The following is a 72,089-nucleotide window of genomic DNA, read 5'->3' as shown; positions in this document are numbered from 1 at the left end:
AGCAGACAGTATCACACATGATAGGATTAGATACAGTGGCTGAGCAGACAGTATCACACAGGATAGGATTAGATACCGTGGCTCAGCAGACAGTATCACACATGATAGGATTAGATACAGTGGCTCAGCAGACCGTATCACACATGATAGGATTAGATACAGTGGCTGAGCAGACAGTATCACACATGATAGGATTAGATACAGAGCTCAGCAGACAGTATCACACATGATAGGATTAGATAGACAGCTCAGCAGACAGTATCACACATGATTGGATTAGATATAAGGCCCAGCAGACAGTATCACACATGATAGGATTAGAGTTATAGTTCCCCATGCAGGGGAAGGGCATAACAGACAGTAGTTTCTTTGCAAAGTACTGGGGACACACTTTTTTCTTATAAGCTGCTGCAGTGCTGCCTGGCTCTTACCTTTGAGTCTGACTATGTCTCTGCTCAGCCCTGTGAGCCATGATGTAGCTGGCACTCTGTCCCCCGAGGATGAATGTGGGCGGGTGGCTGGACATACCTACTTATGCAGAGCAGGTACAAGATGTAATATGATGGGGCCGGGGGAGGGGGAGTGGAAGTGGAAAAGGTCAGTCGACGACTCATGAGGCACCTCCTGCTGCTAGGACCACGACAATTCCCCCCTATGCAGTGCACAGTCTACATGCTGGCTGCTGTAGTACACAGCCTAGTGCAGCCCAGCCAATCAGTATGACCCACACAAATTCGCTGGACTGCAGCAGGCTGCGTAGTATAGCATCCAGCAAGTGGGCTGTGCGCTGCTCAGGGAGGGGAAATGTGTCAGACTACAAGGCAGGGCCCGCCGCTGGGGATAAAGAGGTGGGCGGGCAGCAGCAGCACACTACATACACCGGCATCTGGGATTTGCCAGATAGGCTGCCCGGCCCTGCAGTCAGCGTTAGTGTGGCGAGGGGGGCCTACGGGCCCCCCTGGCTTACGGGCCCGGTCGCAACTGCGACCGCTGCGACCCCTATAGCTACGCCACTGATCAGAGCAGTAACAGCAGCAGAACTTTAACCCCTTCCTGCCGCAGCCCTTTTTCAGATTTTCATTTTCGTTTTTTCCTCCCCACCTTCCAAAGGCCATAACTTCTTTATTTTTCCGTCGATATAGTACTATGAGGTCTTGATTTTTGTGGGACAAATTGTAGTTTTTCGTAGCACCGTTTATTTTGCCATATAATTTAATAGGAAATGGGGAAAAAATTATTTGTGGGGTAGAAAATGGAAAAAAACAGCGATTCCTCCATGGTTTTTTGCGCGCCGTTTTTATGGAATTCACTGTGCAATTAAATCAACATGTTAACTTTATTCTGTGGGTCAATACAATTACGGCGATACCAAATATATATAGTTTTTTCTATATTTTACTACTTTTACAAGTAAAAGCCTAAGTGTAAAAAAGAAAATTTATTTTGTGTCGCCAAATTCCGAGAGCCATAACTTTTTTATTTTTCCGTCGATTAAGTGGTATGAGGGCTTATTTTTTGCGGGATAAACTGTAGTTTTTAATAATACAATTTTGGTGTACATGCAACGGTTTGATCACTTTTTATTTCATTTTTTGTGGGAAATTAGGTGACCAAAAAATAGAGATTCTGGCGTTCACCATGCGGGTTAAATAATGATATATTGTAATAGTTGAGACTTTTACAGAAGCGGCGATACCAATTATGTTTATTTTATTTATTTTTTTACTATGCTCTAGGGGTAAAATGTTTGTTTTTTTTAACTTTTGATATTTGATTTTATTAACTAATTTTTACTTTTTTATTAGTCCCCCTAGGGGACTTCAACCAGCAATCGTTAGATCACTTGCACGATATACTGCAATACTAATGTATTGCAGTATATCGTGATTCTGATAGGTATCTATTAAGCCCTGCTGGCGGCAGGCTTAATAGGTGCACAAAGATGGCTGACCTGGGGGCTTTCATTAGGCCCCATGCAGCCATAGCAACCATCGCCCCCCCCGCGATTGCATTGCGGGGGGCGTGATGAGCTGTTAGAGGGGGTCGCCCCCCTCTTTTTAACAATTTAAATGCTGCTGTCGCTATTGACCGCAGCATTTAACGACTTAAACAGCCGACACCCGCATCGTATGGAGCGGGTTCACTCCGTGAGCCCGCTCCATACTTCCCCTACCCGACTTTGGCGTATGGATATGTCAAATGTCGGGAAGGGGTTAAAAGATAAAGTAGCAGATATTGTATTTGAGAGCCCTCTCACCATCCAGGTACCACATACCGTGCAGGAAATGTTGTCACAGGCCAGTACAAAATATCTATCAGCTGCGAGTCTTAATAAATACGAGGTAGCATTATTTATACCCCACCCCTCACCATCAAAAGATGGGCAGTTCTGAACCCAGCGACATAACTTCCGCTTGGTCTAGGAGAGAGGAATGAATAATGGGATGAAAGGGTAGAACAGAAAGAAGAGGCCTATAAGAAAGCATTAGAGAGAGCAGAACATGAAGCTGATAGTCAGATAAGATTGGGAATTAGGAAGAAAGGTGATAATAAAATGCCACACAAATTATGATCCAGATGATATACAGGATTGTTTTGAATTAATGAAACAAGAAGCAAATTAACTTGATAATGTGGTGGAAACACCCAATGCTAATGTAGATCTTGAGCTTTTTGTAGATGGATCCTGATCATATGACAATGGAGAACCCACCTTGTATGAAAGATTGATTCCACAAACCACTCCCACCTGGGATTTCAGGCCAGGATGCGGAGCTGAAGGCACTCACTGCAGTGTGCACACAGGCTGAGGGTCATACTGTAAGCTTTTATACGGTCTCGAGGCTTTTGGCGTTGCACATGATTATGGCCCAATTTGGAGGAGCAGGGATTTTGTTGGCTTATCAGGTAAACCTGTGAAAAACAGTGAAGCTGTAGCAGCCCTATAAAGTGCCTAACAGCTACCTATAAAGGCAGCCATTATAAAACTCCAGGCACATACAAAGGAACAGTCATCTGAGATCGTAGGTAACCGAAAGGCAGATGAGGTGGCCAAGGCAGCTGCACTGATGCCTCTCCCCACAATAATGCTATATGAGCCTGCCCGAAGCAGGCCAGGGGGCGGTTAATATGTCAATGCTCAAGATTACTCCAAAAACAGGCTGCAATGGAAGAAAAAAGAAAAATGGGAGGAAAAGGGGCAAAAGAGGACTTAGAGGGGATATGGTAGACAGATGGTAAACTGTGCCTACCCCATGTCCTATACACTATGATGACACATCATTTGACACATGGACCAACACATGGATGCAATGGTAAGTTTAGTTTCCAGGTTCTGGGTTGTCCCTGGGTACAATAACACTGCTACCCGATATGTGCAGACATGTCTTCTCTGTGCCAGCCATAACACAGGGAGAACAGTAAAAGTCCCAGAGAAGCATACCCCAAGGCCATTGTACCCGTTCCAGCGACTGCAGATTGATTACATACAGCTACCCAAGGTTGGTCGGTATGAATATGTCCTTCTCTGTGTTGATATCTTTTCAGGATGACCTGAAGCATGATCTGTGGTAACAGCGAATGCAAAAACACGGCTAAGAAGCTGCGCAATGAAGTGATACGTAGGTCTGGTGTTCCAGAAACCACAGAAAGTGATTCAGCTACACATTTCACAGGAGAGATACTTAGAGAAGTAATGTCAGCATTAAACATTGAACAGGCGTTCCATACACCCCATCAGCCCCAGGGTAGTGGGGCGGTAAAAAGAATGAATTGGTACACTGAAGTTAAAAATTCAAAAGGCAATGGCTTAGACAGGAAAACCATGGACAGAATGCCTTCTAAATAGCATTACACTCAGTCAGAGTCACTGCAAACAGAGAGATAGGGTTGAGCCCATATGAGATATTGTTTGGATGTCCACCCAAAACAGGACTATATTTCCTCAACAGCTTCAACATTTGCACTCAGATCTTACTGTATTTGTGAGAGCACTGAATAAAAATAGAATTTCTTTGTATCATCGTGTTTATGGTTCCCTTCCAGATCCAGATTCCCTCGCAGGGTCTCATTGTGTTAAGCCCGGAGACTGGATAATGGTTAAGAGGCACATCCGGAGAACTCTTGAGCCCGGATTTAACGAACCTTATCAAGTCCAGCTGACCATTTCCACTTACATAAAACTTGAAGGGAAAGCTTCCTGGATATTTACCCGTCGCTGCAAGAACGTTCTGAACCTCGTGGCTTCATCATTGTAACCTATCTTTTACTCCAATGTATTACAACCTTGAATCCCAAAGGAGAATTGAGAAAACATGTTTATCAAATATCATCAGACTGTAGTAAAAAAATTACTAACTGGTGTCCGATTGTTGGAACTTGACATTGTACGATTACCATATGTGGACGAATGTTAGTGTCGAGTGAATAGAAAAAGAATCCCAGGAAGTTGGAAAAGGGTCAATATGATGGCACTTAAGTTGGGAGATACTACTAGTAGTAAATTGAACATTAGCTTTCAGAAGGCCTCAAATTATCTAGGCTGTCACATGCCACATTCAAATGACTGTTTGGGCATGATTCAGCTTGGAGATGGACATCAAATTTTACGAAAGGAGAAAATACCACCTGCACCCAAAGGGGAGCTATTCCTGATCTTGGGGATAATTATAATCAAAGTGATCCTTCTATATACAGGCATGAAAGATATCATAGCGCCATGGGTAACAAGACTAGTGAACCCTGGTGCCTTTTCCATAATTCCCGAAGACTTGTGGAATTAGCAGATATGATGGTACATCATATGAGTGGCACCTTTAAGCTTCCAAATGATATCTATATATTGTGTGATCATAATGCATATAAATGGATAGCTATGGGAGCAGAAGGAACCTGTACATGAGCTAGACTCCAGTCAGCCACATGGGTATGGGAAGATAATAATTTTCCTTACAGTAACATACCAAATCATATGTTGTTCAAGAGGGAAGCTGACCCGAATAAGGCTAAATCCCTAGTACATGTTCCCTGGCAAGAAAAGTTAGGCCTATCACTCACACTAGTAGGGCTATCTGTAAGAAATGCACATAATATTGAAAAGCTTGCTGACTTATTTGACAATATTACAGAATATGTCTTTGATGCTTTAAATATAACTAGCACACTTACCGGTCAGCTTATCTTAGTAACTAACCAGCATGCTATAGTCCTGGATTATCTCATACCATCCCAAGGTGGTATGTTTCAGATAGTAGGTCCTGCCTGCTGCCATTATATAGAACCCTCCGACCTATTGCAAGTCAAGTATGATATCGAGTAGGCTAAGAAGGTAAAGGAAGAGTTCAGGAAAGTTAATAACTCTCAGGATGACTGGAATTCAGATTTGCTTAGTTGGCTAAACCCAGCTAACTGGTGTAAGGGAAAAGGTGGTTCCGTTTTATGGAATATTACATGTAGCTTTTGTAGTTATTTATTATAGGAATACTTATTTATTTGATTATCAAACAAATTTTTTTTATGCTGATGACGAAGTGTAATGGTTATAAAAACCCAACGCAGATTAAAGTTCTATGTGTAGAAAAAGGAGAAACATTGGGACATAAAATAACTTCTACATCCTTTCTTCCAGTAACAGTTCACATGTCTCAATTCATCAAGGATGATGGTTGGATATGCGCCTACTGCAGGGGCGTAACTAGGAAAGACTGGGCCCCATAGCAGGCAGACAAAAACTCTTGATTGGGCCACCCAGGTGCCACAAGCAGCCCCCCTCATATTGCCCCCTGTAGAATGTGCCATACAGCCCCCCTGTAGACAGTGCTATACATCTCCGCCTATAAACAGTGTCACACCCCATTTGTAGATAGTGACCCCCACCTCCCCCTTTTAGATACTGCCATACAGCCCCCCTGTAGATGTCGCCATAAAGCCCCCCTGGTATATAGCGATATACAGCTCCACACAGCCCCCCTCCCTTGTATATAGTGCTGCAGAGCCCCCCCTTAGTAGATAGTTCCACACACAGACCCGTGTAGTTCGCGCCACACACAGCCCCCTGCAGATAGAGCCACAGCCCTCCACCTTGTAAATAGTGCCACACAGCCCCCCCTTAGTTGTGCCACACGGCCCCTTGTATATAGTGCCACACAACTCCCCATGTGTACAGTGCCACACAGTTCCCCTTGTACATAGTGCCACACAGCCCCCCTTTGTCTATAGTGCCACAAGGCAATGGCGCATCCGAGAAAGTTGTATCAGCCAGGGGATGTCAATCAAACATGGAAAGTTGGGTTTGGAGGCAGGACTATGTGACTCGTCAGGATAGCGGCACCGCCCCATCACCCTCTAATGAGTAATTAGCATATAGTGTGTGTCGTTTTAAAAGTGGATTTTAAAGATTTTGCTGCATCTGAGAAAAAACATACAGGGGAAATATTGCCAGGTCATGTATTACAGCATGGTGGCGGTTCAAGGGGTTAAAACTACCAGACAGGTTCCCATTAAATATACAATGAATTGAGAACAATTCCATCTGCCCTGCAATTTTGTTATTATAGATATATCTTATATAATTACAGCTCCAGAACCAGGCTCTGACATATATACAGTACCACAACCAAGCTCTTTTATATATATATATATATATATATATATATATATATATATACAGTACCACAACCAAGGTCAGTACATAAATACAGTACTAGAACCAAGCTCTGACATATATACAGCACCAGAACAAAGTTCATACATATATATATACACAGCACTAGATCCAAGCTCATACATAAATACAACACCAGAACCAAGCTCAGTACATACACTACCGTTCAAAAGTTTGGGGTCACCCAGACAATTTTGTGTTTTCCATGAAAATCACACTTAAATTTATCAAATGAGTTGCAAAATGACTAGAAAATATAGTCAAGACATTGACAATATTAGAAATAATGATTTTTATTTGAAATAATAAGTTTCTCCTTCAAACTTTGCTTTCGTCAAAGAATGTTCCATTTGCAGCAATTACAGCATTGCAGACCTTGGGCAGTCTGCTGTTAATTTGCTGAGGTAATCGGGAGAAATTTCACCCCATGCTTTCAGAAGGCCCTCCCACAAGTTGGATTGGCTTGATGGGCACTTCTTGTGTACCATACGGTCAAGCTGCTCCCACAACAGCTCTATGGGGTTGAGATCTGGTGACTGCGCTGGCCACTCCATTACAGATAGAATACCAGCTGCCTGCTTCTTCCCTAAATAGTTCTTGCATAATTTGGAGGTGTGCTTTGGGTCATTGTCCTGTTGTAGGATGAAATTGGCTCCAATCAAGCGCTGTCCACAGGGTATTGCATGGCGTTGCAAAATGGAGTGATAGCCTTCCTTATTCAAAATCCCTTTTACCTTGTACAAATCTCCCACTTTACCAGCACCAAAGCAACCTCAGACCATCACATTACCTCCACCATGCTTGACAGATGGCGTCAGGCACTCTTCCAGCATCTTTTCAGTTGTTCTTCATCTCACAAATGTTCTTCTGTGTGATCCAAACACCTCAAACTTCGATTCGTCTGTCTATAACACTTTTTTCCAATCTTCCTCGGTCCAATGTCTGTGTGCTTTTGCCCATATTAATCTTTTCCTTTTATTAGCCAGTCTCAGATATGGCTTTTTCTTTGCCACTCTGCCCTAAAGGCCAGAATCCCGGAGTCGCCTCTTCACTGTAGACGTTGACACTGGCATTTTGCGGGTACTATTTAATGAAGTTCACTGAAGTAACAATAAAGTAAAAAATACCTTTTAATTAGTAACTAGTTAAAAACAGGGGTAACACACCACTGTGACATAAGCCCCACCGTGATTGTTAAAAAACGTATTAAACAAAAAACACTGAGTCATTGTGATACATCTAACTCAGTGTTTATAACAATATTATGTCTGGAAACAGCATATATCCAGGGCACATCAGTAGTACAATCCCAAAATAAAGCACAGGCGTCCGAATGGATCGGGTCTCCTAGTGCTGGGTGTAACACGATATGACTATCCCCAATGCAAACATTCCATAAACAGTACAACGACCCTACGCGTTTCAGGTACTCATCCTCAGGGGTCCGTATAATGGTAACTCTGGCCTTCACACCAGCGATAGAATCCTTTAACAGCAGATATTCTGCTGTGCGTCACGGCAAAGATGCACGTATTGATGTCAACGGCATACTTCATTGCAGGCGCTACGTTACTATAAACGCTAAACTCCACCCCTCGTATTCTAGCGGCAAACATGAACTGACCAATCCCCACACCCTCACGATTAGTGACACCTGCCCATGTGACCCCCCGCCGTCAGCTGACAACCAGGGGTCATCATCGGCCGCATCAAGCCGCACGCGCAGGCGCAGTAGAAGTCAAGGACAATTCGCCCAGACTGCCAAAATAGGAGAAGGTAAGCGTTACACGATAATGGATTGTAAGTAAATCTCACGGGACAGTTAAACACCGCAAGTAGGCTACCTCACAAAGCAACTAAAATTGTAATTAATCACATATAGGGTGGAAGGAAATACGATCCCTCATGACATGGGGGGCCGAGAGACGATCGCCGTTAAAAAACGGCAGACCAATAGGGCCATCTCAAACCTACATGTGTTAGGCAAATATGAACTCACCCACCCCCTGGGCAACCCAAGGGAGATAGGTCGTCCATACGGAGTGTTAAATAAAACATGTATAATTAGTCTGCTCATTTAAACCTGCTGGATGTATGCATTCCAGTCTGTGGATCCATTGTGCTTCTTTGCGTAAAATCAGGTTATCCCAATCACCTCCTCTTTTGGGGGGTCTAACAAGTTCAATAGCTTGAAACTTCAAACATGCTGCCTGGCCTTGGTGTTTGGCATGCACATGCTTAGATATTGGGGTGTCCCTATCATGGACAATATCTCCAACATGCTCCCTAATACGGCGACGAAATTGTCGTGCTGTTTTTCCCACATAATTAAGGGGGCATGGACATGTGATTAGGTAGACCACTCCCGCAGTCTTGCAATTGACATAATCCCGAATAGTGTATTGTTTCTGTGTGGTGACGCTAGTGAAGCTATTACCTTTAAAAATGAAATCACAGGCTTTACAACTACCACACCTAAAGGTGCCTGGTATTTGTCTGTCCAGCCACGTGCCCCTAGGTGAAATGGGGTCAAAACAGCTGTGCATGACTCTGTCCCTTATATTTTTCCCTCTCCGATAGGTGACAGACGGCCTCTGTGTGATTTGATCTACCAGATCTGTATCAGAACTGAGAATACGCCAATACCTATTCAGTATCTGCATAATATCATTTTGTTTGGAATCATAGGTACCTATGAGTCTTGTGACCTGTTCTTCTTTCCGTTTTTTAGGGACCAGAAGACATTGCCTATCAGCATCCCTTGCTCCCTCATAGGCCTTCCTGATAACCCTCTCGGGGAAACCTCTGTCCTTCAATCTTGTTTTGAGCTCCTTGGCCTGGAACTCAAAATCACCCATAGAACTACAATTCCTACGTACTCTCATAAATTGGCCTTTTGGTATGCCACTTTTGAGGGAATGGGGATGACAGCTATTCCATTGCAAGAAACTATTTGTTGCTGTTTCTTTCCTATGTACCTTAGTATGGATTGTGCCATCTGATGTTTTTGTGATTTTCAAATCTAAAAAAGACAATTCTTTCTCACTGATCTCACATGTGAATTTAAGTCCTACATCATTCTTGTTGAGGGCTGCTACAAAATTATGGAACTCATCCGCTGTAGAGTTCCAGAGGATCAACACGTCATCAATATATCTAATCCATAATCCAACAGATGAAGTCCAATTGACAAATTTGTCCCCAAAGACAATTGTCTCCTCCCACCAGCCAAGAAATAAATTTGCATAGGTGGGAGCAGCAGGACTCCCCATTGCAGTACCACATTTCTGATGGAAAATTTTGTCTTCAAAAATAAATATATTTCTTTCAAGAACAAACTGTAATAACTGCATGACAAACTGGTTATGAGCTACAAACTGGGTACCTCTAGATCCCAAATAGTACTCGACCGCTTTATAGCCACATTTGTGCGGTATGGATGAATACAACGCCTCGACATCCAGACTCGCCAAAATTGTATCTTTCTCCAGGGAAATGCCATCAATCTGTTTCAGGACATCCATTGTGTCACGCACATATGATGTGAGACTCAAAACAAAGGGACGCAACACTTGGTCAACATACGTGCTCACATTTTGAGTTAAATTATTTATGCCTGAAACAATAGGTCTGCCACGTAAAGGAGGATAACCTTTGTGGATTTTGGGCAGGCTATAGAAACACGCCATAACAGGAAATTGTGGGTATAGAAACCCAAATTCCCCTGCACTAATCAAAGATCTGCTCTTTGCATCACTCAAAATGCTCAGCAACTCTTTCTTGAATAATGCCGTGGGGTTATCCTTTAAAATGGTATAGCAGTCATGGTTAAATAAAATGTCCTCACACATCTTCTTATAGCCATCCCTGCTCATGACCACAATGTTCCCACCTTTATCGGATGATTTGAGAACAATATTCTCTTTTTTCTCTAAAGTGGTCAGAGCTAATCGTTCAGACCAAGACAAATTATTATCCATTCCCCTGCTATCCTGACTGAGACTTTTGATCTCATCTCCCACCATATCCACAAATAAATCCACATTGGTAAAGTCTCCTATAGGTGGCAATTTCCTGCTCTTCATTTTAAGGTTGGTGAAGGGGCCTATACCTGGAGTGCGTCCAGATTCCTCTAATAGCCCCTCAAGGGCCGAAAGACCTTCCATATCAGACTCCTCTAGGCCTAATTCCATGCATTTTTTTCTATTATGGTGTTTAAAAAATTTTATCCATTTAAGTTTGCGAGCAAATAAATTGAGATCTTTAATCCACGAAAATGAGTCAAATTTAACTGTAGGGACAAAGGAAAGTCCCTTTTCTAATAGTGTAATCTCTGATGCACTCAAATTATATTCAGAAAGGTTAATGATTTGAAGCCTATCCATGTTATTCCCCTTCACTAATCCTTTTGACCCCTCAGCATATAGCGGGAAATGGGAGGATTGTTGGCTAAAAAATTATTGCCACTATTAGAAGAGGCTCTCCCACGGCCTCTATTTCTACTTCTTGCTCCTCCCCTAAATTTATGTTTCCCACCACTACCGCCAAAGAATGGGCCCACTCTTTCAGAGTCTGTAGTTTCACTCTCTGATGTGGAAGGGTCAGATTCCCTCGGCCCCCTATTGGTCTGTTGATATTGCTGTTGTTGTGTAGTGACAAAATCATACGCTTTTTTCTCCCTAAATTCCTGTAGGTCTCTCTGGAATTGGAAGTGTTTTCGTTCCTTAAGATGATTAGTAAACCTTTCCAAAGTTTGTTGGAGGATTTTGTCCTTTTTTTCAAAACCTGGGGTATCTACCAAGGACTTGGCTGCCTCAATCTCTTTTTTAAGCTCAACACTAATAAAGTCAAACTGGACTTTTTCTTCCTCTACCAAGATCTGCATCAGCCTAAGTGAGCTCCCTGTAATCTCCTGTTCCCACCTTTCTTTAATATTAGCGGTTTTTAATCTTAATGCTGGGACAATGGGGACCCTGAGACCTCTGGGAACTATCTTATTCTTTAAATAGTTTTCCAGACTCTGGATCTCCCACCAACTTCTAGTATAATCTTTGTGCAGTCTATTAAGATTTTTGAAGGTGGATTTGAGAGATGCACCCTGAACTGTATACGTCAGTTCACACTCTGAAAAGACGCTTTTGGCCTCACTCATCCACCCATCTGTGTTTAATTCAGAAAGTGCAAAGGCTGCCATACCTAGATAAACTGAAATTATTAACTGTATGGATTAAATGTAATTTCACTGTCTAGTTTGATGGAAATCTAATTGTGCTCCCACAATATGAGTAAATTATATAGTTCACTGAAGTAACAATAAAGTAAAAAATACCTTTTAATTAGTAACTAGTTAAAAACAGGGGTAACACACCACTGTGACATAAGCCCCACCGTGATTGTTAAAAAACGTATTAAACAAAAAACACTGAGTCATTGTGATACATCTAACTCAGTGTTTATAACAATATTATGTCTGGAAACAGCATATATCCAGGGCACATCAGTAGTACAATCCCAAAATAAAGCACAGGCGTCCGAATGGATCGGGTCTCCTAGTGCTGGGTGTAACACGATATGACTATCCCCAATGCAAACATTCCATAAACAGTACAACGACCCTACGCGTTTCAGGTACTCATCCTCAGGGGTCCGTATAATGGTAACTCTGGCCTTCACACCAGCGATAGAATCCTTTAACAGCAGATATTCTGCTGTGCGTCACGGCAAAGATGCACGTATTGATGTCAACGGCATACTTCATTGCAGGCGCTACGTTACTATAAACGATAAACTCCACCCCTCGTATTCTAGCGGCAAACATGAACTGACCAATCCCCACACCCTCACGATTAGTGACACCTGCCCATGTGACCCCCCGCCGTCAGCTGACAACCAGGGGTCATCATCGGCCGCATCAAGCCGCACGCGCAGGCGCAGTAGAAGTCAAGGACAATTCGCCCAGACTGCCAAAATAGGAGAAGGTAAGCGTTACACGATAATGGATTGTAAGTAAATCTCACGGGACAGTTAAACACCGCAAGTAGGCTACCTCACAAAGCAACTAAAATTGTAATTAATCACATATAGGGTGGAAGGAAATACGATCCCTCATGACATGGGGGGCCGAGAGACGATCGCCGTTAAAAAACGGCAGACCAATAGGGCCATCTCAAACCTACATGTGTTAGGCAAATATGAACTCACCCACCCCCTGGGCAACCCAAGGGAGATAGGTCGTCCATACGGAGTGTTAAATAAAACATGTATAATTAGTCTGCTCATTTAAACCTGCTGGATGTATGCATTCCAGTCTGTGGATCCATTGTGCTTCTTTGCGTAAAATCAGGTTATCCCAATCACCTCCTCTTTTGGGGGGTCTAACAAGTTCAATAGCTTGAAACTTCAAACATGCTGCCTGGCCTTGGTGTTTGGCATGCACATGCTTAGATATTGGGGTGTCCCTATCATGGACAATATCTCCAACATGCTCCCTAATACGGCGACGAAATTGTCGTGCTGTTTTTCCCACATAATTAAGGGGGCATGGACATGTGATTAGGTAGACCACTCCCGCAGTCTTGCAATTGACATAATCCCGAATAGTGTATTGTTTCTGTGTGGTGACGCTAGTGAAGCTATTACCTTTAAAAATGAAATCACAGGCTTTACAACTACCACACCTAAAGGTGCCTGGTATTTGTCTGTCCAGCCACGTGCCCCTAGGTGAAATGGGGTCAAAACAGCTGTGCATGACTCTGTCCCTTATATTTTTCCCTCTCCGATAGGTGACAGACGGCCTCTGTGTGATTTGATCTACCAGATCTGTATCAGAACTGAGAATACGCCAATACCTATTCAGTATCTGCATAATATCATTTTGTTTGGAATCATAGGTACCTATGAGTCTTGTGACCTGTTCTTCTTTCCGTTTTTTAGGGACCAGAAGACATTGCCTATCAGCATCCCTTGCTCCCTCATAGGCCTTCCTGATAACCCTCTCGGGGAAACCTCTGTCCTTCAATCTTGTTTTGAGCTCCTTGGCCTGGAACTCAAAATCACCCATAGAACTACAATTCCTACGTACTCTCATAAATTGGCCTTTTGGTATGCCACTTTTGAGGGAATGGGGATGACAGCTATTCCATTGCAAGAAACTATTTGTTGCTGTTTCTTTCCTATGTACCTTAGTATGGATTGTGCCATCTGATGTTTTTGTGATTTTCAAATCTAAAAAAGACAATTCTTTCTCACTGATCTCACATGTGAATTTAAGTCCTACATCATTCTTGTTGAGGGCTGCTACAAAATTATGGAACTCATCCGCTGTAGAGTTCCAGAGGATCAACACGTCATCAATATATCTAATCCATAATCCAACAGATGAAGTCCAATTGACAAATTTGTCCCCAAAGACAATTGTCTCCTCCCACCAGCCAAGAAATAAATTTGCATAGGTGGGAGCAGCAGGACTCCCCATTGCAGTACCACATTTCTGATGGAAAATTTTGTCTTCAAAAATAAATATATTTCTTTCAAGAACAAACTGTAATAACTGCATGACAAACTGGTTATGAGCTACAAACTGGGTACCTCTAGATCCCAAATAGTACTCGACCGCTTTATAGCCACATTTGTGCGGTATGGATGAATACAACGCCTCGACATCCAGACTCGCCAAAATTGTATCTTTCTCCAGGGAAATGCCATCAATCTGTTTCAGGACATCCATTGTGTCACGCACATATGATGTGAGACTCAAAACAAAGGGACGCAACACTTGGTCAACATACGTGCTCACATTTTGAGTTAAATTATTTATGCCTGAAACAATAGGTCTGCCACGTAAAGGAGGATAACCTTTGTGGATTTTGGGCAGGCTATAGAAACACGCCATAACAGGAAATTGTGGGTATAGAAACCCAAATTCCCCTGCACTAATCAAAGATCTGCTCTTTGCATCACTCAAAATGCTCAGCAACTCTTTCTTGAATAATGCCGTGGGGTTATCCTTTAAAATGGTATAGCAGTCATGGTTAAATAAAATGTCCTCACACATCTTCTTATAGCCATCCCTGCTCATGACCACAATGTTCCCACCTTTATCGGATGATTTGAGAACAATATTCTCTTTTTTCTCTAAAGTGGTCAGAGCTAATCGTTCAGACCAAGACAAATTATTATCCATTCCCCTGCTATCCTGACTGAGACTTTTGATCTCATCTCCCACCATATCCACAAATAAATCCACATTGGTAAAGTCTCCTATAGGTGGCAATTTCCTGCTCTTCATTTTAAGGTTGGTGAAGGGGCCTATACCTGGAGTGCGTCCAGATTCCTCTAATAGCCCCTCAAGGGCCGAAAGACCTTCCATATCAGACTCCTCTAGGCCTAATTCCATGCATTTTTTTCTATTATGGTGTTTAAAAAATTTTATCCATTTAAGTTTGCGAGCAAATAAATTGAGATCTTTAATCCACGAAAATGAGTCAAATTTAACTGTAGGGACAAAGGAAAGTCCCTTTTCTAATAGTGTAATCTCTGATGCACTCAAATTATATTCAGAAAGGTTAATGATTTGAAGCCTATCCATGTTATTCCCCTTCACTAATCCTTTTGACCCCTCAGCATATAGCGGGAAATGGGAGGATTGTTGGCTAAAAAATTATTGCCACTATTAGAAGAGGCTCTCCCACGGCCTCTATTTCTACTTCTTGCTCCTCCCCTAAATTTATGTTTCCCACCACTACCGCCAAAGAATGGGCCCACTCTTTCAGAGTCTGTAGTTTCACTCTCTGATGTGGAAGGGTCAGATTCCCTCGGCCCCCTATTGGTCTGTTGATATTGCTGTTGTTGTGTAGTGACAAAATCATACGCTTTTTTCTCCCTAAATTCCTGTAGGTCTCTCTGGAATTGGAAGTGTTTTCGTTCCTTAAGATGATTAGTAAACCTTTCCAAAGTTTGTTGGAGGATTTTGTCCTTTTTTTCAAAACCTGGGGTATCTACCAAGGACTTGGCTGCCTCAATCTCTTTTTTAAGCTCAACACTAATAAAGTCAAACTGGACTTTTTCTTCCTCTACCAAGATCTGCATCAGCCTAAGTGAGCTCCCTGTAATCTCCTGTTCCCACCTTTCTTTAATATTAGCGGTTTTTAATCTTAATGCTGGGACAATGGGGACCCTGAGACCTCTGGGAACTATCTTATTCTTTAAATAGTTTTCCAGACTCTGGATCTCCCACCAACTTCTAGTATAATCTTTGTGCAGTCTATTAAGATTTTTGAAGGTGGATTTGAGAGATGCACCCTGAACTGTATACGTCAGTTCACACTCTGAAAAGACGCTTTTGGCCTCACTCATCCACCCATCTGTGTTTAATTCAGAAAGTGCAAAGGCTGCCATACCTAGATAAACTGAAATTATTAACTGTATGGATTAAATGTAATTTCACTGTCTAGTTTGATGGAAATCTAATTGTGCTCCCACAATATGAGTAAATTATATAGTTCACTGAAGTAACAATAAAGTAAAAAATACCTTTTAATTAGTAACTAGTTAAAAACAGGGGTAACACACCACTGTGACATAAGCCCCACCGTGATTGTTAAAAAACGTATTAAACAAAAAACACTGAGTCATTGTGATACATCTAACTCAGTGTTTATAACAATATTATGTCTGGAAACAGCATATATCCAGGGCACATCAGTAGTACAATCCCAAAATAAAGCACAGGCGTCCGAATGGATCGGGTCTCCTAGTGCTGGGTGTAACACGATATGACTATCCCCAATGCAAACATTCCATAAACAGTACAACGACCCTACGCGTTTCAGGTACTCATCCTCAGGGGTCCGTATAATGGTAACTCTGGCCTTCACACCAGCGATAGAATCCTTTAACAGCAGATATTCTGCTGTGCGTCACGGCAAAGATGCACGTATTGATGTCAACGGCATACTTCATTGCAGGCGCTACGTTACTATAAACGCTAAACTCCACCCCTCGTATTCTAGCGGCAAACATGAACTGACCAATCCCCACACCCTCACGATTAGTGACACCTGCCCATGTGACCCCCCGCCGTCAGCTGACAACCAGGGGTCATCATCGGCCGCATCAAGCCGCACGCGCAGGCGCAGTAGAAGTCAAGGACAATTCGCCCAGACTGCCAAAATAGGAGAAGGTAAGCGTTACACGATAATGGATTGTAAGTAAATCTCACGGGACAGTTAAACACCGCAAGTAGGCTACCTCACAAAGCAACTAAAATTGTAATTAATCACATATAGGGTGGAAGGAAATACGATCCCTCATGACATGGGGGGCCGAGAGACGATCGCCGTTAAAAAACGGCAGACCAATAGGGCCATCTCAAACCTACATGTGTTAGGCAAATATGAACTCACCCACCCCCTGGGCAACCCAAGGGAGATAGGTCGTCCATACGGAGTGTTAAATAAAACATGTATAATTAGTCTGCTCATTTAAACCTGCTGGATGTATGCATTCCAGTCTGTGGATCCATTGTGCTTCTTTGCGTAAAATCAGGTTATCCCAATCACCTCCTCTTTTGGGGGGTCTAACAAGTTCAATAGCTTGAAACTTCAAACATGCTGCCTGGCCTTGGTGTTTGGCATGCACATGCTTAGATATTGGGGTGTCCCTATCATGGACAATATCTCCAACATGCTCCCTAATACGGCGACGAAATTGTCGTGCTGTTTTTCCCACATAATTAAGGGGGCATGGACATGTGATTAGGTAGACCACTCCCGCAGTCTTGCAATTGACATAATCCCGAATAGTGTATTGTTTCTGTGTGGTGACGCTAGTGAAGCTATTACCTTTAAAAATGAAATCACAGGCTTTACAACTACCACACCTAAAGGTGCCTGGTATTTGTCTGTCCAGCCACGTGCCCCTAGGTGAAATGGGGTCAAAACAGCTGTGCATGACTCTGTCCCTTATATTTTTCCCTCTCCGATAGGTGACAGACGGCCTCTGTGTGATTTGATCTACCAGATCTGTATCAGAACTGAGAATACGCCAATACCTATTCAGTATCTGCATAATATCATTTTGTTTGGAATCATAGGTACCTATGAGTCTTGTGACCTGTTCTTCTTTCCGTTTTTTAGGGACCAGAAGACATTGCCTATCAGCATCCCTTGCTCCCTCATAGGCCTTCCTGATAACCCTCTCGGGGAAACCTCTGTCCTTCAATCTTGTTTTGAGCTCCTTGGCCTGGAACTCAAAATCACCCATAGAACTACAATTCCTACGTACTCTCATAAATTGGCCTTTTGGTATGCCACTTTTGAGGGAATGGGGATGACAGCTATTCCATTGCAAGAAACTATTTGTTGCTGTTTCTTTCCTATGTACCTTAGTATGGATTGTGCCATCTGATGTTTTTGTGATTTTCAAATCTAAAAAAGACAATTCTTTCTCACTGATCTCACATGTGAATTTAAGTCCTACATCATTCTTGTTGAGGGCTGCTACAAAATTATGGAACTCATCCGCTGTAGAGTTCCAGAGGATCAACACGTCATCAATATATCTAATCCATAATCCAACAGATGAAGTCCAATTGACAAATTTGTCCCCAAAGACAATTGTCTCCTCCCACCAGCCAAGAAATAAATTTGCATAGGTGGGAGCAGCAGGACTCCCCATTGCAGTACCACATTTCTGATGGAAAATTTTGTCTTCAAAAATAAATATATTTCTTTCAAGAACAAACTGTAATAACTGCATGACAAACTGGTTATGAGCTACAAACTGGGTACCTCTAGATCCCAAATAGTACTCGACCGCTTTATAGCCACATTTGTGCGGTATGGATGAATACAACGCCTCGACATCCAGACTCGCCAAAATTGTATCTTTCTCCAGGGAAATGCCATCAATCTGTTTCAGGACATCCATTGTGTCACGCACATATGATGTGAGACTCAAAACAAAGGGACGCAACACTTGGTCAACATACGTGCTCACATTTTGAGTTAAATTATTTATGCCTGAAACAATAGGTCTGCCACGTAAAGGAGGATAACCTTTGTGGATTTTGGGCAGGCTATAGAAACACGCCATAACAGGAAATTGTGGGTATAGAAACCCAAATTCCCCTGCACTAATCAAAGATCTGCTCTTTGCATCACTCAAAATGCTCAGCAACTCTTTCTTGAATAATGCCGTGGGGTTATCCTTTAAAATGGTATAGCAGTCATGGTTAAATAAAATGTCCTCACACATCTTCTTATAGCCATCCCTGCTCATGACCACAATGTTCCCACCTTTATCGGATGATTTGAGAACAATATTCTCTTTTTTCTCTAAAGTGGTCAGAGCTAATCGTTCAGACCAAGACAAATTATTATCCATTCCCCTGCTATCCTGACTGAGACTTTTGATCTCATCTCCCACCATATCCACAAATAAATCCACATTGGTAAAGTCTCCTATAGGTGGCAATTTCCTGCTCTTCATTTTAAGGTTGGTGAAGGGGCCTATACCTGGAGTGCGTCCAGATTCCTCTAATAGCCCCTCAAGGGCCGAAAGACCTTCCATATCAGACTCCTCTAGGCCTAATTCCATGCATTTTTTTCTATTATGGTGTTTAAAAAATTTTATCCATTTAAGTTTGCGAGCAAATAAATTGAGATCTTTAATCCACGAAAATGAGTCAAATTTAACTGTAGGGACAAAGGAAAGTCCCTTTTCTAATAGTGTAATCTCTGATGCACTCAAATTATATTCAGAAAGGTTAATGATTTGAAGCCTATCCATGTTATTCCCCTTCACTAATCCTTTTGACCCCTCAGCATATAGCGGGAAATGGGAGGATTGTTGGCTAAAAAATTATTGCCACTATTAGAAGAGGCTCTCCCACGGCCTCTATTTCTACTTCTTGCTCCTCCCCTAAATTTATGTTTCCCACCACTACCGCCAAAGAATGGGCCCACTCTTTCAGAGTCTGTAGTTTCACTCTCTGATGTGGAAGGGTCAGATTCCCTCGGCCCCCTATTGGTCTGTTGATATTGCTGTTGTTGTGTAGTGACAAAATCATACGCTTTTTTCTCCCTAAATTCCTGTAGGTCTCTCTGGAATTGGAAGTGTTTTCGTTCCTTAAGATGATTAGTAAACCTTTCCAAAGTTTGTTGGAGGATTTTGTCCTTTTTTTCAAAACCTGGGGTATCTACCAAGGACTTGGCTGCCTCAATCTCTTTTTTAAGCTCAACACTAATAAAGTCAAACTGGACTTTTTCTTCCTCTACCAAGATCTGCATCAGCCTAAGTGAGCTCCCTGTAATCTCCTGTTCCCACCTTTCTTTAATATTAGCGGTTTTTAATCTTAATGCTGGGACAATGGGGACCCTGAGACCTCTGGGAACTATCTTATTCTTTAAATAGTTTTCCAGACTCTGGATCTCCCACCAACTTCTAGTATAATCTTTGTGCAGTCTAAGAATTGTCTTTTCTAGATTTGAAAATCACAAAAACATCAGATGGCACAATCCATACTAAGGTACATAGGAAAGAAACAGCAACAAATAGTTTCTTGCAATGGAATAGCTGTCATCCCCATTCCCTCAAAAGTGGCATACCAAAAGGCCAATTTATGAGAGTACGTAGGAATTGTAGTTCTATGGGTGATTTTGAGTTCCAGGCCAAGGAGCTCAAAACAAGATTGAAGGACAGAGGTTTCCCCGAGAGGGTTATCAGGAAGGCCTATGAGGGAGCAAGGGATGCTGATAGGCAATGTCTTCTGGTCCCTAAAAAACGGAAAGAAGAACAGGTCACAAGACTCATAGGTACCTATGATTCCAAACAAAATGATATTATGCAGATACTGAATAGGTATTGGCGTATTCTCAGTTCTGATACAGATCTGGTAGATCAAATCACACAGAGGCCGTCTGTCACCTATCGGAGAGGGAAAAATATAAGGGACAGAGTCATGCACAGCTGTTTTGACCCCATTTCACCTAGGGGCACGTGGCTGGACAGACAAATACCAGGCACCTTTAGGTGTGGTAGTTGTAAAGCCTGTGATTTCATTTTTAAAGGTAATAGCTTCACTAGCGTCACCACACAGAAACAATACACTATTCGGGATTATGTCAATTGCAAGACTGCGGGAGTGGTCTACCTAATCACATGTCCATGCCCCCTTAATTATGTGGGAAAAACAGCACGACAATTTCGTCGCCGTATTAGGGAGCATGTTGGAGATATTGTCCATGATAGGGACACCCCAATATCTAAGCATGTGCATGCCAAACACCAAGGCCAGGCAGCATGTTTGAAGTTTCAAGCTATTGAACTTGTTAGACCCCCCAAAAGAGGAGGTGATTGGGATAACCTGATTTTACGCAAAGAAGCACAATGGATCCACAGACTGGAATGCATACATCCAGCAGGTTTAAATGAGCAGACTAATTATACATGTTTTATTTAACACTCCGTATGGACGACCTATCTCCCTTGGGTTGCCCAGGGGGTGGGTGAGTTCATATTTGCCTAACACATGTAGGTTTGAGATGGCCCTATTGGTCTGCCGTTTTTTAACGGCGATCGTCTCTCGGCCCCCCATGTCATGAGGGATCGTATTTCCTTCCACCCTATATGTGATTAATTACAATTTTAGTTGCTTTGTGAGGTAGCCTACTTGCGGTGTTTAACTGTCCCGTGAGATTTACTTACAATCCATTATCGTGTAACGCTTACCTTCTCCTATTTTGGCAGTCTGGGCGAATTGTCCTTGACTTCTACTGCGCCTGCGCGTGCGGCTTGATGCGGCCGATGATGACCCCTGGTTGTCAGCTGACGGCGGGGGGTCACATGGGCAGGTGTCACTAATCGTGAGGGTGTGGGGATTGGTCAGTTCATGTTTGCCGCTAGAATACGAGGGGTGGAGTTTAGCGTTTATAGTAACGTAGCGCCTGCAATGAAGTATGCCGTTGACATCAATACGTGCATCTTTGCCGTGACGCACAGCAGAATATCTGCTGTTAAAGGATTCTATCGCTGGTGTGAAGGCCAGAGTTACCATTATACGGACCCCTGAGGATGAGTACCTGAAACGCGTAGGGTCGTTGTACTGTTTATGGAATGTTTGCATTGGGGATAGTCATATCGTGTTACACCCAGCACTAGGAGACCCGATCCATTCGGACGCCTGTGCTTTATTTTGGGATTGTACTACTGATGTGCCCTGGATATATGCTGTTTCCAGACATAATATTGTTATAAACACTGAGTTAGATGTATCACAATGACTCAGTGTTTTTTGTTTAATACGTTTTTTAACAATCACGGTGGGGCTTATGTCACAGTGGTGTGTTACCCCTGTTTTTAACTAGTTACTAATTAAAAGGTATTTTTTACTTTATTGTTACTTCAGTGAACTATATAATTTACTCATATTGTGGGAGCACAATTAGATTTCCATCAAACTAGACAGTGAAATTACATTTAATCCATACAGTTAATAATTTCAGTTTATCTAGGTATGGCAGCCTTTGCACTTTCTGAATTAAACACAGATGGGTGGATGAGTGAGGCCAAAAGCGTCTTTTCAGAGTGTGAACTGACGTATACAGTTCAGGGTGCATCTCTCAAATCCACCTTCAAAAATCTTAATAGACTGCACAAAGATTATACTAGAAGTTGGTGGGAGATCCAGAGTCTGGAAAACTATTTAAAGAATAAGATAGTTCCCAGAGGTCTCAGGGTCCCCATTGTCCCAGCATTAAGATTAAAAACCGCTAATATTAAAGAAAGGTGGGAACAGGAGATTACAGGGAGCTCACTTAGGCTGATGCAGATCTTGGTAGAGGAAGAAAAAGTCCAGTTTGACTTTATTAGTGTTGAGCTTAAAAAAGAGATTGAGGCAGCCAAGTCCTTGGTAGATACCCCAGGTTTTGAAAAAAAGGACAAAATCCTCCAACAAACTTTGGAAAGGTTTACTAATCATCTTAAGGAACGAAAACACTTCCAATTCCAGAGAGACCTACAGGAATTTAGGGAGAAAAAAGCGTATGATTTTGTCACTACACAACAACAGCAATATCAACAGACCAATAGGGGGCCGAGGGAATCTGACCCTTCCACATCAGAGAGTGAAACTACAGACTCTGAAAGAGTGGGCCCATTCTTTGGCGGTAGTGGTGGGAAACATAAATTTAGGGGAGGAGCAAGAAGTAGAAATAGAGGCCGTGGGAGAGCCTCTTCTAATAGTGGCAATAATTTTTTAGCCAACAATCCTCCCATTTCCCGCTATATGCTGAGGGGTCAAAAGGATTAGTGAAGGGGAATAACATGGATAGGCTTCAAATCATTAACCTTTCTGAATATAATTTGAGTGCATCAGAGATTACACTATTAGAAAAGGGACTTTCCTTTGTCCCTACAGTTAAATTTGACTCATTTTCGTGGATTAAAGATCTCAATTTATTTGCTCGCAAACTTAAATGGATAAAATTTTTTAAACACCATAATAGAAAAAAATGCATGGAATTAGGCCTAGAGGAGTCTGATATGGAAGGTCTTTCGGCCCTTGAGGGGCTATTAGAGGAATCTGGACGCACTCCAGGTATAGGCCCCTTCACCAACCTTAAAATGAAGAGCAGGAAATTGCCACCTATAGGAGACTTTACCAATGTGGATTTATTTGTGGATATGGTGGGAGATGAGATCAAAAGTCTCAGTCAGGATAGCAGGGGAATGGATAATAATTTGTCTTGGTCTGAACGATTAGCTCTGACCACTTTAGAGAAAAAAGAGAATATTGTTCTCAAATCATCCGATAAAGGTGGGAACATTGTGGTCATGAGCAGGGATGGCTATAAGAAGATGTGTGAGGACATTTTATTTAACCATGACTGCTATACCATTTTAAAGGATAACCCCACGGCATTATTCAAGAAAGAGTTGCTGAGCATTTTGAGTGATGCAAAGAGCAGATCTTTGATTAGTGCAGGGGAATTTGGGTTTCTATACCCACAATTTCCTGTTATGGCGTGTTTCTATAGCCTGCCCAAAATCCACAAAGGTTATCCTCCTTTACGTGGCAGACCTATTGTTTCAGGCATAAATAATTTAACTCAAAATGTGAGCACGTATGTTGACCAAGTGTTGCGTCCCTTTGTTTTGAGTCTCACATCATATGTGCGTGACACAATGGATGTCCTGAAACAGATTGATGGCATTTCCCTGGAGAAAGATACAATTTTGGCGAGTCTGGATGTCGAGGCGTTGTATTCATCCATACCGCACAAATGTGGCTATAAAGCGGTCGAGTACTATTTGGGATCTAGAGGTACCCAGTTTGTAGCTCATAACCAGTTTGTCATGCAGTTATTACAGTTTGTTCTTGAAAGAAATATATTTATTTTTGAAGACAAAATTTTCCATCAGAAATGTGGTACTGCAATGGGGAGTCCTGCTGCTCCCACCTATGCAAATTTATTTCTTGGCTGGTGGGAGGAGACAATTGTCTTTGGGGACAAATTTGTCAATTGGACTTCATCTGTTGGATTATGGATTAGATATATTGATGACGTGTTGATCCTCTGGAACTCTACAGCGGATGAGTTCCATAATTTTGTAGCAGCCCTCAACAAGAATGATGTAGGACTTAAATTCACATGTGAGATCAGTGAGAAAGAATTGTCTTTTTTAGATTTGAAAATCACAAAAACATCAGATGGCACAATCCATACTAAGGTACATAGGAAAGAAACAGCAACAAATAGTTTCTTGCAATGGAATAGCTGTCATCCCCATTCCCTCAAAAGTGGCATACCAAAAGGCCAATTTATGAGAGTACGTAGGAATTGTAGTTCTATGGGTGATTTTGAGTTCCAGGCCAAGGAGCTCAAAACAAGATTGAAGGACAGAGGTTTCCCCGAGAGGGTTATCAGGAAGGCCTATGAGGGAGCAAGGGATGCTGATAGGCAATGTCTTCTGGTCCCTAAAAAACGGAAAGAAGAACAGGTCACAAGACTCATAGGTACCTATGATTCCAAACAAAATGATATTATGCAGATACTGAATAGGTATTGGCGTATTCTCAGTTCTGATACAGATCTGGTAGATCAAATCACACAGAGGCCGTCTGTCACCTATCGGAGAGGGAAAAATATAAGGGACAGAGTCATGCACAGCTGTTTTGACCCCATTTCACCTAGGGGCACGTGGCTGGACAGACAAATACCAGGCACCTTTAGGTGTGGTAGTTGTAAAGCCTGTGATTTCATTTTTAAAGGTAATAGCTTCACTAGCGTCACCACACAGAAACAATACACTATTCGGGATTATGTCAATTGCAAGACTGCGGGAGTGGTCTACCTAATCACATGTCCATGCCCCCTTAATTATGTGGGAAAAACAGCACGACAATTTCGTCGCCGTATTAGGGAGCATGTTGGAGATATTGTCCATGATAGGGACACCCCAATATCTAAGCATGTGCATGCCAAACACCAAGGCCAGGCAGCATGTTTGAAGTTTCAAGCTATTGAACTTGTTAGACCCCCCAAAAGAGGAGGTGATTGGGATAACCTGATTTTACGCAAAGAAGCACAATGGATCCACAGACTGGAATGCATACATCCAGCAGGTTTAAATGAGCAGACTAATTATACATGTTTTATTTAACACTCCGTATGGACGACCTATCTCCCTTGGGTTGCCCAGGGGGTGGGTGAGTTCATATTTGCCTAACACATGTAGGTTTGAGATGGCCCTATTGGTCTGCCGTTTTTTAACGGCGATCGTCTCTCGGCCCCCCATGTCATGAGGGATCGTATTTCCTTCCACCCTATATGTGATTAATTACAATTTTAGTTGCTTTGTGAGGTAGCCTACTTGCGGTGTTTAACTGTCCCGTGAGATTTACTTACAATCCATTATCGTGTAACGCTTACCTTCTCCTATTTTGGCAGTCTGGGCGAATTGTCCTTGACTTCTACTGCGCCTGCGCGTGCGGCTTGATGCGGCCGATGATGACCCCTGGTTGTCAGCTGACGGCGGGGGGTCACATGGGCAGGTGTCACTAATCGTGAGGGTGTGGGGATTGGTCAGTTCATGTTTGCCGCTAGAATACGAGGGGTGGAGTTTAGCGTTTATAGTAACGTAGCGCCTGCAATGAAGTATGCCGTTGACATCAATACGTGCATCTTTGCCGTGACGCACAGCAGAATATCTGCTGTTAAAGGATTCTATCGCTGGTGTGAAGGCCAGAGTTACCATTATACGGACCCCTGAGGATGAGTACCTGAAACGCGTAGGGTCGTTGTACTGTTTATGGAATGTTTGCATTGGGGATAGTCATATCGTGTTACACCCAGCACTAGGAGACCCGATCCATTCGGACGCCTGTGCTTTATTTTGGGATTGTACTACTGATGTGCCCTGGATATATGCTGTTTCCAGACATAATATTGTTATAAACACTGAGTTAGATGTATCACAATGACTCAGTGTTTTTTGTTTAATACGTTTTTTAACAATCACGGTGGGGCTTATGTCACAGTGGTGTGTTACCCCTGTTTTTAACTAGTTACTAATTAAAAGGTATTTTTTACTTTATTGTTACTTCAGTGAACTATATAATTTACTCATATTGTGGGAGCACAATTAGATTTCCATCAAACTAGACAGTGAAATTACATTTAATCCATACAGTTAATAATTTCAGTTTATCTAGGTATGGCAGCCTTTGCACTTTCTGAATTAAACACAGATGGGTGGATGAGTGAGGCCAAAAGCGTCTTTTCAGAGTGTGAACTGACGTATACAGTTCAGGGTGCATCTCTCAAATCCACCTTCAAAAATCTTAATAGACTGCACAAAGATTATACTAGAAGTTGGTGGGAGATCCAGAGTCTGGAAAACTATTTAAAGAATAAGATAGTTCCCAGAGGTCTCAGGGTCCCCATTGTCCCAGCATTAAGATTAAAAACCGCTAATATTAAAGAAAGGTGGGAACAGGAGATTACAGGGAGCTCACTTAGGCTGATGCAGATCTTGGTAGAGGAAGAAAAAGTCCAGTTTGACTTTATTAGTGTTGAGCTTAAAAAAGAGATTGAGGCAGCCAAGTCCTTGGTAGATACCCCAGGTTTTGAAAAAAAGGACAAAATCCTCCAACAAACTTTGGAAAGGTTTACTAATCATCTTAAGGAACGAAAACACTTCCAATTCCAGAGAGACCTACAGGAATTTAGGGAGAAAAAAGCGTATGATTTTGTCACTACACAACAACAGCAATATCAACAGACCAATAGGGGGCCGAGGGAATCTGACCCTTCCACATCAGAGAGTGAAACTACAGACTCTGAAAGAGTGGGCCCATTCTTTGGCGGTAGTGGTGGGAAACATAAATTTAGGGGAGGAGCAAGAAGTAGAAATAGAGGCCGTGGGAGAGCCTCTTCTAATAGTGGCAATAATTTTTTAGCCAACAATCCTCCCATTTCCCGCTATATGCTGAGGGGTCAAAAGGATTAGTGAAGGGGAATAACATGGATAGGCTTCAAATCATTAACCTTTCTGAATATAATTTGAGTGCATCAGAGATTACACTATTAGAAAAGGGACTTTCCTTTGTCCCTACAGTTAAATTTGACTCATTTTCGTGGATTAAAGATCTCAATTTATTTGCTCGCAAACTTAAATGGATAAAATTTTTTAAACACCATAATAGAAAAAAATGCATGGAATTAGGCCTAGAGGAGTCTGATATGGAAGGTCTTTCGGCCCTTGAGGGGCTATTAGAGGAATCTGGACGCACTCCAGGTATAGGCCCCTTCACCAACCTTAAAATGAAGAGCAGGAAATTGCCACCTATAGGAGACTTTACCAATGTGGATTTATTTGTGGATATGGTGGGAGATGAGATCAAAAGTCTCAGTCAGGATAGCAGGGGAATGGATAATAATTTGTCTTGGTCTGAACGATTAGCTCTGACCACTTTAGAGAAAAAAGAGAATATTGTTCTCAAATCATCCGATAAAGGTGGGAACATTGTGGTCATGAGCAGGGATGGCTATAAGAAGATGTGTGAGGACATTTTATTTAACCATGACTGCTATACCATTTTAAAGGATAACCCCACGGCATTATTCAAGAAAGAGTTGCTGAGCATTTTGAGTGATGCAAAGAGCAGATCTTTGATTAGTGCAGGGGAATTTGGGTTTCTATACCCACAATTTCCTGTTATGGCGTGTTTCTATAGCCTGCCCAAAATCCACAAAGGTTATCCTCCTTTACGTGGCAGACCTATTGTTTCAGGCATAAATAATTTAACTCAAAATGTGAGCACGTATGTTGACCAAGTGTTGCGTCCCTTTGTTTTGAGTCTCACATCATATGTGCGTGACACAATGGATGTCCTGAAACAGATTGATGGCATTTCCCTGGAGAAAGATACAATTTTGGCGAGTCTGGATGTCGAGGCGTTGTATTCATCCATACCGCACAAATGTGGCTATAAAGCGGTCGAGTACTATTTGGGATCTAGAGGTACCCAGTTTGTAGCTCATAACCAGTTTGTCATGCAGTTATTACAGTTTGTTCTTGAAAGAAATATATTTATTTTTGAAGACAAAATTTTCCATCAGAAATGTGGTACTGCAATGGGGAGTCCTGCTGCTCCCACCTATGCAAATTTATTTCTTGGCTGGTGGGAGGAGACAATTGTCTTTGGGGACAAATTTGTCAATTGGACTTCATCTGTTGGATTATGGATTAGATATATTGATGACGTGTTGATCCTCTGGAACTCTACAGCGGATGAGTTCCATAATTTTGTAGCAGCCCTCAACAAGAATGATGTAGGACTTAAATTCACATGTGAGATCAGTGAGAAAGAATTGTCTTTTTTAGATTTGAAAATCACAAAAACATCAGATGGCACAATCCATACTAAGGTACATAGGAAAGAAACAGCAACAAATAGTTTCTTGCAATGGAATAGCTGTCATCCCCATTCCCTCAAAAGTGGCATACCAAAAGGCCAATTTATGAGAGTACGTAGGAATTGTAGTTCTATGGGTGATTTTGAGTTCCAGGCCAAGGAGCTCAAAACAAGATTGAAGGACAGAGGTTTCCCCGAGAGGGTTATCAGGAAGGCCTATGAGGGAGCAAGGGATGCTGATAGGCAATGTCTTCTGGTCCCTAAAAAACGGAAAGAAGAACAGGTCACAAGACTCATAGGTACCTATGATTCCAAACAAAATGATATTATGCAGATACTGAATAGGTATTGGCGTATTCTCAGTTCTGATACAGATCTGGTAGATCAAATCACACAGAGGCCGTCTGTCACCTATCGGAGAGGGAAAAATATAAGGGACAGAGTCATGCACAGCTGTTTTGACCCCATTTCACCTAGGGGCACGTGGCTGGACAGACAAATACCAGGCACCTTTAGGTGTGGTAGTTGTAAAGCCTGTGATTTCATTTTTAAAGGTAATAGCTTCACTAGCGTCACCACACAGAAACAATACACTATTCGGGATTATGTCAATTGCAAGACTGCGGGAGTGGTCTACCTAATCACATGTCCATGCCCCCTTAATTATGTGGGAAAAACAGCACGACAATTTCGTCGCCGTATTAGGGAGCATGTTGGAGATATTGTCCATGATAGGGACACCCCAATATCTAAGCATGTGCATGCCAAACACCAAGGCCAGGCAGCATGTTTGAAGTTTCAAGCTATTGAACTTGTTAGACCCCCCAAAAGAGGAGGTGATTGGGATAACCTGATTTTACGCAAAGAAGCACAATGGATCCACAGACTGGAATGCATACATCCAGCAGGTTTAAATGAGCAGACTAATTATACATGTTTTATTTAACACTCCGTATGGACGACCTATCTCCCTTGGGTTGCCCAGGGGGTGGGTGAGTTCATATTTGCCTAACACATGTAGGTTTGAGATGGCCCTATTGGTCTGCCGTTTTTTAACGGCGATCGTCTCTCGGCCCCCCATGTCATGAGGGATCGTATTTCCTTCCACCCTATATGTGATTAATTACAATTTTAGTTGCTTTGTGAGGTAGCCTACTTGCGGTGTTTAACTGTCCCGTGAGATTTACTTACAATCCATTATCGTGTAACGCTTACCTTCTCCTATTTTGGCAGTCTGGGCGAATTGTCCTTGACTTCTACTGCGCCTGCGCGTGCGGCTTGATGCGGCCGATGATGACCCCTGGTTGTCAGCTGACGGCGGGGGGTCACATGGGCAGGTGTCACTAATCGTGAGGGTGTGGGGATTGGTCAGTTCATGTTTGCCGCTAGAATACGAGGGGTGGAGTTTAGCGTTTATAGTAACGTAGCGCCTGCAATGAAGTATGCCGTTGACATCAATACGTGCATCTTTGCCGTGACGCACAGCAGAATATCTGCTGTTAAAGGATTCTATCGCTGGTGTGAAGGCCAGAGTTACCATTATACGGACCCCTGAGGATGAGTACCTGAAACGCGTAGGGTCGTTGTACTGTTTATGGAATGTTTGCATTGGGGATAGTCATATCGTGTTACACCCAGCACTAGGAGACCCGATCCATTCGGACGCCTGTGCTTTATTTTGGGATTGTACTACTGATGTGCCCTGGATATATGCTGTTTCCAGACATAATATTGTTATAAACACTGAGTTAGATGTATCACAATGACTCAGTGTTTTTTGTTTAATACGTTTTTTAACAATCACGGTGGGGCTTATGTCACAGTGGTGTGTTACCCCTGTTTTTAACTAGTTACTAATTAAAAGGTATTTTTTACTTTATTGTTACTTCAGTGAACTATATAATTTACTCATATTGTGGGAGCACAATTAGATTTCCATCAAACTAGACAGTGAAATTACATTTAATCCATACAGTTAATAATTTCAGTTTATCTAGGTATGGCAGCCTTTGCACTTTCTGAATTAAACACAGATGGGTGGATGAGTGAGGCCAAAAGCGTCTTTTCAGAGTGTGAACTGACGTATACAGTTCAGGGTGCATCTCTCAAATCCACCTTCAAAAATCTTAATAGACTGCACAAAGATTATACTAGAAGTTGGTGGGAGATCCAGAGTCTGGAAAACTATTTAAAGAATAAGATAGTTCCCAGAGGTCTCAGGGTCCCCATTGTCCCAGCATTAAGATTAAAAACCGCTAATATTAAAGAAAGGTGGGAACAGGAGATTACAGGGAGCTCACTTAGGCTGATGCAGATCTTGGTAGAGGAAGAAAAAGTCCAGTTTGACTTTATTAGTGTTGAGCTTAAAAAAGAGATTGAGGCAGCCAAGTCCTTGGTAGATACCCCAGGTTTTGAAAAAAAGGACAAAATCCTCCAACAAACTTTGGAAAGGTTTACTAATCATCTTAAGGAACGAAAACACTTCCAATTCCAGAGAGACCTACAGGAATTTAGGGAGAAAAAAGCGTATGATTTTGTCACTACACAACAACAGCAATATCAACAGACCAATAGGGGGCCGAGGGAATCTGACCCTTCCACATCAGAGAGTGAAACTACAGACTCTGAAAGAGTGGGCCCATTCTTTGGCGGTAGTGGTGGGAAACATAAATTTAGGGGAGGAGCAAGAAGTAGAAATAGAGGCCGTGGGAGAGCCTCTTCTAATAGTGGCAATAATTTTTTAGCCAACAATCCTCCCATTTCCCGCTATATGCTGAGGGGTCAAAAGGATTAGTGAAGGGGAATAACATGGATAGGCTTCAAATCATTAACCTTTCTGAATATAATTTGAGTGCATCAGAGATTACACTATTAGAAAAGGGACTTTCCTTTGTCCCTACAGTTAAATTTGACTCATTTTCGTGGATTAAAGATCTCAATTTATTTGCTCGCAAACTTAAATGGATAAAATTTTTTAAACACCATAATAGAAAAAAATGCATGGAATTAGGCCTAGAGGAGTCTGATATGGAAGGTCTTTCGGCCCTTGAGGGGCTATTAGAGGAATCTGGACGCACTCCAGGTATAGGCCCCTTCACCAACCTTAAAATGAAGAGCAGGAAATTGCCACCTATAGGAGACTTTACCAATGTGGATTTATTTGTGGATATGGTGGGAGATGAGATCAAAAGTCTCAGTCAGGATAGCAGGGGAATGGATAATAATTTGTCTTGGTCTGAACGATTAGCTCTGACCACTTTAGAGAAAAAAGAGAATATTGTTCTCAAATCATCCGATAAAGGTGGGAACATTGTGGTCATGAGCAGGGATGGCTATAAGAAGATGTGTGAGGACATTTTATTTAACCATGACTGCTATACCATTTTAAAGGATAACCCCACGGCATTATTCAAGAAAGAGTTGCTGAGCATTTTGAGTGATGCAAAGAGCAGATCTTTGATTAGTGCAGGGGAATTTGGGTTTCTATACCCACAATTTCCTGTTATGGCGTGTTTCTATAGCCTGCCCAAAATCCACAAAGGTTATCCTCCTTTACGTGGCAGACCTATTGTTTCAGGCATAAATAATTTAACTCAAAATGTGAGCACGTATGTTGACCAAGTGTTGCGTCCCTTTGTTTTGAGTCTCACATCATATGTGCGTGACACAATGGATGTCCTGAAACAGATTGATGGCATTTCCCTGGAGAAAGATACAATTTTGGCGAGTCTGGATGTCGAGGCGTTGTATTCATCCATACCGCACAAATGTGGCTATAAAGCGGTCGAGTACTATTTGGGATCTAGAGGTACCCAGTTTGTAGCTCATAACCAGTTTGTCATGCAGTTATTACAGTTTGTTCTTGAAAGAAATATATTTATTTTTGAAGACAAAATTTTCCATCAGAAATGTGGTACTGCAATGGGGAGTCCTGCTGCTCCCACCTATGCAAATTTATTTCTTGGCTGGTGGGAGGAGACAATTGTCTTTGGGGACAAATTTGTCAATTGGACTTCATCTGTTGGATTATGGATTAGATATATTGATGACGTGTTGATCCTCTGGAACTCTACAGCGGATGAGTTCCATAATTTTGTAGCAGCCCTCAACAAGAATGATGTAGGACTTAAATTCACATGTGAGATCAGTGAGAAAGAATTGTCTTTTTTAGATTTGAAAATCACAAAAACATCAGATGGCACAATCCATACTAAGGTACATAGGAAAGAAACAGCAACAAATAGTTTCTTGCAATGGAATAGCTGTCATCCCCATTCCCTCAAAAGTGGCATACCAAAAGGCCAATTTATGAGAGTACGTAGGAATTGTAGTTCTATGGGTGATTTTGAGTTCCAGGCCAAGGAGCTCAAAACAAGATTGAAGGACAGAGGTTTCCCCGAGAGGGTTATCAGGAAGGCCTATGAGGGAGCAAGGGATGCTGATAGGCAATGTCTTCTGGTCCCTAAAAAACGGAAAGAAGAACAGGTCACAAGACTCATAGGTACCTATGATTCCAAACAAAATGATATTATGCAGATACTGAATAGGTATTGGCGTATTCTCAGTTCTGATACAGATCTGGTAGATCAAATCACACAGAGGCCGTCTGTCACCTATCGGAGAGGGAAAAATATAAGGGACAGAGTCATGCACAGCTGTTTTGACCCCATTTCACCTAGGGGCACGTGGCTGGACAGACAAATACCAGGCACCTTTAGGTGTGGTAGTTGTAAAGCCTGTGATTTCATTTTTAAAGGTAATAGCTTCACTAGCGTCACCACACAGAAACAATACACTATTCGGGATTATGTCAATTGCAAGACTGCGGGAGTGGTCTACCTAATCACATGTCCATGCCCCCTTAATTATGTGGGAAAAACAGCACGACAATTTCGTCGCCGTATTAGGGAGCATGTTGGAGATATTGTCCATGATAGGGACACCCCAATATCTAAGCATGTGCATGCCAAACACCAAGGCCAGGCAGCATGTTTGAAGTTTCAAGCTATTGAACTTGTTAGACCCCCCAAAAGAGGAGGTGATTGGGATAACCTGATTTTACGCAAAGAAGCACAATGGATCCACAGACTGGAATGCATACATCCAGCAGGTTTAAATGAGCAGACTAATTATACATGTTTTATTTAACACTCCGTATGGACGACCTATCTCCCTTGGGTTGCCCAGGGGGTGGGTGAGTTCATATTTGCCTAACACATGTAGGTTTGAGATGGCCCTATTGGTCTGCCGTTTTTTAACGGCGATCGTCTCTCGGCCCCCCATGTCATGAGGGATCGTATTTCCTTCCACCCTATATGTGATTAATTACAATTTTAGTTGCTTTGTGAGGTAGCCTACTTGCGGTGTTTAACTGTCCCGTGAGATTTACTTACAATCCATTATCGTGTAACGCTTACCTTCTCCTATTTTGGCAGTCTGGGCGAATTGTCCTTGACTTCTACTGCGCCTGCGCGTGCGGCTTGATGCGGCCGATGATGACCCCTGGTTGTCAGCTGACGGCGGGGGGTCACATGGGCAGGTGTCACTAATCGTGAGGGTGTGGGGATTGGTCAGTTCATGTTTGCCGCTAGAATACGAGGGGTGGAGTTTAGCGTTTATAGTAACGTAGCGCCTGCAATGAAGTATGCCGTTGACATCAATACGTGCATCTTTGCCGTGACGCACAGCAGAATATCTGCTGTTAAAGGATTCTATCGCTGGTGTGAAGGCCAGAGTTACCATTATACGGACCCCTGAGGATGAGTACCTGAAACGCGTAGGGTCGTTGTACTGTTTATGGAATGTTTGCATTGGGGATAGTCATATCGTGTTACACCCAGCACTAGGAGACCCGATCCATTCGGACGCCTGTGCTTTATTTTGGGATTGTACTACTGATGTGCCCTGGATATATGCTGTTTCCAGACATAATATTGTTATAAACACTGAGTTAGATGTATCACAATGACTCAGTGTTTTTTGTTTAATACGTTTTTTAACAATCACGGTGGGGCTTATGTCACAGTGGTGTGTTACCCCTGTTTTTAACTAGTTACTAATTAAAAGGTATTTTTTACTTTATTGTTACTTCAGTGAACTATATAATTTACTCATATTGTGGGAGCACAATTAGATTTCCATCAAACTAGACAGTGAAATTACTATTTAATGAAGCTGCCAGTTGAGGACCTGTGAGGCATCTATTTCTCAAACTAGAGACTCTAATGTACTTGTATTGTTGCTCAGTTGTGCAGCGGGGCCTCCCACTTCTCTTTCTACTCTGGTTAGAGCCTGCGTGTGCTGTCCTCTGAAGGGAGTAGTACACACCGTTGTAGGAAATCTTCAGTTTCTTGGCAATTTCTCGCATGGAATAGCCTTCATTTCTAAGAACAAGAATAGACTGTCGAGTTTCACATGAAAGCTCTATTTTTCTAGCCATTTTGAGAGTTTAATCGAACCCACAAATGTAATTCTACAGATTCTCAACTAGCGCAAAGGAAGGACAGTTTTATAGCTCCTCTAAACAGCAAAATTGTTTACAGCGGTGCTAACATAATTGCACAAGGGTTTTCAAGTGTTTTCTAATCATCCATTAGCCTTCTAACACAGTTAGCAAACACAATGTACAATTAGAACACTGGAGTGATGGTTGCTGGAAATGGGCCTCTATACACCTATATATTGCATTAAAAACCAGACGTTTGCAGCTAGAATAGTCATTTAGCACATTAACAATGCATAGAGTGTATTTCTGATTAATTTAACGTTATCTTCATTGAAAAAAACTGTGCTTTTCTTTAAAAAATAAGGAAATTTCTAAGTGACCCTAAACTTTTGAACGGTAGTGTATATATACAGTACATATATATACAGCACTAGAACAAACCGCAGTACATATATAAAACACCAGAACCAAGCTCATACATATATACAGCACCAGAACAAAGCTCAGTATATATATACAGCACCAGAACAAATACAGCTCAATTTAGTGCAACCCCTGCTGTATAGGTTGGTACGGCGTAAAACTACAGCTCCCAGCATGGCCCGAACAATGGTGAGGATATGCTGGGAGATGCTGTTTCACCAAAAAAAAATCATACCACCCATCATCTCGCTGCAGTGACTACATTACTGATTAGAGGCAGAATAAACATTTACATTAAGCGACTCACCGGTGACGTCTCAGATTCTACTTCTTTTCTTCTCCCTCCGGTCCAGACCTCTATGACGGATTTCACCCAGCCATGACCTATTTCTGCAGTTTTCCGCTCAGATGTCTTCAGCTTCTCACTTTTAATACATTTCTGCACTTATAAACAAAGTTACAATTCTCAAAACCTCTAAATATAATAGCACCATACACTGTGTCCGTGATTATAATAGTACCATACACTGTGTCTGTAGATAGTACCTCATATATAGCTCCCCCTGTATATAGTGCCACATATAGCTCCCCCTGTATATAGTGCCCCACATCCCCATATATAGACCCCCCTGTAGATAATGTCCCACATCCCCACATATAGAACCCCATGTATATAGTGCCCCACATATATCCCCCCCTGTAGATAGTGCCCCACATCCCCACATATAGACCCCCCTGTATATAGTGGCCCACATCCCCACATATATGCCCCCCTGTACATAGTGCCCCACATCCCCATATAGACCCCCACTGTATATAGTGGCCCAGATCCCCATATAGATCCCCCTGTATATAGTGGCCCACATCCCCACATATAGACCCAACCCCCCTGTATACAGAGGCCCACATCCCCAAATATAGACAACTACCCCCCCTGTAGATAGAGCGCCCACTGTAGATAATGCCACTCACAGTTTTAGATGAGAAATAGAGAAAAAAGAAAACTTTACATACTCACATGATCCTGTCCGGTGGCAATGCAGATCTGCTCTCTTCTGAGCAGGTCTGCTGTAGCTGAATGACGCGTCATTCAAAGGCACTGATTAGCGGTGCAGAATGACTTGCCCTGTCAATCAGAGCCTTTCAAGCACGGAAGCGGCACGATGACGTCATCGCAAAGCTAGCGTTGTTGAAAGGCGCTGATTGGCGGGGCAAGTCATTTTGCCCCGCCAATCAGCGTCATTGTAAGGCATTGAATGGTTGGGCATGGAACATGCCCGGCCATTCAGCACTAATGCATGTATTTGTATCTGCGTGCTATAGATGCAGGTATATTTACTGCAAGACGGGGTGGCTGTCGCTAGCCCGGCCCATAAATGTTAGAGGCTCGGCGGTGCGGGCCTCGTATTAGTGTCGCTACAGCAGTAGCAGCCATAACGACTGCTAGTGGCGACACCGGGCATATGGGGGGGGCGTGTCGACTGGCGGCACGGGCCCCCTCAAGCCACGGGCCAAGGACCCCACTACGGCTGCTACCGTGGTAGTTACGCCACTGGCCTACTGTGATGGATGAAACCCCTCTCAAGTCGACATATGTGTAAATTGTGGTGGCCACTATACTGGGTTAGGAAGGGATAGGAGGATCCGAGTTTTCACCTTCAGAGGATATCGGTTCCCATAGGCATAGAATAGTTGGATGCAGTATTTTGTGAAAAAGAGGGGAATTGTCAGAGTAATTCTATAAATCTAATAACTGTTTGATTTATATTGTATAAATATTATCAAAATGACTGCATTATATTGTTTGAGATATGTATTAGATATGTTTTTAATCTTCTCTTAAATGAATGTATTCCCTATCATCTAAGATAGGGTAAAGATGACATAATCTGGCATTCCAAACTGATGAGTACCAGGATTCATATATATTAGGAAGAAAGTCATTACCTTATATGTATGTATACCTATATGTACTTGGCATAATCTGATTGGTTAATGTGTGTTAAGTGAAAGCATGAACCTATAAGTAAAGGCTCTTTAGATTTAAAATTTTAGATTTAAAATTTTAGATTTCTGTACATCAAACCATTGTATGTGCAATCTCTCCCGATCGGTCATTTTTGTAAATATTAATGAATCCTGGACAAATTCTGTTATGGAGAAAAGGAACTCAAGAGTGATGGGGATTAATCTCACAGAACTGTGCCGGGATTTATGGAGTATGTCCTACTTTTAGTATTTTACGGGCCGTGCTCCTATACTTTGTACGGAAGAACGGTCCGAAAAAGCAGGCTGTGGCCCGCGGCTGTCGGTGGCCTGCCGTGCCCGCAATCCCGGGTCGTGATTACTGGCATTGCCGTGTGCATGAGGCCTTACACAGTCACTTAACTATCACAAGCAGAAGACAGAGGAGACAGGCTGAAGATACATAGGAATACACTGAGACTCTGCAGTTTGAGGACAGAAGTTTTGTGTCAATGATCTATCACAAGCAGAAGACAGAGGGGACAGGCTGAAGATACATAAACTACATTGAGACTCTGCAGTATGTGTTCAGAAGCTCTATATCACTGATCTATCACAAGCAGAAGACAGAGGAGGCAGGCTGAAGATACATAGAAATACACTGAGACTGCAGTGTGATTACAGAAGTTCTATGTCAACTATCAGAAGCAGAAGACAGAGCAGACAGGCTGAAGATACATAGGAATACACTGAGACTGCAGTTTGAGGACAGAAGTTTTGTGTCAGTGATCTATCACAAGCAGAAGACAGATGGGACAAGCTGAAGATACATAGGAATACACTGAAACTATACAGTGTGTGTACAGAAGTTCTGTGTCACTGATCTATCACAAGCAGAAGACAGAGGAGACAGGCTGAAGATACATAGACTACATTGAGACTCTGCAGATTGAGGACAGAAATTCTGTGTCAATGATCTATCACAAGCAGAAGACAGAGATACATAGGAATACACTGAAACTCTACAGTGTGTGTGTGTACAGAAGTTCTGGGTCACTGATCTATAACAAGCAGAAGACAGAGGAGACAGGCTGAAGATACATAGACTACATTGAGACTCTGCAGTGTGTGTACAGAAGTTCTGTCTCACTGATTTATCACAAGCAGAACACAGAGAAGATAGGCGGAAGACACATAGACTACACTGAGACTGCAGTGTGATTACAGAAGTTCTATGTCACTTAATAATCACAAGCAGAAGACAGAGGAGACAGGCTGAAGACACATAGACTACATTGAGACTCTGCAGTGTGTGTACAGAAGTTCTCTGTCACTGATCTATCACAAGCAGAAGACAGAGGGGACAGGCTGAAGATACATAGACTACATTGAGACTCTGCAGTGTGTTTACAGTAGTTCTATATCACTGATCTATCACAAGCAGAAGACAGAGGAGGCAGACTGAGGATACATAGGAATACACTGAGACTCTACAGTGTGTGTACAGAAGTTCTGTGTCACTGATCTATCACTAGCAGAAGACAGAGGAGGCAGACTGAAGATACATAGGAATACACTGAGACTCTACAGTGTGTGTACAGAAGTTCTGTGTCACTGATCTATCACTAGCAGAAGACAGAGAAGATAGGCTGAAGATACATCGACTACACTGAGACTGCAGTGTGATTACAGAAGTTCTATGTCACTTAACCCCTTAGTGACCAACAATACGCCTTTTCACGTTCGTCACTAAGGGGCCATAGGCTAGGCTGACGCCTTTTCACGTGAGCCTAGTCTAAGTCCTGTACGGGTCTCTCGTGCAGGCTGGAGCCAGGGCTCAGCTGTCTGATGACAGCTGAGCTCCTGCTCCAACGCCCGCGATCGCGGCCATTTAACCTGTTAAATGCCGCCGTCAATAGTGACCACGGCATTTAACTTGTTTACAGAGGGAGTGAGCTCCCTATGTCACACATCGGCGGCCCGCAAATGCAATCGCGGGTCTCCGATGGGTTGTCATGGCAGCCGGGGGCTTGATAAAAGCCCCCAGGTCTGCCCTGGACATATGCCTATTAGGACGCACATACAAAGTATACCAAAGCATTATAGCAGCGATCTGAAGATCGCACAGTAAAGTCCCCTAGTGGGACTAATGAAATAAATAATAAATGTGAAATAAAGATTATCAATAAAAATTACTGTAAAAAAATAAATAAAACCATTTTTTTCCATAAAAAGTGCTTTTATTTAGTAAAAGTGTAATAAAGAAATAAAAGTACACATATATGGTATCGCCGCAACCGTAATGACTCCATTAATAAAGTTAATATGTAATTTAAACCGCAAGGTGAAAAAAAACGCAAAAAACAATGGCGAAATTGCAATTTTTTTCCATTGCCCCCCAAAAAAGTCATAATAAAAATGAATCAATAAGTCCCATGCACCCCAAAACAGTACCAATCAAAACTACGTCTCGTCCCGCAGAAAACAAGCCCAAAAAAATCACTACATTGATGAAAAATAAAAAAGTTACGGCTCTTGGAAGACCAACGATGCAAAAACAAATAATTTTAGTTCAAAAGTGTTTTTATTGTGCAAAAGTCGTAAAACATAAAAAACCTCTACATATGTGGTAATACCGTAATCGTACCGATAGAATAAAGGTAACATGTCTTTTACCCCGCACAGTGAACGGCGTCAATTTAAAAATACATAAAACAATGGTGGAATTTCAGTTTTTTTTTATAATCCCCCCAAAAAAAGTTAATAAAAGGTAATAAAAAAAATATATGTACCTTAAAATGGTGCTGACTTCCGGTTCCGGCGCTGGGATGTGAGGACGGAGATGCATGAGCTCCTGAAGCCCTGATCCCCTAACCCATCTACGCCACACACCCGCAGGATATAAGCACCCCGGCATTAGGAGGAGAGTCGGGGGACAAGAACCGGGCGGTTTATGGAGAGATATCTCCTCCGGAGCGGCAGCAGAGAGATCTCCTGTTCGGCCGAGCACAGCACACGAGGTGAGGGGCCATCCAAGATGGCGGCGCCGCTGCAGCCACCACTCTCACAGAGCCGGTCTCAGAGCCCAGAAATTCAGAGGGAAGTGCTATCGCCGTCGGTAATGACTGACTCACAGATTGATTATCGGAAGCTGGCAATTGAGGTAGCTACCCAACTGGCCCCCGACATCAGAGAATCCTTAATAGCCACAGTCACAACAACGCTCCAAAAACTCCAAAATGAGGTGACATCTCATGGCAATCGACTAGATGAATTGGAGCAGCGGGTTGGTCTCATGGAGGATGAATCAGCAGGGGCACATACCTGCATTAGAGACCTAATGCGAGATAACACAAAACTCAGAGACCGCTTAGAAGATCTTGAGAATCGGTCCAGAAGAAACAATTTAAGGATAGTGGGACTGCCTGAGCATATTAGACCGCAGCTCCTCCAGGGCATCTGCGAGACGGAGTTACCAGAAGCGCTAGGCCTGACCAGATCTTGCAGAGTGGAAAGGGCACACAGAGTGGGCCCCCCTGGTCCGAGCGCCAACGCCAAAGGAGAGCCGCAAAGCAGACCGCGCCAGGTGATCATGCGGTACTTGGATTACAATGACAAAGAGGAACTTTTGCGCACTTTCAGGAACCGTAATACCCCTTTGCATATAAGGGGGGCAAAAATCATTCTGTTTGCAGATTATTCGGCAGAAGTCACAAGGCGTCGGAGAGCATTTGGAGGGGTTTGCACCTCCCTTTACAAACGCAAAATCAAATTTCAGCTACAATATCCGGCCACTTTGAGGATCATGCAGACGGATGGCGCCACCAAGGTATTCCACAATCCTGAGGAGGCGGCATTATATGTAGACAAGATCCCTGGATTTCGGGGCCCTAGACAATCGGGAGAGGAGACGGCGAGTCAAGGTACAGGAGGGGAAGGTCCCCGTGCACCAGTTTCTTCACCGAGGGACTGTACATGGTCAGATGTCGCCCGCAATTCCACTTCCTCACCCAAGAAACAACGGGCAGAATCGTCGAAGATGCCACATCGACAACGCTCAGAAAACCGGCTTGCAACCATCCCGGACTGATAAGTATCGCATAGAGGCTCCATGAGCGCATTTGATTGTGCCTTATATATTTATGTGGCAATTGGTTCTGGTGGGATATTATGCCGACAAAATTCCTGCTATAATAGGCATAAGCACTTGTACCCGGGTTGTATAGGAAGCCCAACTTATTTTGATACTTTAAAAATTAAAATATGAAGTTCCAGTATATCACGAAAAGATGGCGGGAAGGGGAGGGGGGGAGGGGTCACAGACCAGAAAAAAGTGAAGTTATGTATGCCAATTTAAAGTTTGTCTCACAGGAAATGCTGGTGACATTCCTGGATGGGCATTTTGTTGTTAAAGGTTGTGCCAATTCTCTGGCACTGAATGTAAATGTTGTTATTGTAATGTTGGGAGCAGTCTGGAGCAGACGCCGCCGGGCGGCTACCAAGGCAGCAAAGCACGCTTGCCTAGAAATAGATATATATGACCAGTCAATAGTGAACCTTATCGGAACGCTCACTTTATGCAGCTGACCTCGTGGAATGTAAAGGGGCTCAGGTCTCCTAACAAGAGAATGATGGTACTCCGTCACTTAAAAAAACTTCATACGGACATCGCTCTTCTTCAGGAGACGCATTTGGAGGAGAGCGACTTCCACCGCATGAAAAAGTTGTGGGTGGGCCAAGTATACGGCTCTTCAGCTTGTGGCCGTAAAGCGGGGGTACTTATTTTAATAAATAGAAACCTGGTACATGAGGTAATCCACACCGATGCAGATAAGGAAGGGCGACTGCTCCATATTACTCTAAGCACACCATGTGGGGTATTAAGCATTTATAACGTGTATGGACCTAATAGTGATAATATTGCGTTTTTCAATGGTTTGGAAAGGGCCCTTATGTCAGATAATGTCCAGCACAAAATAGTGGGAGGCGACTTTAATTCAGTTTCTGATCACAAGGAGGATAGACGCATACACAGTTCACAAAGCATGGGATCCATTCCAACAGGGGCTCCCAGAAAACAGGACCGAGTGTTGGGACCCCTGATGGAAAGAACACACTTAATAGATCCCTGGAGAAGGGGTAACCCGGATGCCCGGGAATTTACACATTACTCCCACGCTCAACAGTCTTGGTCCAGGATTGACTACCTCTTGATATCCCCAACACTACAACCGAGGCTGGGGGCCGCTGAGATAGGGGACCTAGTGATCTCAGATCACGCCCCGGTACGAGTAGATTTTCAGGAAATATATCCCAGAGGATCAGACTTCATATGGAGATTCCCGGCTCATTTAGCAACTGATGACACCTTTGTGAGACAGCTAAGAGGGTGGTGGTTAGAATACACGTCGACGAATTCAGAACACAGAGATGACCCCTCACTGTACTGGGATACGGCCAAGGCAGTGCTGAGGGGGAGGATAATGGCGTATACTGTCAGCAAAAAACGGGAAATAACACAAAAATGTAATGCTTCTAGTGCTACACTGAGGGCAACCTATACAGCATATTTGGCACACCCTACACTAGATGCTAGACAGGCCTGGATTCAGGCAAAACACTCTTTTGACGAGTGGGCAGCTCAGAAAGAAACAATGCATACTCGAGACTTTGAAGCTACTTTACATAAGTTCGGAAGTAAGGCGGGTAAACTTTTGGCCAATATGGCTCGAGGAAAGCGCTCAGTGCAACACATAGCGAAATTAAGGGATCATAATGGGCGAGAAACATGCGATCCAACTAGTATTAATTCCATCTTGGCTAAATTCTATGAGGAGCTATACTCTGATACATCTTCCCTTTCATTGACAGACACACTGTTAGACAAGGTCACTTTACCGGTTATCTCCGCGGAACAGTTGCAACTTCTAAATGCCAGGGTCACAAGGGAGGAGGTGGATGAAGCAATAAGAAACCTTAAAAATAGTAAGGCGCCTGGCCCAGATGGGCTGACTGGCGAATTTTTTAAAGTAATGCGGGAACAGATTACGGAGACTTTGGTCTCCTTGTTTAACAATGCTCTGGGAGAGGAGGGGTTACCACCATCAGCAGACACATCTTATGTGAAATTATTGCTTAAACCTGGAAAGGACCCCCTACTACCAGGATCATACAGACCCATATCGCTCATAAACGTGGACGCTAAACTCCTTTCCAAAATCATAGCTGATAGGTTAGCGAATATAATGCCGTTCCTCATAGCCCCAGAACAAGTAGGTTTTATTAAAGGTAGGTCGGCGGTCACCAACATTAGGACGGTTCTGGCAGTGCTAGATAGAGTACAGCATAACCCATTTCCGGGGGAACATTCGGCTTTACTTTTACTTGACGCGGAGAAAGCTTTTGACAATGTCCGTTGGAATTGGTTGGATGCTGTCCTGGATAAGATGGAAATAACGGGGGCATTCAGGATATTATTACACCACATATACAAAGACCCTAAGGCTAGAATCTCCACACCAGGCTTTCTGTCGAAACCATTCCGTCTATGTAAAGGTACAAGACAGGGGTGCCCGCTATCGCCACTGTTGTTCAATCTGGCTTTGGAGCCGCTGGCACGTTATCTGGCGTCATCCAATTTATATACGGGCATAAGGGTGGGGGAGATGGAGGTCAAGGAAACGCTGTTTGCAGATGACATCTTGTTATTTCTCGCAGACCCCCTTAAAGATGTTCCGCGTATCTTCCAGGCATTGAACGACTTTGGGAGATATTCAGGGTACAAAGTTAACACGTTAAAATGCCAGTTATTAGATTTGGGAACGCAGGACCCAGCATATAGGCGGTCCCTAGTCTCCCTGGATGTTGAGATGGCTAAGTCAAACATTACTTATCTGGGTATTAAAGTGGGTCGGGCACCCAACTCGCTGTATGATCTAAATTATCCCCCCCTTATACAGGATATCCAAGCAGATCTTCTGAGATGGCACAGTCTACCTTTATCACTGATGGGAAGGAGCTGTTTGGTCAAAATGTCAGGATTTGCGAAATTACTCTACCCGCTCCAGACTATCCCACTTCTGGTCAAGCACTCAGATATCAATACACTCAACTCATCATTTACCAAATTCATATGGGGGGGAAAGAAACCAAGAATAGCGCTCACGAAACTCATGATGAGGAAGGCGGAAGGAGGGGTCAATTTCCCTAACATTCGGGGTTATAACCTGGCCTGCTTGAGTAGACATCTGCTAGACTGGAAACACAACACAGAGTTCCACTCCAATACTAGACTGGAGAGACAGCTAGCAAAACCTTGGGATCTCATGGCCCTGGTACACACAACGTTCACTTGTCTCCCAAAGATCGTCAAGAAATCATCTCTGTTACGAGATACCATCATTGCCTGGAAGGTATTGCGCAAACACTATAACCTTTCTTATCGCATTTCAAAACATATGCCCTTATGGCAGCACCCAGAGTTTGCAGCAGGAAGATCTAACAAACTAATGTCAGAATGGAGGGAGAAAGGGGTAGCGACACTGGGGGATATGTTCCACGCGCAGGATAAGAGGTGGTTAACCTTGCAGGAGCTCCAGAATAAATACGTTTTTGTTCGGCATCAGCACTTACAGTACTTACAAATAGTTAATTACTGTAAAACTAAACTTGCGGATGTAGCGGATGAGGTCCCCCCCAACCTGTTTGATTCATGGTTCACGGACAATCACAGACACTCCATTTCCCAATTATATAGTACACTCAGACCATCACTACTGAAGATGTCCCCGGGGCAGGCCTTTGGGAGATGGAAAAAACTGTTTAATTTACCAGGCATTGAAAAGCATATTGAAAAAGGGTGGATTTCAGGGCACACGTGCACAACGAAAACTGGAGGGAAACTCATTTGAAGATCATCCACCAAGCAATATATGCATTTACCTTGGCCCCCTCCGCCTCACAACCAGATAGGAAAACGTCATGCCCTAGATGTAATATCTCAAAGACGGACATGTATCATGGCCTTTGGGCGTGCGCACATATTCAGCCATTCTGGGGGGAGATAACATCCTTATTGCAGCAGGTGGGCAGGTTCCATGGGAATTTAGGGCCAATGGAGGTCTTATTCCATATACAACATGATGGAGAATTAGAAGAAACAGAAACGACACATTTAGCTCCCATGGCCCATGCCACACTGATTGTGGCAAAGAGGTGCATACTCCAAAACTGGCTGGTAGCTGAAGTACCGACTCAGAACATGGTGGTCCAGGGGTTGAGGAAACTGTTTTATCTAGACCGCATTGGTATATTACAGAATAAAGACACGCAGAGCAAAAAATTCTTTGAGAAATGGAAGCTCTTCCTCACAAAATATTTCACCAGTGCAGAACGAAGGGACATCATAGATCCATTCACGGGAACGTCATGGTACTTGATTGAAGATCTCAAGGGCACTTTAGGGGCACTGAAAATATCACGGGAGTAAAGCATATATATCCTCTTGGATTTCTTTATTCTTGCGGACTAGCTGCCTGAGTCGGTGAACTGCTTCATGAAGCTCCAATTGTTATGTATGCTCCCATTTCTTATTTGTTTTGTGTATTGTTTAGTTATGTTAGTTAGGCAGATATGCAAAGTTATGTAACAATGTTTACAGGAATACCCGACATGTGGGGTTAAAGGATGGGAAGGATAGAGGAGATGAAGGAGGGCGGATAGCCTATGGGGAATACCTTCCAAGATTAAACCTAGTTTGCTAGGAAGCATTCACTATCACATGTTCATTTATACATTTTTTGTAATGTTTATCATTATGATTATGACAATGCATTACTGTATGATTTGTGTTTTTTTTTGTGTTGAAAAAAATTCAATAAAAATATGTTTTAAAAAAAAAAAATGGTGCTATTAAAAAGTACAACTAATCCCGCAAAAAACAAGTCCTCATACAGCTATGTAGACTAAAAAATAAAAAAGTTATAGCTCTTTGAATGCGACTATAGAAAAACGAATAAAATAGCTTGGTCATTAGGGCCTAAAATGGGCTGGTCACTAAGGGGTTAACTATCACAAGCAGAAGCCACAGGAGACAGGCTGAAGATACATAGGATACACCGAGACTCTGCTGTGTGAGTATAGAAGTTCTATGTCACTTAACTATCACCAGAGGCATAGCTAGGTTCTCCTGCACCCGGGGCAAAGATTCAGATTAGCGCCCCCCCCCCCCAACTTATTTCCCGACATCTCCTTCCCCCTCGCCATGTTTGCTTTCTCTACCAATCAATGAGATGTAATTTTTTTCACAATTTTTTTAATGTAACTCGAGTATAAAAGCATTTCTACATTTTACAAGCTTTGTAAATAGCGCCACACTCCCCCCCCTTGTAAATAGCGCCACATTCCCCCCTTTTAAATAGCGCCACACTCCACCCTTGTACTTAGCGCCACACTGTGAATAGAGCGGTGAGCGGTAGCCTACCGCTACCACTCTCCACTCTGCCTGGTGTGACTTACCGGAGGAGCCGAGGAGGTCAGGTGGCGCAGGCAGCGGCGGAGTTCCTTCTGACTAGGGTTGGTGACAGCCAGGGCCGGCCTTAGCTTGGATGGCGCCCTGTGCGGGACTCTCTATTGCCACCCCCTGCACAAACCAAAAATTAACCACATATATGGACACGCTGGAACATATATACTGTAAATACATAAAGACAGATATTTAGACATACAGGCAAATATACATACACACATTCTGGAATCCATACATACAGGTAAATATATAGACGTACAGACACATATACACACACCGGCAGATAAATACACAGACAGAAACATATACAAATACATAAAAGGCACATTCACAAACAGACCCATATATATGCACACAGGCACATACAGTGAAGGAAATAAGTATTTGATCCCTTGCTGATTTTGTAAGTTTGCCCACTGTCAAAGTCATGAACAGTCTAGAATTTTTAGGCTAGGTTAATTTTACCAGTGAGAGATAGATTATATAAAAAAAAGAAAAGAAAATCACATAGTCAAAATGATATATATTTATTTGCATTGTGCACAGAGATATAAGTATTTGATCCCCTACCAACCATTAAGAGTTCAGCCTCCTCCAGACCAGTTACATGTCTTACATGGTCACCTGTATAAAAGACTCCTGTCCACAGACTCAATGAATCAGTCTGACTCTAACCTCTACAACATGGGCAAGACCAAAGAGCTTTCTAAGGATGTCAGGGACAAGATCATAGACCTGCACAAGGCTGGAATGGGCTACAAAACCATAAGTAAGACGCTGGGTGAGAAGGAGACAACTGTTGGGTGCAATAGTAAGAAAATGGAAGACATACAAAATGACTGTCAATCGACATCGATCTGGGGCTCCATGCAAAATCTCACCTCGTGGGGTATCCTCGATCCTGAGGAAGGTGAGAGCTCAGTCAAAAACTACACGGGGGGAACTTGTTAATGATCTCAAGGCAGCTGGGACCACAGTCACCAAGAAAACCATTGGTAACACATTACGCCGTAATGGATTAAAATCCTGCAGTGCCCACAAGGTCCCCCTGCTCAAGAAGGCACATGTACAGGCCCGTCTGAAGTTTGCAAATGAACATCTGGATGATTCTGAGAGTGATTGGGAGAAGGTGCTGTGGTCACATGAGACTAAAATTGAGCTATTTGGCATTAACTCAACTCGCCGTGTTTGGAGGAAGAGAAATGCTGCCTATGACCCAAAGAACACCGTCCCCACTGTCAAGCATGGAGGTGGAAACATTATGTTTTGGGGGTGTTTCTCTGCTAAGGGCACAGGACTACTTCACCGCATCAATGGGAGAATGGATGGAGCCATGTACAGTCAAATCCTGAGTGACAACCTCCTTCCCTCCACCAGGACATTAAAAATGGCTCGTGGCTGGGTCTTCCAGCACGACAATGACCCGAAACATACAGCCAAGGCAACAAAGGAGTGGCTCAAAAAGAAGCACATTAAGGTCATGGAGTGGCCTAGCCAGTCTCCAGACCTTAATCCCATCGAAAACTTATGGAGGGAGCTGAAGATCCGAGTTGCCAAGCGACAGCCTCGAAATCTTAATGATTTACAGATGATCTGCAAAGAGGAGTGGGCCAAAATTCCATCTAACATGTGTGTAAACCTCATCATCAACTACAAAAAACGTCTGACTGCTGTGCTTGCCAACAAGGGTTTTGCCACCAAGTATTAAGTCTTGTTTGCCAAAGGGATCAAATACTTATTTCTCTGGGTACAATGCAAATAAATATATATAATTTTGACAATATGATTTTCTGTTTTTTTTTAAATATAATCTATCTCTCACTGGTAAAATTAACCTAGCCTAAAAATTCTAGACTGCTCATGTCTTTGAAAGTGGGCAAACTTACAAAATCAGCAAGGTTTTCTTGGTGACTGTGGTCCCAGCTGCCTTGAGATCATTAACAAGTTCCCCCCGTGTAGTTTTTGACTGAGCTCTCACCTTCCTCAGGATCGAGGATACCCCACGAGGTGAGATTTTGCATGGAGCCCCAGATCGATGTCGATTGACAGTCATTTTGTATGTCTTCCATTTTCTTACTATTGCACCCAACAGTTGTCTCCTTCTCACCCAGCGTCTTACTTATGGTTTTGTAGCCCATTCCAGCCTTGTGCAGGTCTATGATCTTGTCCCTGACATCCTTAGAAAGCTCTTTGGTCTTGCCCATGTTGTAGAGGTTAGAGTCAGACTGATTCATTGAGTCTGTGGACAGGAGTCTTTTATACAGGTGACCATGTAAGACATGTAACTGGTCTGGAGGAGGCTGAACTCTTAATGGTTGGTAGGGGATCAAATACTTATATCTCTGTGCACAATGCAAATAAATATATATCATTTTGACTATGTGATTTTCTTTTCTTTTTTTTATATAATCTATCTCTCACTGGTAAAATTAACCTAGCCTAAAAATTCTAGACTGCTCATGTCTTTGAAAGTGGGCAAACTTACAAAATCAGCAAGGGATCCAATACTTATTTCCTTCACTGTATGTACACAGCACAGATAATGTAGTAGATGTTGCCTGCAGTCATATGTAACAACACAGATAACACAGTGATAACTCTCTGATTACAGATAATGTAGTAGAGTTGCCTGCAGTCCTATGTAACACCACAGATAACACAGTGATAACTCTCTGATTACAGATAATGTAGTAGATGTTACCTGCAGTCCTATGTAACACCACAGATAACACAGTGATAACTCTGAGTACAGATAATGTAGTAGTGTTACCTGCAGTCCTATGTAACACCACAGATAACACAGTGATAACTCTCTGATTACAGATAATGTAGTAGATGTTACATGCAGTCCTATGTAACACCACAGATAACACAGTGATAACTCTCTGATTACAGATAATTTAGTAGTGTTACCTGTAGTCCTATGCAACACCACAGATAACAGTGATAACTCTCTGATTACAGATAATGTAGTAGCTGTTGCCTGCAGTCCTATGTAACATCACAGATAACACAGTGATAACTCTCTGATTACAGATAATGTAGTAGCTGTTGCCTGCAGTCCTCTGTAACACCACAGATAACACAGTAATAACTCTGAGTACAGATAATGTAGTAGATGTAAGAGACAAACACATGCAGAGACAGAGACAGAGACACACACACACACACACACACACACAAAGACAGAGGCACACACTGTATACACACTACACACACACAGACACTCACCATGTCTCCTTGCTGACAGCATCACAGGTCAGGATGGGCTGTGGGTGGAGCTTCCTCTCTGCTTCTCGGCTGGCTGTGTGTAATAGCAGAGCACAGAGTAGAGGCAGAGATGGAAGGGAGCAGCACGGGAGTGGACCTGTCCCCTGACCTGTGTCATCTGAGCTCATGTCACTGACGTGAGGTCAGGTGACTGGACTGGTCCACTCCCTGGCCATCACAGACCCCAGTCAGAACGCCGTAATTTCCTGGCTCTTCCTAAAGCTGCAGCAGGTGTCCGACATACGGGGCGCCTATCAGCAGCGATCAGCTGCTCTTCGGCGCCCCCCCTTCCCTACCACCTAGTTGCAACCGGGGCACATGCCCCGCCTGCCCTCCCCTAGCTACGCCCCTGCTATCACAAGCAGAAGACAGAGGAAACAGGCTGAAGACACATAGACTACACTGAGACTCTGCAGTGTGATTACAGAAGTTCTTTGTCTCTTATCTATCACAAGCAGAAGACAGAGGATACAGGCTGAAGATACATAGACTACACTGAGACTACACTGAGACTCTGCAGTGTGATTACAGAAGTTCTATGTCACTGATCTATCACAAGCAGAAGACAGAGGAGACAGGCTGAAGATACATAGGATACACTGAGACTGCAGTGTGTGTACAGAATTTCTATGTCACTGACCTATCACAAGCAGAAGACAGAGGAGACAGGCTGAAGATACATAGGATACACCAAGACTCTGCAGTGTGTGTACAGAAGGTCTATGTGCAGCGTCAGACTAGGGTTCCTTGGGCACACCAGAGGATATGATTTTGAGGGCCCACCCTCCATCTATATAGAACATGTCTACTTTTTATTTCATTATAGTCCTTGTTATCAATGTACACACAGGATGTATCATCAATAAGGTCTAATAGGTAATTTGTGAATCAACCCTTGAGAAATAGACCCGAGCGGCAAGTGGTAGCTGCAAAGTCACCTCCAAATGGGGTTGTCTTCTGCTGGACCTTTAAGGCCCATTATTGTGTTAGAGCCTGGGCCCATCAGAGGATCCTCTGGTTCTCTGGTGGGCCAGTCCGACCCTGTCTATGTCACTGATCTATCACAAGCAGAAGGCAGAGGAGACAAGCTGAAGATACATAAGAATACACTGAGACTCTGCAGTGTGAGTACAGAAGTTCTATGTCACTGATTTATCACAAGCAAGCATTGCCGACGCCCTGACCAGGGATTCCGCTCATAGACGGATCCCCTAACTTTACTGTCCATATAAGGGCAGTGACGTCAAAGCATTGCACCTCCTGCAGCGAAATCCCTGGCCAGAGAATTGCCAAAGCTCTGCCCTGGGATACTGCTCATAGAGGGAACCACTGATGGCGTCACTGTCCATATATGGACAGTGATGTCAGGGGCTCCTCCTGGAGCGTTGGAATTCCTGACAAAAGCGTTGCCGGCGGCCTGGCCGGGGATTCTGCGCATAGACAGAGCCCCTGACTTCACTGTTCATATAAGGGCAGTGTTGTCAGGGGCACCTCCTGCAGCGGAATCCCCGACCAGAGCGACGGCAATGCTCTAGCTGGGGATTCCCCTTCTAGTGGGAGCCACAACAGCTCTATCTACAGGGTAGGGGGTTGCACTATCTACAGGGGGAGTATGTGGCACTATCTACAGGGGGGCTCTGTGGAATCATCTACAGGGGGCTGTGTGGCATCATCTACAGGGGGGCTGTGTGGCATCATCCACAGGGGGGCTGTGTGGTATCATCCACAGGGGGCTGTGTGGCACTATCTGCAGGGGCTGTGTGGCACTATCTTCAGTGGGCTGTGTGGCATCATCTACAAGGGGGCTGTGTGGCTCTATCTACAGGGGCGGCTATGTGGCTTTATCTACAAGGGGCCATGTGGCTCTATCTACAGGGGGGCTGTGTCGCACTACCTACAGGGGGCTGTGTGGCACTAAAAAAAAATCATACTTACCCAGAGTTCCCTTATTCTTCCTGCAGTTGGGCCTCCTGGGATGATTTTTCATTCCATGTGACTGCTGCAGCCAATCAAAGGCTGCAGCGTCACATGGCCTGCAACAAGGGCCGGCGTTAGGGCGGGGCAAACTGGGCAATAGCCCAGGGCCCCATTTCTCAAAGGGAAACCCTGCTTCAGCACTGCTGTTCAGCTGGCACTCCGAGGATGCGTGCAGGTGAAAAACAGTGTAGAGACTGTAAGCCCGGAACTGCTCTCTCCGCGCTGACAGCACTGTGTGCTAGAAGAGGAGAGGAGGTTCTGCCCACCGGCAGACCCGGCTTGTTGCCCAGCTTCTGTCAGGTCCTGCATCACCTCCCTCTCCTGCCCAAGCCTAGCTTGTTGTAACTTGTTATAGCGAGCTTTTAGCAGTCGGGCCAGACATGAGGGGAGGGAGACTGCAGACACTGAAACACAAGTAGTTTTCTGTACTGTAGAGTCAATGCTCCTCCACACACCAAACTTCATCCGGTTAAAAGGTTAGTCTATGTGTAATGTGTGTGTCTATGTGTAATGCGTGTGCAGATATGCTATGTGTGTAGGTGTTTGTATATATCTGCTATGTATATATGTATGTAATATAATGTGTGTAATATGTATGTATATATGTTTAATGTCACACACACACACACACACACACACACACACACACATCCCGGCCCTGAAATGCGTTTTGGTCTGAATAAATTCACCATGAAAGTCCCTCAACAGCCCTGTCAGAGACAAACAAAGCAATCAGGGCACTTGCGATTCCACAAAAATATAAAAATAAAAAATACCACCTTCAGTGGTCTTTTGTAGCGATGTGTCGCTGCCGGCAGGTGAGATAACGTAACTGCCCCATGTGATCGCTGCAGCCAATCCCAGGCTGCAGCGATCACATGGGACAGCTACGTCATCTCATCTGCCGACAGGAACGCGTTGCTACGGAAGACCAGGGGAGGTGGTGAGTATGGTGTGTTTTTTTTGTTTTGTTTTTTAAAGCTACTCTTCTAGCCTTTATTGTTCTATAACCTGCATTTTGAATTTGTGCCAAATCGGTTCACTCATCTCTAATACTTATCCTTCTGGTTCTTATGTTTCAGCTTGGGTCCCACTGTTCTGTGTCCTGACACTGTCGCACACAACATTGTGATTTTTGATGGTGTCAGGACACAGTACAGTGGTGGCCGGAGCTAAAGAGAAGCCATAAACAGCAACAGTTTGCAAAGTTTAATGAAATTTTAGTGTGTAAAAGCAGTCCACACTTGTGTAACATTACAGTGTATACAGGACCTATATCAAACACTGATTGCCATGTAGAAATGAGAGGAGCTGATTGGCAGTACAGAGTAACAGGCGCAAGTGGGCATGTGACCTCAGTCGCATAACAGTAGCACCACTAGATTTGGACTTCTCCTTTCTACACGGCAGTCAGTCAGTCAGTATTTGATAAATGTCCTCTATAGACCGAAGCCTCACACAAGTGTGGACTGATTATACACAGTGAAACTTAGTCACTCAAATAAAAAATTATGGCCATAGTTGTAATTTATATTCATAATAAGACAGAACCTCATGCCCTAAAAAAATAAATAATAAACCACGAAGAAAAGTAAGGAAAAGTGGTGTGATGGATATTAAAACATAACCACTAATAATACAAATAAAAATTCTTATAAGGAAAGACTGTCCCTAAGGGCCTGTTCAGTCGACTGCACTCTTGATTCAATCAAAACAATGGAACCCTGTCTCAACGGTGACAAACAGAAACCATTAGCAAAGTTTTCGTCACCATTGAGATTGTTATGGAAATCAATTTTGGCAGGTCATCCACTGGACCTCATAGTCTCTATCTGGCTTCAAATGTGTGGTAGAGCTTGACTGAAGTTGCAGTGACCAATTGCACTTGGTACGGTTCAGTATATCTGGGCTCCAAAGCCTTCCCTGTGTGTCTTTTCAGTACTACCCAATCACCGGGCAGCAGTTGATGGGTACCTTCTAAGGAATTGGGGTCTGGAATAGAAGAATACACTTGTTAATGCAATTCAGTTAAATTCCTGTGTAGTTGGATAACATAGGCTGTTAGCCTGTCAAACTGTTGTTGCAACTGTTGTGGGAAGCACAAACCCGTCTTTGGGACTGACCCAAAAAGTACTTCATAGGGGCTGAGTTTCAATGGCCCCCCTAGGAGTAGTTCCTACACAGTACAATGCCAAGGGTAGGCATTCAGTCCATGGCAAACCTGAGGACTCCATGGCTTTCTGTATATTTAACTTCAGGGTTCCATTTAGTCTTTCTACCTTACCACAACTTTGGGGTGATATGGTGTATGTAATGCCTGTGTGATGCCGAGGCTAGTAAGTATATGTCCTAGTACTTCTGTGAAGTGGGTTTACTCTATCACTCTCAATTACTTCAGGGACCCCATATCGGCATACTACTTCACTGTTTTTAGCTGTGGCTTTGGTTACTAGCCATGCCTCAGGCCAGTTTGAAAACAAGTCAGTACATACGAGGACATATTCATATACACATACCTTTGGTAGCTGTATGTAGTCCACCTGCAGCCACTGGGAGGGGTAATCAGGGTATGAAGGAGCACCTTGTGCAATGGCATCATGGCTAGCGGAGTAGTATCTTATGGGGCGCATATGACCACCATGGTCTTGTGTGAGCACACCTGAAGCGTGACCACCTTGTTCGTGACAATAGAGGTGGAAAGGCTTAAGGTAGCTAGGGATGCCCAGAGCTGAGGCTGAAACTAAAGACAGCTTGAGGGTGTAAAATGCATCTAGAGCATCAGGCGAGAGTTGGAAGGGGTCAGTTTGTAGGCAATCATACAGGCAGGGGCGTCGCTAAAGGCTCATAGGCCCGGGTGCAAGAATTCAGCTTGGGCCCCCCTACCCCTCCCCAACACCAACACCACCATCATTATCAGACCCCATGCGCGCGCCTATGCCCAGATGCCTTGCCCAACAGCCCCCATAGTATAATGCCCCCACACAGTATAATGCTCACATAGCTGCCCCCACACAATATAATGCGCCATAACGTATAATGCCCCCCATAACAGCCCCATACCGTATAATGCTCCCCATATCAGCCCCCACAGTATAATGCCCCACATAGCTGCCCCTATTCTGACTCCATGACCAGGCTGTAAGTTGTAGGGCCCTTGAGACAATCTCACTGTATATGTCTGTATTGAACCGGTACTCACACCAAGACACTGTCAGATAGCGTCAACTCAGCTGAAGAGGCACGTGGGAAGTTTCCAGAGAAGTTTATTTTCAGGCTGAAATACTTGTAATGTACACAAACCAGCAGGTGAAAAGATGATATTTTGCCAGAGTTGAGCAGGAGATGACTACACAGTATGGAAACCATGAGGAAAGACAACTAAGCACAGAAAGAAGGGAGGAGCTATTACCTCAGAGCCTAGCTACAGGGAGATAGCAGGGACAAACTAAATAAAGCAAAGCAACTGCAATAGGAGCATATAACATAACATGACAGTGAATAGAAACCTAAGTCGAGGGACATGACACTCCCCGTCTGAAATCTTTAGATTTCACAATAAAATCAAACTTGAAAGAATGTCCTTGAATAATGTCCAGTAGTGGATCCTGGAACCTGAAAGACAAAAGGAACATGCAAACAATGACAATAGTTATAGTCCAAGTCTGTTGCCGATAGTCCACAACAGTAGGTATCCGCTTGTACAAGTTCCAAGTAAGAAACCCATCTTCGGATCGGGGAAGCCGCAACTTGCCAATACTTCCACCAACCCACTGTATATTCCAAATGGTAAGGTGTTCCAAATATAACACAGCTAGCAGCCAGCTGGGGGCTGTGTCCTTTATGTGCCTTCTTTCTTTGGAAGAAGAAGCACTAGTTCAGTGATTGGGCGGAAGAAAACTCGCACTGAGCCTCCTTTGGTCACCTTGACCTCTACCTTTCGAGTCTTTCCATCATCACTAGGCATAACCTTGGTAACAAGACCCATTGGCCATTCATTGCGATGGGCTTCCTTATCCTTTAGAAGAACAAGGTCACCTTCCTGGAGGTTAGGTCTCGACGTCTGCCATTTGTGACGGCTTTGAAGTATGTGCAAATACTCTGTCTTCCAGCGGTGCCAGAACACGTTGGACAGGTATTGTACCTGTTTCCATTGGCGTCGGTAAATGTCGCTGTGGTCAAAGATTCCCGGAGGGATTGCAGCAGTCCCGATCTTCTGGGTAAGAAGCGTAGCTGGGGTAAGAATAACTGGGGAATCAGGGTCCGAGGATACTGGGACTAGTGGCCTTGCATTGATTATGGCGGACACCTCTGCAAGAAAGGTGACCAAGATCTCATGAGTAAGCAAAGACTTGTGATCCAGCAACATGGAGTCAAGGATTTTGCGTGCAATTCCAATCATGCGTTCCCATGATCCTCCCATGTGAGACGAATGTGGAGGGTTAAACACCCATGTGCACCCATTGTTAGACAAGAAATTGTCTAACTGCAGTTCTTTGCTGGCTCCCACGAAGTTAGTGCCGCAGTCAGACCTCAGTTGCTTGACGGGTCCTCGGATAGAGAAGAATCTTCGGAGGGCATTGATGAAGCAAGAAGAATCCATAGACTCAATCACTTCGATGTGTACTGCTCGGATGCTGAGACATGTAAACAGCACAGCCCACCGTTTGCTGTTTGCGACTCCACCACGGGTCCTTCGTGTAACAACTGACCATGGGCCAAAGACATCCACCCCAACATAAGTAAAGGGCGGTTCCGTACTTAGTCGGTCTGCTGGGAGATTTGCCATTTGTTGTTGATGGTGTCTTCCTCTTAACTTATGACACTTGACACATTTATGGAGCACGGAAGAGATGCATCTCTTCATCCCTACGATCCACAAGCCGGCTGACCTGATGGCACCTTCCGTAAACTGTCTGCCTTGGTGCTGCACTCTTTCATGATGGTGTCGGACCAATAGTGTAGCAATATGATGCCGACCTGGTATAATGACAGGATTTTGTTCCTTGCTACTTAGATCAGATCTCACTATACGGCCGCCCACTCTCAGCAATTTGTGATGATCAAGCACTGGATTCAGTTCAAAGAGTGCACTGCTCTTGGAAAGATTGATACCCTTTGTAATATTGTCAATCTCCTGACTGTATACTTCTTGTTGCACACAACGGGTAATGACTTCTTCAGCATGTTCGATGTCTGCGACAGTAGGGCGTTCTTTACAGATATGCCAGCCATGACACTCTGATGTGTCCTTAGCAAAGCAGTGAGCGATATGAATTAGGTGAGCAACAGCTCGCACAATAGATGACCAATTTGAGAAGCGCTCAAAGCGATGTGACTTCAGCTTCAATTTTGGAATTACAGAAGTGAAGAGCGTGGTATTTGTAGGCCTGATTTCCTTGTCAGACTCGGGATCCACCATCTCATAGGTGGTGTTGGTAGGAATTAAACAGGGATCCTCATACAAGAATCTTGGAGGTGACAACCACATGTCACATAGGCCTGCTGCCGGTTCAGGTCTTGTTCCACGATCAGCTGGGTTAAGGTCAGTGGAGATGTACTGCCACTGCCCAGGAGTAGAAAAACTTCTAATGCGTTCTACTCTGTTGCTGACATATACATAGAATTGTTTTGTTTGGTTGTATATATAACCAAGCACAACTTTACTATCTGTGTAGAAAGCAAATGAATCAATTGCAATGTCCATTTCGTTTTTAATAACTTCAGCAATCTCTACTGCTAGCACAGCTGCACAAAGCTCAAGTCTTGGCACAGAGTGTGCAGGTTTTGGGGTTAGTTTGGCCTTACCCAGGACAAATCCACAGTGAGGCTTGTTGGTTCCTGGGATTCTCAGATAGGCTACTGCAGCTATGGCTTCGATAGACGCATCAGAGAAAATGTGTATTTCTCTTCTGATGGCAGCTGAAAGAGAGCTGGGAACGTAACAACGTGAGACTTGGAGTTGTTCTAATATTTTCAGAGACTCCTTCCATATCTTCCACCTTTGTTGTTTCTCAATAGGCAGAGAAGTATCCCAGTCTATGTTCTCGGTGGTAAACTGTCTCAGCAATTTCTTGCCTTGAATGGTGACGGGGGCTATGAAGCCAAGAGGATCATAGATGCTGTTCACAACAGATAAAACTCCTCGCTTGGTAAAAGGTTTGTCACTGGCTGACACTTGGAAGGTGAATGTGTCTTGCTTAATGTCCCACAGCAAACCTAGGCTTCGTTGTATAGGAGGAACATCAGAACCAAGATCGAGGTCTTTCAAGTTGGTTGCATGATCTTCAGAGGGGAACGCTTTCATTACCTTCTGGCTGTTAGAGATAATCTTGTGAAGTCTGAGATTTGCTACAGACAGCATTGCCTGCGTTCTGGTGAGGAGATCGATTGCCTCTTCACTTGTGGGTAAGGATTTAAGTCCATCGTCTACATAGAAGTTCTTCTCAACAAATTGACGAGCATCAGATCCATACCCCTTCTCACCTTCCTGGGCTGTCCTTCTCAATCCATAGATTGCTACAGCAGGAGAGGGGCTGTTGCCGAAGACGTGTACCTTCATCCGGTAATCTGTGACCTTGTTGTTGACATCATTGTCTTTGTGCCATAGAAACCTGAGGTAGTTCCTGTTGTCTTCCTTGACAATGAAGCAGTGGAACATTTGCTGGATGTCAGCCATTACTGCAACAGGTTCTTGTCTGAAGCGGATGAGTACTCCTATGAGGTTGTTGTTTAGGTTAGGCCCAGTGAGGAGCAGGTTGTTTAGAGAAACGCCTTCATGCTGAGCGCTGGAATCAAACACCACTCTGATTTGATTAGGCTTGCGAGGGTGATACACGCCAAAGGATGGAAGGTACCAGCATTCTTCTCCTTCCTTTAGTGGTGGTGCAGGTTCTGCATGATCTCTATCAAATATATTTTGCATGAAGTCTACAAAATGTTTTTCCATCTCTGGTTTCCTCTTTAGGGTGCGTTTTAAAGAGGAAAATCTCGAAACTGCTTGCTGTAGATTGTTTGGTAATTTTGGTCTTGGGGAACGGAAAGGCAAAGGTGCTACCCAGCTGTTAGACTCATCCTGAGCAAATTCTTTGTCCATAACCTTGAGAAATTCTTTATCCTCTCTTGCAAGTGCCAACTTATTGTCTTCACTTGTAGAATTGAACACTGTTGCTCCAAGACTGTCATCCCAGGACAGGAATGTGTTCATATTATCTTGGTGGTCAAGCTGCCACTTACTGTTGTTCCGCTTCTCTTTCACCCAGTAATGGTGTGGGCATGGCTGAAAATAAGTGTTGCGACCATTTGGCAAAATGTGAGTTTTAAATGAGGAAATCTTGGTAGGCTTCTTCATCTTGTCTATACAGACGTTGCCTATGATAACCCAACCTAAATCAAGGCGTTGGGCAAACGGAGCATCATGTGGTCCGTTGATTTGCTGGCGTACCTTATGTACCCTGAGAATGTCTCTACCGAGCAGAAGTAGGATCTCTGCACTCTTGTCAAGGGCTGGTATTTCTTTCGCTATAGCCCTTAGATGAGTGTGATGAAGAGCAGCCTCTGACGTAGGAATCTCATCTTTGTTGGATGGTATCTGGTTGCACTCAACAAGTGTGGGTAAGGGTATCTCCTGATTGTTGAGAGAAGCCACTATAAGTCCACTGGCTCTTCTTCCGGAGACCTCTGTAATGCCACTACAAGTACCCAAGGTGTAAGGGTAAGCATCTCCTTTTAAGTTGAACAGGTCAAAGAGTTCTGATCTTGCGAGTGAACGGTTGCTCTGATCGTCCAGGATGGTATACACCTTTACGGCCCTTTCCGGTTGACCCTTGGGGTATACGTTGACTAGACATATCTTTGCGCAGGACTTGTCGCAAAGGTCGTCTCCGCAGACTTCTGTGCATGAAGAAGATACAGTAGTAAGATTTGCTGCTTGCTCTGCATTCTCCCCGCCATGATTTATCGCAGGAGTGGAATGTGCAGGTGGAGCAGGACTGAATTGAGATGGATGGAGCGCTTGCACATGGTCCTCACAGCCGCACTCTATGCATTTAATAGTAGTTTTACAGTCTTTAGCGAAATGTTCAGTAGACGCACAACATCGGTAACATACCCTAAATTTCTTTAGAAGCTCTTTGCGTTCCTGGAGCGGTTTCTTTCTGAAGCCAATGCATTTCTTGAGAGGATGTGGCTTCTTATGAATAGGACATAGGCGATTAGGATTTTCAATCTTTTCACCTTGGTTGTACTTGTCTGGAGCTGATGAGGGTGTGGGAAGGACATCAGTCTTTTTCACTGACACTGGACCTCTGTGGTTTCTATAGTTAGAACGTGGGCTGTCGTACTTAGGATGGGGTGAACCAGGACCACTGGACTCACTGGAGGTAAAGCTTGGGTCATTCTTGGATTCTGCAATGTTCCTGATAAATTCACAGAAGTAAGAAAATGGAGGAAAGGAGACTTGCTTTTCTTTTTTGTATCTCGACCCAAGTGTAGTCCACCTTTCTTGAATATTGTACGGCAGCTTGGAAACTATTGGGTTTACCCCACGAGCTGTGTCTAGGTAACTGAGGCCAGGTAGGTGTGGGTCTGCCTTGGCCAGCTGGAGCTCTAAGAGTAGGTCGCTGAGCTCTTGGAATTTTTCATTGTCTTTGCCAGATATTTTTGGAAAACCTTGCAGCCGTTTAAACAGAGCATTCTCTATGGCTTCAGGACTGCCAAAGCTTTGTTCCAGTCTCTCCCAAGCAGCGATGAGGCCTGCAGTTGGATTCTCGATGTGGACAGATCTCAATCTCTTGACACGTTCTGTAGACTGTGGACCGAGCCACCTGATCAGCAGATCTAGTTCTTCAGCAGCAGTAATGCCAATGTCACTAATAACGGTTCTGAAGGCACATTTCCAGCCCCTGTAGTTCTCAGGCTGGTCGTCAAACCTTGTGAGGCCGGTTTTAGTAAGTTCGCGGCGAACCATGTATCTTGCAAACTCTGTCATGTCAGTTCTCTCTGACTTTGGGCAGAGTATTGCTGGCTGAGTAGTGCTGATCATATTATTTGCGGTGTTCTGGCTAAGAGACATAGGGAAATACGGGTCTGCACGGGCGTTCAATCCAGGAGATAGTTTAAAGTCCATAGGTTTAGCTACACATGGAACTGGAACTATGTGGTTGTCAGGAGTCTGGTGACTTGCTAGCATATTGGATTTCACCTGGGCGTCTGTGTAATGAGCTTGCTGAGGTGCAGGGTTCTGGTGCAATGTGGTATGTGGAGAAAGGTAAGGATGACAAATTGGTAATGCATTGTACTGACCTTGGATGCAGAATGCTGCAGAAGAATCTGTGCCCCGTTGCTCTGGAGAAATATTTGCGCTGTCAGGATCATTAGCAGCAATCACAGGTTCACTGTTTTGGCTTAGTACGTAGTCTCTTGTGCGCTTAAGAGGATCTTCTACCTCCACTTCACATACACTGATGCTGTCTCTTTCACTTCCCCTGGCAGCTTCTTCTAAAACCTTTAACCATGCCATAGCTGTGGCATGCTCGCATTGTTTGTTTAAAGTTTCTATTTCCGCCTTTTGGCGCGCTGCATCGGCTTCCATATCTGCCTTCTTTTGCGCAAAGACGGCCTGTATTTTAGTAGCCTCTGCTTCTGCCCGCGCTCTTATGAGCTGTTCGCTGAGCGTGGAATATTTTGAAGATCTTGACTTAGAAGATAGTTTTGAACGACTGGTAGACTTAGAAATGCGAGACGACGTTTCCTGTAATTGCGCGATTCTTGCCTCTGTGTTAGACTTAATTTTGCATACTAGGCTGTCTCGTTCCAAATTAAGTTTCTGGAAGCTTTCAAATTCTTCTAAAGAATCCTTTGTATTAAGTTTCTTCAAAATGCCAACATATTCCTGGCTTTTCAGTGAATAATGTTCATATGCTGTACAAAGCTGTTCTAGAGCTCCCTCTAGTGGTGAAACATTGTGAGCAGGCTGTGAGATGGTGGAGATGTGACTCAGCAATCTTTGCCAGAAGTTTGAGACAGCAGAAGAAAGTTCATGTTTTGCACCTTCTAGATTCTCTGTAACCTTCCATGTAGGCTTAGCAGAGCGTTTAGCTCTCTCACTGTACTGCAGACTAGGATCCATACTTTCTTCTGACTGTAGGTATGGTTCACCTTGAGAAGACTGTGCAATGTTCTCTTCAGACATGACACCTCACAGACAGGATGTGGATAATACAGAGGTGGGGGTGCTAGCTTGCTAGAAGGGTCTATGCTGTGGGGTCACACACACTGATGATTTCTTCTGCAGGCAGTTGCTTGTCTGTGACTATCTCTGCAGGAGCTGCACACTGACTATACAGCTGGATCTGGCAGATATATAAGCATCTTTTCACTATTCTGACTCCATGACCAGGCTGTAAGTTGTAGGGCCCTTGAGACAATCTCACTGTATATGTCTGTATTGAACCGGTACTCACACCAAGACACTGTCAGATAGCGTCAACTCAGCTGAAGAGGCACGTGGGAAGTTTCCAGAGAAGTTTATTTTCAGGCTGAAATACTTGTAATGTACACAAACCAGCAGGTGAAAAGATGATATTTTGCCAGAGTTGAGCAGGAGATGACTACACAGTATGGAAACCATGAGGAAAGACAACTAAGCACAGAAAGAAGGGAGGAGCTATTACCTCAGAGCCTAGCTACAGGGAGATAGCAGGGACAAACTAAATAAAGCAAAGCAACTGCAATAGGAGCATATAACATAACATGACAGTGAATAGAAACCTAAGTCGAGGGACATGACAGCCCCCATACATTATAGTACCCCTATATCAGCCCCCATACAGTATAATGCCCCCCATATCAGCTCCCCATACAGTATAATGCCCCACATATCAGCTCCCCATACAGTAAAATGCCCCCCATATCAGCTCCCCATACAGTATAATGCCCCCCATATTAGCTTCCCATACAGTATAATGCCTCCCATATCAGCTCCCCATACAGTATAATGCCCCCCACATCAGCTCCCATACAGTATAATGCCCCTCCATATCAGCTCCGATACAGTATAATGCCCCCCATATGAGCTCCCCATACAGTATAATGCCCCCATATCAGCTCCCCATACAGTAAAATACCCCCCATATGAGCTCCAGATACAGTATAATGCCCCTCATATGAGCTTCCCATACAGTAAAATGGCCCCCATATGAGCTCCCCATACAGTATAATGCCCCATATCAGTTCCCCATACAGTAAAATGCCCCCCATATGAGCTCCCCATACAGTATAATGCCCCCATATGAGCTTCCCATACAGTATAATGTCCCCCATATGAGCTCCCCATACAGTATAATGCCCCCCATATGAGCTACCCATACAGTATAATGCCCTCCATATCAGCCCCCCATACAGTATAATTCCCCCCCATATAAGCCCCCATACAGTATAATTCTCCCCATACATTATAATGCCCCTCCATATCAGCCCCCATGCAGTATAATGCCCCCTCATCTTATCAGTCCCCATGCCATATCAGCTCCCATGCAGTATAATGCCCCCCCCCCATACAGTATAATGCCCCCACATGTGCATAATAGAAAAATAGCATAATTACTTACCTATCCTCGTTCCCACGCTGGGTGGAGGATCCTTTGCCTCCTCCGGTGTGTGCTATGAGTGACTCAGCGCAGGCAGGCGCGATGATGTCGCTACATCCTGCCAGCCTGCGTCGAGCCACTCAGGGCACAGTGAATGCTGAATCAAGGAGACGTCCGCTCCTTGCTCCAGCATTGAATGGAACCGGGACCTCGGTGAGTGACTCGCGACCCCCCGGAGGTCTTCACAGGAATCCCCAGGGGGACGCGACCCACAGTGTGTAATGTATTGTGTTGTATTGTGCAGTTTTTCGGTGGAGAGAGGAGGGGGGCTGTCATTTAATGGCCCCCCTCTCCACCATAAACAGCACAATACAACACAATACATTACAAGGAAACACAAGGCAACACAATACATTACAATACATTAAAAGCCAACACAATACAACACAACACAATACATTACAATACGGACTCTGCAGCTCACCTGGAGTCCTCTGCACCGTCTCTTCCACTGCACTGGCTGGAAGACGTGTCACATGACAACACGGTCACATGGTACACTAAGTCTACCGTGTGACCGTAACCAGGAAGTGCCGGCTTCACGGCACAGAAAATAAATTTAACAAGCATGCTGTAAGGCAACGGGGGCCCGTGGGTCCCCCAGGCTTAGGAGCCTAGTCGCAACTGCGACCGCTGCGACCCCTATAGCTACGCCACTGCATACAGGGGCTGCATTGATATGGACGCATTTTTAATCCATGGTCTACAATAGCCCACTAATCCCAGGAAGGCTCTGAGAGAGCGATGGTTGTGTTGGACTGGGTGGTCTTAGATAGCAGTAAGCCTGGAGGGAGTCAGGTGCAATACACCAGCAGGCAGATAATGTCCAAGGAAAACAACAATGGGTTTACAAAGTTGTAATTTGTTCTTGGATACTTTGCAACCTATATAGGACAGATACAACAATAATGAGACTGTTTCCTGAGCACATATGTCAACAGAGACACAAAACAAAAGCAAATTATCAACATATTGCAATAGACAGGTGGTGGAGTGTTTGGGGGACCACTTATCCAAGAGCTCTTTCATTGTACGGGTAACAATATCAGGGTAATTTGCTGCGCCCAGGGGAAGCACCATCCAGGCATATTGTTTGCCTCTGTATGTGAAGGAAAAATATTGGTAACAATCTGGAGACAGAGGGATAGAGAAAAATACATAATTATCAGTTTCCTTTCTCATAAATTAGCAATGTAATTTATGCAGACCGTGCTTGTTGTTATATTTCACTTGAGGGAGAGAGCAGCAATTTGCTTCCTTCTAACATTCCCACAAACTGCCCCCCTGCCTTTCTCAACTTCCCTTTTCTTGTCGAACTAGAAGCCTCAGCAAGCCAAAATCCTAACAGGAAACTGCTGTATTTATAACTCTAAAAACCTGACTTTACACAGCTAACTTTAATTATTTAAACCTTATAGATAAGGTACATTAAAAAGTCAATTTATTTACACAACCTTGTACTTCAGTTCAATGTTCTAGGACTTTTTACACAATATTTTTACATATAATAACAATAATTTCTCACATCAAACAGTACACATTTTTGTTTGCTCCAGTCGCTCCTCAGACTAGTCCGCGACACACACACTGTATACATGTCTACATCATACTTCTCGTCATAATCCACATTACTCACTGCAATGTTCCTAGCTGTATTAATCTTCATTACTAGTAGTCACTCTTATTAAAATCTATGCTGGTATACACATACTATTCATATCAACATCATTGACACACTCTTCTATAGTTCTGCTTTTACCAACCCGTTAGTCTTACATATTGAACTATGTAAACAACCTCCTTTATCTAACGTACTATTACTTCCTATCTTAATTTGTTTAAACATTCTTTTACAGTTTTTTACTATTTCTTCACCTTTCAAACATTTAACTATATCAACGGTGATGCAAACAGAAGCTAAGGCTTCCGTTTGCCTTTCCGTTGAGGGGTTCCCCTTAAAGAAAGCTCCGATGGAACCCCTCAACGGAAAGATAACGCCTATATGAACACAGCCTAATAGAAAGGGGGAACGTGCTCACTATAGTGGGGCAAACTTCTAGTGTAATTGTATAAGAAGGTGGCCGTTGGTAAGGGTAATTATTCTGAAAATTTATTGTAATGTGACCGTGGGGATTGTTGTTCCTGCAGAGTATCACTTTGGTAATTGTCTGCAATATACCCTTGTATTAAAGGGGTATTCTCATCTCAGACATTTATAGCATATCCACAGGACATGCCATAAATGTCCAAAAGATACGGGTCCTGCACCTTTCTCTAGAATGGGGCCCCCTGACACCTGTCCTATCTTTTGTTGCTGGGATCCAGCCATTATTTAACGGGGTGGCTGGATTTTTCGGAAACAAGAGAGCGCGTTCTGCTACTCTGTTTCTGGTACATAGATCTCCCGCAAACAGTGGCCAGAGCCCAGTGGAATGTCCTGCGGATATGCCATAAATGTCCGAAAAGGGAATACCACATAAGCACGAAATTTGTGGTGCAGTTTTACAGATAGAATGTGGTGCAGGTTCCGGGTCGGGTACACTGCGTAGTTTTTACGCAGCGTATCCGACCCGTGGAAACCCAACCTTATAAACCTAGGTCCAGGATTAGAAGATAGTCAGTGTTATAAATCATATATAGTCATCCCACCTGTATAAGTAGAATAAATAGAGAAGGTAGAAAGCAAGCTAAATATAGTTCCCACCTACACTACACAGTATGTCAGAGAACATGGTGTCTAGAGCTCACAGAAATAATGAAGAAAATATTAAGGTTATTTACAATGTATATTTCCTTATTAGTTAAAGGAAGCAAGTTATTGCAGCACTGCCTGATAGTGAATGTCTATTGTTTGACATTTAATTGGACCATTGGTCAGGTCAGTTAGAAAGAAACTGCAACAAAGCTAAATGACTTGTCTGTGGCTCAGTGGTGACAGTGCAAACAAGTTCCTTCTTTCTAATATGTGTGTATGTAAGATTACACACTATCCCCAGTCTCGGCTGCACCTGCTGAGCCTCATCCCCCTCCTACATTATGACCAAGGTATTCATACAGAGATACAAACCCTGCGAACGCCGCCAGCAACAGAGGATACACCGCAGTGATGGATGTGTTAGGATTCCCTTTGACGTCAGATGCTGGAAATCCCATTTTAATCAAGTTTGCTGGGATTATGTGTCTCTACAGGCCAGTTAGAAAATGAAATATGCGGTAGAGAGAAAAGCAAACACATTACAGGAGCAGAAAAAAAGGCTAATCTTCTAAGTAATATAAAATAAACACATCGGCACTTAATTCTGAAAATTGATTGCGTGTTTTTTAGGGTTTTTTTTAAGAATTATTTCATTCTGCACTATAAGGCAATATAACTACTACATTTTAAGAACGGTGCGGGCATGCGTACTCCTTCTCCCTCCCTCTGACGTGTGATGTATAGCACAGATGGGAGGTGGAGCTGAGGGATATATTAATGAAAGAAATGGAATGGCGCCACTGAGCGCTCACTTTGAATGGTTTCAGGGTGCCTGAGCTCGCCTTTTGAACTATGGCTTTCTGAGACCCCAGTCAGATTGATGTGTCTTTTTGGACTTGTGGTTCCACTGAATCCTGGCCCTTATAGTTTCATGGTTGTGGTAAATTAACTCCTTTTGTGGACCATGCGGAAGTAGTGTTTGTATGCACTTTAAATGTGTCATGATCCCAAACTCTGCATTGTCAGATTGGGCATGTATATCCTCCTATTATCTTTTTTCTCTTAAACTATTTTGACCTCTGGTACCTTCTTAATTCATACAATTGTGGTTACCTATTTTTTCAAAGATTGTCCTGTTCTTTGAAAATTGTTGACCCCTGCTGCCTTCTAAAAATCTTCTGGATGGGGCAAATACAAAAAATAAAGATTTTTTTCAAAGGATTTTCTTCTAAATTTTTTGTGAAATAAGTTTTTTTAAAATCTTCTTGATATATTCCACGTGAATCCCCTGATGACTCCCAAGATGGAAGAAACGCGTTGGGATGATAGGATTATATATAGAGGTTGTGTAGTGTAGGGATTGGGCCTTGTGTGCAAATCTCCCTTCTAGGGTCAGTAGCAGGAGAGAATATCTGCTCTGTTGTTCTCCTAGTTGTAGGGTGAGTTAGGGATGGTTGTTACTGTCTCTTTAATTGCAGTCCGACCTTCCTGTATGACGCGGCAGTCCATTTGGCTGGATTGGCTGCAGAGGCGGTCTCATGGAATGAAGCGTCATCCCAGGAGGCCGGCCTTCTGACGTCATCCAGTCCGGCCTTATGTTATGACTTTTATCCCATGTGACCGCCACTACAGCCTGTGAGTGGCTGCAGTGGTGACATGGGATGAAACATCATCCCAGGAGGTCGGACAGGAGGAAAAAGCTGGGAGTTCTGGGTAGTATGAACTGATTTTTTTCATTAGTCATTAAGAACTAATTAGCATAAATCTAAAATTATTCATAACTTGCTCAAAAATTATAGTTTTTCAAAATAAAAATCATTGTTGTTATCTACATTACAGCGCCTATCAGATTATGTAGGAGATAAACTTATAAACTGGTGACAGAGGCTCTTTAACTGTTGTCCATTCATCTGTGCCTCGGAAACCACGTGGTGTCCTTAACTGTGCTTCGGACACCACGTCCTTCCCTATTATATATAAGATTATATGGGGGAATAAATGCATTATTAATAACTCTCTAAAACAATGTTATTATTGCACTTGCTCTTTTTAGCAATCCAATAATAACCATGAACTTATATTCTCATAGGAGACCAGTTTGCTTCCTGGAATCAAGCATAACTGTATTGTTGCCATAAAAGGGGTTTTCCGTAGAGAGAAAATTGATGGCTTATCCTCAGGATAGGCCAATAATATCTGATCGCCAGTCAGTTGTTTTGAAGGGGCCGCGTTGCCCATGCGAGCGCTGCTTCCACTTCATCGCTCACGCTGCTCAATACTGTCAAACATCGACACACTCGTAGTGGCGATTGACAGTATTACAGCCTTCTCTGGGCAGTAGGAGCAGTATTTTCACCGGAGCGGGCAACATCGCAGAGAGAAGAGCAGATCAGGGAGTGCTGCTCCACTGTTATCTTACGGTTTAGACGCTTGAACTCCGAGTGTGCTTGGCCAGTGCTGTGCCCAGGAAGGCTATGATGGATATGACATCCCCAAAATGAGGACGCACACCAAGAAAACAGGAAGTCAATGGAGATCTGTATTTTTTAAATATACTGGCTGTTTTTGCATTGAATGTCTAACTAACATTAAATTTAAATAAACTGCCCACTGTCATGGGGCTTACAGAAGTGATGACTGTCACAGGGACTACAGAGGATGGTGTGTACCTAATGTGCTGCCAACAGATTTGGCATTAGGCTAAACTGTGGAGTGGAGTCTAAGGGTTAGCTTGGTGTTCACCCTTTAACCTCCATACGGAAATGTGAACTTGACCGCTAGGTTTCTACCCCCAGAGTAGTCCCCGTTGGCAACAGCCGACGTGGACAGACCAGGTACAGTAACGGCAGGTAAGATACAGGGTCCAGTATGAGCGTAGGTCAGGTCAGGCGGCATACATTCACTCACGTTTAGCAAAGCCAGATGTCAGGGCAAGCAGCAGGCAGGCAAGTTCATGTTCAGGAAAAATGGGTTTTGGATAATCAAATACAAGTCTCATGACTATATCACTAGCTAGAATAAGAACCTATTTTTTCAGGAAAAAAGCAATGTAGGAGGGATCCTTTTATACAGGGAAAGCTGGGTGGAATATGTGGTGCGCTAGAACTTTAAGTGGAGAACTAGTTGTGTGGCAGGACAACCAGGAGGTGGGCGCCTGCGGTGTGGGAGGTTACCAGTAGCATTGACAGAAACATAGGAGCTGCACCAGGGACTGGTAAGCAGGAGGCAGCATCGGCCATTACATCCATATTTTTATTGTGTTTAGGGTTTGATGATAGGTCCTCTTTAATCTCCAAGACAGGAATTCCCGCCACTGGTTAAGCAGTTTTGTTGAGTCCCTAAGCTAAATTGAATCCTAAGTAGCTTCTTCTCTGATTGTTGTGATAGCGTGCCTGTTTCAACGCATTTTACTCACTCCCTGGGGAGAGTGAAATTATGTAGGAACCAGTACACACCAGTATTTTGCACAAAAAAAAAGTTGTTCATCTCTGATCTTAACTTATCTCAGTTAAGGTTGTTGAAAAAGTGCCTGAATTGCATAAAAATTTAGTGCATGATAAATCTGCTGTGTACTCATGGGAAGACAATGACAACTCAGAGAAAAGTAGCCTATTTTAGACCTTAATGACCAAGCTATTTTTTATGTTTTTCTATCGTTGCGTTCCAAGAGCTATAACATTTTTATTTTTGTGTCGACATATCTGTATAAGGTCTTGTCTTTTGCGGGATAAGTTGTATTTTTTAATAGCACCATTTTGGGGTACATATAATTTATTGATTAACTTTTATTAACTTTTTTGAGGGGTAATGGAAAAAAACAACATACATTTCGCCACTCTTTTTTGCGTCTTAGATTTACGCCGTTTACTGTGTGGTATAAATAACATAATAACTTTATTCAGCGGGTCATTACGATTGCGGCGATACCAATTTTTTTTATAGCTTTTGTATCCTTGGCTGAACTTGATGGACATGTGTCTTTTTTCAACCGTACTAACTATGTATGTTTTACTACTTTTACATGGTAAAAACACTTTTTTTTCAAAACGATTTGTTTTTGTGTCGCTATGTTTTAAGAGCCATAATGGTTTTATTTTTACACCGATGCATCTGTATGAGGGCTTGCTTTTTGCAGGACGACTTCTAGTTTTTATTGTTACCATTTGTCATGTCCGTGGCTGCTGGCCGTCAGGTTCACTCTCCCCCTGACGGCTGCAGCCATGGGCCAGCGCTCACTTCCACTTACCTCGGCTGGATCCCTTATGGTGCATGCGCACGCTCGTGCCCGCTCTTAAAGGGGCAGCGCATGCATCGGACTTTGATGAACTATTAGCCCATAAGTCCCTGGACTATAAGAGGGCTTCAGCCCCTTGCTTCTATGCCTGAGCGTTGTTGCCGTACCCTAAGTTTGTCTAAGCGATGGTCTCCTAGTGTGTTCCTGTTCCTGTATCAGTGCTATCCTGGTCGTGTGCCGTGCTGAGCCAGAGTCGTGCTGTGCTGTATACCACGCCTGTCCTGCTTCACCACGCCTGACGCCTGCCTGCTGCCTAGTCCCAGCCTAGCCTGCCTTGCTACTGTCCGAGCTGCCACAGGTACCCTATATGAACTATAGACTTTAACCTGCGCCCTGTTGGCCAGCTGCCATACCGCCAAGGCGGTATGGCCCAGTGGGTCCACGAACCCTACGTGACACCGTTTTTGAGTACATTCGACTTTTTGATCACTTTTTATCAAGATTTTTTGAAGACAGGATTTATGGCATTGTTTTTTTATTTTTTTCCAGCGTTCACCGTGTGGGTTAAATAACGTAATAGCTTTATAGGTGGGGTCGTTACGCAATACCAAATATGTGTAATGTTTTAATTTGTTTTTGTTTTTCATATTAAAGTATTTTATAAGGTATTTTATATTTATTTTTATTTATTTTTTATTTGGGATTTTTATTTATTTATTATTAACTTTATTAAACTTTTTGATAACTTTGTTTTTAGTCCCACTTCTGCTTGCTCTTATAATACTTCTCTATTGCAGCGTATTATTGCGTGTCCGTGTAAAACTGACAGGTACCTGCTAGGTCATGCCGCAGGCACTATTGAGCGCCGCATCTAAGGGGTTAAATGGGTGAGATCGATGTTCAAATCAATCCCGCCCGTTAGAGCAGGTGCCCGGCTGTTTTTAGACCGCCCAACACCCGCTTTAGCCGGTACAGGACACCCGTGCTGGGCTTATGTCACAGCGCCGTAAAACGGCGGCGCTCTGGCATAAGTACCCTTAACAGCGCAGTGAAAAGGCGTATTGCCGGTAGTTAAGGGGTTAAGAGGTGTGTCCCAATACTTTTGTCCATATATATATATATATATATATATATATATATGTATATATATATATATATATATATATATATATATATGTATATATATATATATATATATATATATATATACATATAAGCTGCAGCAGCATGGAGGAGATTATACATATACAGCAGTAATGAGTAGTGTATCTGAGAAAACAGCACCGGGGCGATATAAATCTTACGAGCAGCCTATATCTCTTCTCTCTT

The sequence above is a fragment of the Rhinoderma darwinii genome, chromosome 3 (assembly GCF_050947455.1).
Source record: "Rhinoderma darwinii isolate aRhiDar2 chromosome 3, aRhiDar2.hap1, whole genome shotgun sequence".
NCBI lineage: Eukaryota > Metazoa > Chordata > Amphibia > Anura > Rhinodermatidae > Rhinoderma > Rhinoderma darwinii.
This window is presented reverse-complemented; position numbering follows the sequence as displayed.